The sequence below is a fragment of the Phocoena sinus genome, chromosome 6, assembly GCF_008692025.1.
Source record: "Phocoena sinus isolate mPhoSin1 chromosome 6, mPhoSin1.pri, whole genome shotgun sequence".
NCBI classification, from domain to species: Eukaryota; Metazoa; Chordata; class Mammalia; order Artiodactyla; family Phocoenidae; genus Phocoena; species Phocoena sinus.
The window spans coordinates 103,956,937-104,013,171 of record NC_045768.1 but is presented as its reverse complement, the minus strand read 5'-3'; the positions used below and the strand labels follow the sequence as shown (position 1 = coordinate 104,013,171).

At 40.3% G+C, this 56,235-nt stretch overlaps 1 protein-coding gene across 2 annotated transcripts; it reads right to left on the bottom strand.

Moving 5' to 3' along the window:
* Positions 1 to 16,191: 16,191 nt before the first annotated feature.
* On the bottom strand, positions 16,192 to 44,265 carry BNIP3L (BCL2 interacting protein 3 like). Of its 2 annotated transcripts, none has more exons than XM_032635548.1 (6): positions 37,534 to 37,688; positions 36,622 to 36,802; positions 32,395 to 32,467; positions 27,000 to 27,103; positions 26,732 to 26,881; positions 16,192 to 18,930 (listed from the first exon to the last, which is right to left on the bottom strand). In XM_032635548.1, exons 2-6 carry the CDS (start codon positions 36,780 to 36,782, stop codon positions 18,882 to 18,884), a joined length of 537 nt encoding a protein of 178 aa, XP_032491439.1. In that variant the 5' UTR covers positions 36,783 to 36,802; positions 37,534 to 37,688; the 3' UTR covers positions 16,192 to 18,881. The 2 variants fall into 2 exon arrangements, with proteins under 2 accessions (XP_032491439.1, XP_032491438.1); XM_032635547.1 differs by lacking the exon at positions 37,534 to 37,688 and adding an exon at positions 44,071 to 44,265 and having other exon boundaries at positions 16,194 to 18,930.
* Positions 44,266 to 56,235: the final 11,970 nt, after the last annotated feature.

Sequence of the window (56,235 nt, the reverse complement as noted above, 5' to 3'; positions counted from 1 at the left end):
GATTACTTTGTCCCTCATAGACCAAGATCAACACCAATGTCATCTTCCTCCCCAAATCACACCTCTACCAACATCTATGTTCACATCTAGTGCATCACTCGGCTTTCTTTTCCTGTTGCACTTATTGTTATGTAAAATGGCCTTTTAAATACAATTTATTTAAACATCTGTTTGTTTATTTTTTAAATTTATTTACTTTTTTACTTTTGAATTTTATTTTATTTTTTTATAAAGCAGGTTCTTATTAGTCATCAATTTTATACACAGCAGTGTATACATGTCAACCGCAATCTCCCAGTTCATCCTACCTCCCCCCCACCCCGCCACTGCCGCTTTCCCTTCTTGGTGTCCATACGTTTGTTCTCTACACCTGTGTCTCTATTTCTGCCCTGCAAACCGGTTCATCTGTACCGTTTTTCTAGGTTCCACATATATGCGTTAACATACGATATTTGTTTTTCTCTTTCTGACTTACTTCACTCTGTCTGACAGTCTCTAGGTCCATATCACATCTCAACAAATGACCCAATTTCGTTCCTTTCTATGGTTAATATTCCATTGTATATATGTGCCACATCTTCTTTATCCATTCGTCAGTCGATGGGCATTTAGGTTGCTTCCATGACCTGGCTATTGTAAATAGTGCTGCAATGAACATTGGGGTGCATGTGTCTTTTTGAATTATGGTTTTCTCTGGGTATATGCCCAGTAGTGGGATTGCTGGGTCATATGGTAGTTCTATTTTTAGTTTTCTAAGGAACCTCCATACTGTTCTCCATAGTGGCTGTATCAATTTACATTCCCACCAACAGTGCAAGAGGGTTCCCTTTTCTCCACACCCTCCTCAGCATTTGTTGTTTGTAGATTCTCTGATGATGCCCATCCTAACTGGTGTGAGGTGATACCTCATTGTAGTTTTGATTTGCATTTCTCTAATAATTAGTGATGTTGAGCATTCTTTCATGTGTTTGTTGGCCATCTGTGTGCCTTCTTTGGAGAAATGTCTATTTAGGTCTTCTGCCCATTTATTTATTTATTTATTTATTTGTGGTACACGGGCCTCTCACTGTTGTGGCCTCTCCCGTTGCAGAGCACAGGCTCCGGACGCGCAGGCTCAGCGGCCATGGCTCACGGGCCCAGCCGCTCCGCGGCATGTGGAATCTTCCCGGACCAGGGCACGAACCCATGTGCCCTGCATCGGCAGGCAGACTCTCAACCACGGCGCCACCAGGGAAGCCCACGACGTGTTGGATTTGAAGTACTAGGAGATCTCCGCATGGAGAAGTCCCAAGAGGCAGTACATATAAAGATATTATCTACATAAAGTCAAACTGGAAGCCAAAACCTATAGTTGGGATGAGATCACCCAGGTACGGGTGTGAAGACTACCCAGGACTGGGACTTCCCTGGTGTCCAGTGGGTAACACTCCGGGATCCCAAAGCAGGGGGCCCGGATTCGATCCCTGGTCAGGGAAATAGATCTCGCGTGCACGCCGCAACTAAGAGTCCGAACGCCATGACTAAAAGATCTCGTATGCCGCAACGAAGATCCCGTGTGCTGCAACTAATACCCAGCACAGCCTAAATAAATAAATATTAAAAAAAAAAAAAAAAAGACTACCCAAGACCTGTCCACCCATCCCCAACCTCTAGGGTCCTCAAGCAAGAAAGCCAGGCAGGGTCAGGGGGCTGCCAGAACCTGGGGGGTGTTACAGGTGGCATGATGGAGAAACACCATGGAAGTTGAGCACTGTCCCCGCACAAGGCTGATTCTGAGAGAAGGGTTTCACAAAGATTTTGCGAACTACAAACTTTATCATACAGCATCTTCCTTAATGGCCCTTCCCCAATCCTGGCTCCTCCCTTCTCCCCACTGTATCCACTTACATGTAAATGGGAACAGGGGAGGGGGGCTGCCTTAGAAGAAGAGGCAATTTTTCTCTTTGTCATGTTTGTTGAACAGCCTTTTCCAGGTTTATCATTTATCTGCTGACTTTGTTTATGGTATTTTTAATACAGAGGTTTACATGTTTTCGATAATCAACTTTAAGTCATCAAATATTTTCCTTAGGATTTTTGAGGTTAAGTCGGGGGCTCCAAAAGTTCAACAGAGCCTTTTTCTTTTGTTTTTTATGAGTCAGTTCTGAAGATTATAAAAAAAAACTAAGAGCTCACAAAGACAAGATCAGCAATATCTAAGGAAAGGGCTCTTCGACACAAGCCAGGCTATGGTTTGCTGGTTCGTTGATTTTTTAAAAATTCAGTATTGTATTTATTCTGGAGATAACTGTTGAGTATGCAGGTATTGATAGGACACTGTGTCCTTTTTTAATACTTCTCAGGGGGGAAAAGTCTTTCAGGCATCGGTAATCAGAATTACACCTGGGCTTGTTTTAATTTTTTGGACTGTGCGTGATGTATTGGATTATGTTTTCCCCTTTACACTGGGTGCTAGGATGCTCAGATCCAATTTTTTTTTTCACACTTCCTTTAATAAAAAGTATATCTTCACAAAGCATGTGTTTGGGGAATTAATATTTGCTCTGACTTTAAATTTTTCTCCTTTCTTTTCTTTCTCTTCCTTCCAATTTATCTTTTAATTTTTAAAAATTAATTAACTAATTTATTTATTTTTGGCTTCATTGGGTCTTCATTGCTGTGCGTGGGCTTTCTCTAGTTGTGTGGAGCAGGGTCTACTTTTCGTTGCGGTGCGCGGGCGTCTCATTGCGGTGGCTTCTCTTGTTGAGGAGCACAGGTTCTAGGCGCGCAGGCTTCAGTAGTTGTGGCACACGGGCTCAGTAGTTGTGGCTCACGGGCTTAGTTGCTCCGCAGCATATGGGATCTTCCTGGACCAGGGCTCGAACCTGTGTCCCCTGCATTGGCAGGCGGGTTCTTAACCATTGTGCCACCAGGGAAGTCCCATCTTTTAATCTTATACTCATCTTTGATATGGCATATCGAGTCCTTTTTGAAAGGGGGTGGGAAAGAAAAGAATGAAGAAGAGAAAGAAATGGAAAAGAGAGGGAGAGACAGTTCTCCCAAAATATGTACTTAGCAAACGTACTAAGCTCTCTGACGCTTAATTATTTACATTACCAAATTACATTTAACTTCACCATGGGATTCCTTCATGTAGAGTTCTCTGAAAATATTTACATTTTCATTTGCTTTATTAAACAACAATTCCCGATAGGCACAGTATCTCTTCAACATGTCTGCTGTGTAAAGTGAAGTTTTTTTTTTTTTTTTTTTTTTCGCCATGCAGCATGCAGGATACTTAGTTCCTCAAACGAGATCAAACCCCTGCCCCCTGCAGTGGGAGCACAGAGTCTTAACCACTGGACCATCAGGGAAGTCCCATGTATAAAGTGAATTTTATCTGTATTTCAAAATAGAGAAAACCATCCATTTCCAGCAATATCTATAATGTTAAGAACTCAGCTTTGGGCTGAACTTGGCTGTTATCTAGCCCAGTACCTTTTGGTTGTTTCCCTTTGTTTATTCTAGATGGCCTTGTTATTAAGTGTTTGATACGTGTCAGCCCCTGTTCTTTTACATGTATATTTCTTTTAATCCTCACTATGAAGAGACTGAGACCCAGAGAACTTACACGATCACTCACGAAACCCAAGTCAATGGCAAAAAGACAAGAATTCCTGTCTCCACTGCCTGGGCTTTGGCTACCACATGACACTGAATCCTTCCTTCTCAAATAATTCCAATTGTATTCTCTGTGCTAATTAGCAAAAATAGGCAGTTTATACGTATGCAGTCTCTCTCTCTCTCTCTGTCACACACACACACATACAAGTGATTGTTAACTATGTTGTATATGTCTAACTTAATGTAAATCATTTCCAGATAAAAATTGAAAATTTAAGTCATGATCACCTTACACCCATTTAGGACGGCTACTGTCAAACAACAACAATAAAAACAGTTTTCACTTGGCAGTGAAAGCGTGGAGTCCTAACCACCGGACTGCCAGGGAATTCCCCGAGATGGGTGTTTTTCAAGGGGATCAGATTGGCCTTTTAATCGCCAAGGCCAGTGTGAAGTTATGGAACCTGCCCAAGATGGTGAGGAATGTGTGGCCCACTGGAGAAAGGAGAGGCAACAGTGAAAAGAATCATTTTACTCCCAACACAGTCCCGGGAACCCATGATGAGAAGGTCGAGAGGAGGGAGCCAGCTTGTAGGACGCATGTCAAGGAGGTCAGCGAGTGTGGGCTGCAGTGAGCACGTAGGAGGGGAGCATTGCATCACGGTAGCAAGGTAGGACCTGCGAGGTCATGGTCAGGACTTCTAAATTTTATCCAGAAGGAAATAAGAAGTCACTGCTGGGAGCCGGGGGGGGGGGGGGGGGGGGGCAGCGAGCAGAGCAATGACTGGTTGGAGCCTTGGACTAAGGTGGTAGTGGTGGAAGTTAGATTTGGGGTGTATTTTGAACGCAGAGGCTAAGATTTGCTGATGGGTTGAATATGGGGGTGTTATAGAGACATGGGCGGAGAGGGAGGACGAGGTGACCTAAGCCACTGAATGGACCACGTTGCCATTTAATCAGATGGAAGAAAATGCAGGAGAAATGAGTGGTCTGTGTCTGTGTGTGGAGTGGAAATGTATTTTGGACACAATAAATTTGAGATGCCTAATAGCTGTCCAAGTGGAAGTGGGAAGCAGACGGATGTATGAACCTGGAGTCCAGGGGCCAGATTGCAGCTACAGACATAACTTGGGAGTCTTCAGTAACTAGATGCCATGAGATGCTGGGTGCTCATATCCAGAGAACACTCTAGGGTGCGCTGGAATTAAGAGGCAAGAGAGGAGGGGCGTCCAGCGAGGAAGCCTGAGAAGCTGCTCCCGGGATGTAGGAGGGGAAAACACAAGAAGGCAAGATCCTGGAAGCCGAGAGATGAAAGTGTGTGATCCACGGCATCAGGTGCTGATCCGATGTTACAGGGGACAAGGACTGAGCAGGAACTATTGAATCTGGCACCATGGAGGTCATAGGTGACCTTGACAAAGGATGTTTTGCTGGGGTGATGGAGAAGCCTGACCAAGGGAGTTTAAGAGCAAAAGAGAGGAAGTGAAAAACGGTTCCACTTTTCCAAGGATGTGTGCTGTAAAGAAAGGCTGAAAGGAGATGTGAAGTTCTCCCCGCCTTTAAATAAGAGATATTTGAGCATCACAGAGAAAGCTCTCTGACGCTTAGTGATGCATTGTGGTGAATATTACAGCAGCATCTTCCAACTTAGTAATTCCCCCCTTAATTCTAGTTTATCATTCATCCCGTGTCTTTTTTCAGTGACTGTGTAATTCATTCTCAAGGTGTTTTTTTCTCATATCCGTTTGATTTTGTTTCATTTCTGCATATTTTATTTTAGAATTTTTAATGGCTGTTATTCCTTCATTTATCTCCTTGGGGATCCTAAACATAAGTAATTCAAGGTAAACTAATAAATACTTACATGGCCCTGTGTGCCAGGCATTGTTCTAAGCGTTTTAAGTATACATAAAATCTCATGTAATTACAACAACCCTCTAAGGAAGATACCGTTATCACCCTATTGTACAGGTGAGGGGACCCAGGCACAGGAAGAGAAGTTAAGTAAATCGACCAAAGTCCACAAATAACATGTATCAAACCCAAGCTGTCTGGCTCCAGTCTGGTTTGTAATCATTATGCTATGCTGCCGCCTTAAAAACAAACAAACAAAACCCTGCCGTTTACAGAGATTTGTACACCCACGTTCATAGCAGTATTATCCAAGGGCCAAAAGGTGGAAGCAACCCAAGCGTCCATCAACAAACAATGGAATACTATTCAGTCTTGAAAAGGAAGGAAATTGACACATGCTACACCATGGATAAACCTAGAAAACATTATGCTAAGTGAAATATGACAAATATTATCAAATTAATAGAGACAGAAAGTAGAATAGTGGTTGGTAGGGGGAGGGACAGGGAGGTGAGAATGGGAAGTTAGTGTTTGATGGGTACAGAGTTTCAGTTTGGGAAGATGCAAAGGTTCTGGAGATGGATGGTGGTGATGGTTGCACAGCAATGTGAATGCATTTAATGCCACTGAAATGTGCACTTAAAATTAATGTATATTTAACCGCAGTTTTTAAAAAACTGTCTTTCATTTGCATTCCCTCTGGAACCCATCATCTGAGGGCTGCTTGTGTTGGCCCCATGATTTTAGCGTTAGGTATCTTGGCGTTTTGCATGGTCTGGAGGCTCCCGCAAGGCCGGAGGTCTTTACTGGGCACGCAGCACAGGGGCCTCCGCGCCTGCGTAGTTTGCGGAGTCTCCTCCACTGTGACCTTGGCGGTGCCCGCTCGGCTCCCTCTGCCGCAGCTCGGCTGTGAGGCTGGCTCCTCCTCCCACGGCCTCAGCTTCCTACCAGCCGGGGCTGATGATGCAGTGTCCGCAGGGGCCGTCCTCTGCGTTCACTGCCCCGCAGACACCAGCTTTCCAGAGCTGGCTGACCTTGGCTCTGCATGCACCCCCTGTGAGGGTTGCGACTCCCCATCTCCAGCTCCACTGCCTGCTTTTGAACTAGAGCCCAGAAGGCCCCGCCGTTTCCACCTCTGCATGGGTCTCTGTATGTTATCCTGTTTTGAGAGTGGATATAGCTTTCCTTTCTTTAAAAAAAAAAAAAAAAAAATCTATTTGATTTGCTTAGAACAGGTTGGAAAGAGCTCCTTATAATATCACTTAAGCCAATAAATATTGCTTGTAAAGTGATTTTTAAAGGCATGTTTGCAACTCCATTCAACACTTGCAATTACCCCAGTATAACTTTTAAATCCGTGTTAACTTTCTTTGCTTGTTCCCATCATTTTGGGGATAAGCAATCAGAACTACCATTGACTGAGGGTGTTTCCAGTTTTCCAATCAGGATTTGTTCTTAACATGAGGATACTATGAATAGTATGAGGATGTGTGAATTTGGGGGGATGGGTGATGGAACTGTTGGGTGTCTTGGTTATGATGGGAGGTATATAACTGTGCATTTGTCAAAACTCGAAGAACTGTATACTAAAAAGTTTTACTTCATGTAAATGAAGCCTAATTTTTTTTAATGGAGAAAAACAAGTTATCCGGTAAGTACAGCTTTCTCTGAATTACAATTTTGACCTAGTTGTGAAATACAACATCTCTTTGAGTGCCCCCCAAATAATCCACTTAGTCTCTGGAACAAGCAGGGCAGACTTCACTGGAGATTTTGTTTGGGAAAAAGAGATTTACATTCCAAAGTCCCTCTCAGCTAGAGAATATCTGTGGCCTCTTTCCTCTTCCTCCATCCCCTAGGGATCTGACCTCTACACTCACCCCAAATTCCTCTGCCTGGATTATGAAGACCAGTTTAGTTTTCTGCCTTGTGCTCTCAAACTTACATACCAGGTGTGATTGCAAGGTTGGATGTAGTTTCACACATGCCTTGAAAAAATTGCTTTAGGGACTTCCCTGGCGGTCCAGTGGTTAGGGCTCCGCGCTCACATGCTGCAAGGTGCGACCTCCCCCCAAAAATCGCTTTACAAGTAATATTTATTGGTTTAATGGTGTTGAAGGTAAGCGCATCACTGAGCTCAGGAAAAGTGCCCCACCCCCCAAGGCGGGGAACGCGTTGGCCGCGTTGGCCTTATGCAATAGGGGCTTGGAGGAGAGGGTCTCAGGGAGACCTACCGAGGCAGCTTCCTCCTTTTCAGGGCCATTGATCTTAATGGAGCAAAAAGAGACTAGAGCAAAACCCTGCCCACTTGTATCTCTCCTTCACCTTCCACTTCTTTTTCTACTCCACCCTTCTCTTACTATTTAAATAAGCTCAAACCTGTTCAGCTTAAAAAAAAAAAGACAAAAAACCTCCCTCAAATCCCTATCCCCCAGTCATCATCCCATCTCTTTCTTCTCCTCCGTGGCCACGTGTCCCCTAAAGGGCTGTCCCCATTCCTCCTCCTGCTCTGCAAAGCTCTCTAGTCCAGCCCCCAACACCAGCCATCTTCCAGTGGGGCTGTGGAGCCAATCAATGTTTCCATGTTGATGAAACCAGCAAATGCTCTGCAGTCCCTCATGTAAACTGACCTTGAAACAACATTTGGCATCGCGGCTCTACAAGTACGCTCCCCTCTCGGTTCCCACTCCTGGCTTTCCTCCTCCTCCCTGGCTCTTCCTTTTCAACCGCTTTTTTTTTTTTGCGGTACGCCGGCCTCTCACTGCTGTGGCCTCTCCCGCTGTGGAGCACAGGCTCCAGACACGCAGGCTCAGCGGCCATGGCTCACGGGCCCAGCCACTCCGCGGCATGTGGGATCTTCCCGGACCGGGGCACGAACCCGCGTCCCCTGCATCGGCAGGCAGACTCTCAACCACTGCGCCACCAGGGAAGCCCCTCAACCTCTTTTTAAGCTTCTCCTCTGTCCAAATCTTTCAGTGTTGCCATTTTCTGGGGCTCTTTCTAGACCTTCCTTCTCTTTCACTCTATCCCTCTAGATCGTAGCACCTACTCCACGGCTTCATCTACCATCCTTTTGCTGTTTAAGACCAAACTCTGTGTCCGCAGCCCAGCTCTTTCCTCTGAGTTCCAGACTCATCTATCCAGTGACCTGGTGCACATGTCTGCTGGGTTATCTGACAAGCCCTCAATCCCATTCTGAACCACTAGCCTTGCTGTCCCTAAGGAAATGGAACCATCACCTGGTAGCAACCTAAGAGTAACCCTTTTCATCTTTGGGTGACATAGCCCATCATGCATTCCATCCTATTGATTTTACTTCCTGGATATTCCTCAAATCCACTTTTCCCCCATCTCCACAACCACAGATTTTGTTTTAAGCCACTATAGGGACTTCCCTGGCGGTCCAGTGTTTAAGACTCTGCGCTTCCACTACACGGGGTGCAGGTTGAATCCCTGGTTGGGGAACTAGGATCCCAAATACCATAGGGGCGTGGCTGGAAAAAAAAAAGAAGAAAAAGAAAGAAAAATGTCTCTGCTGTACAACAGAAACTAATACAACCTTGTAAATCAACAATACTCCAGTAAAAATCTAAAAAATAAAATAAATGACCATCAGTTAAAAAGAAAACAAAAGAAAAATGTAGTGCCTGGGGGTTCAGCAGTTTCATTAGTTCACAGGAGTGGCTCTCCAGCCCTCTCAATGATTCTGTCACTTGTAATGAGCTTTTTAATAGACGCCATGTGCATCAGACTATACCAGCATCCACTAGTCAGAGGTGATTAATGAATGCAGCAGCTATTAATCTGGCATCCCAGAACAGTCCCTGGCACGGAGCACGTACACCATGAATATTCTCTGGTTAAAAGAATGCATGAAACAAAAGGGTCATAGGTGCCTTTGTGGACTGAAGAGCCTTTATTCTTACAGAGAATGATTTTTAAAATTCACATTCACCTTACATTTAAATGGCAAAAATCACCAAGGTTAAACCACAGTTTGGAAAACACTGCATTTGTTGATATTGGAAATTCCTTTACGACTGTGCTCACTGCATGAATACCTGATTTTCCCACTAGAAAAAAAAAAAAATCACATCCACCAAAGGATAAAAAGTTGATTCAGCAACCGGGGAGTGTGCATTACGGGAAGGACAGTTCACCTGGAGCTAAGGGTCACCAGGCTAGAGACTAAAACCCAAAGGGATTCAGCAGTTGTTCTATGAGCAAAAACGTAGGTGAGATCTGAGTCATTTATTGAACCTAGATTTTCTCTTCTGTAAAATCACAAGAACAACACATGAGCTGTTCTGAGGATTAAAGAATGTAAGAGCTCAAGATTCCACTTCTGGGGGGCTTCCCTGGTGGCACAGTGGTTGGGAGTCCGCCTGCCGATGCAGGGGACGTGGGTTCATGCCCTGGTCCGGGAAGATCCCACATGCTGCGGAGTGGCTGAGCCCGTGAGCCATGGCCGCTGAGCCTGCGCGTCCGGAGCCTGTGCTCCGCAACGGGAGAGGTCACAACAGTGAGAGGCCCGCGTACCGCAAAAAAAAAAAGATTCCACTTCTGGCCCTTGCTAAGTGCTCCCCCAAAGTTTTCATATTTCCTTCCAACCTACCCTTCCCTTGCCCCTTACTACTCACCCCAAACAGTGATTTGTATATGAAATCACATAGCTAACATGGCAATGTTTCAGAAGCCAGTGATACTGACAGTTTCTTTCTTTCTTTCTTTTGGAGTGTAGCTGCTTTACAATGTTGTGTTAGTTTCTGCTATACAACGAAGTGAATCAGCTATATGCATACATATATCCCTTCCCTCTTGGACCTCCCCCCCATCTCCCCCATCCCACCCATCTTTCTTCACACTGTTCTCAGCCTGAATTACAACCCACCCAAAATATAGATTCTTTGGCAGGAACATTATAACATGGATAAAGGCACAGATGATATGAAAATTAACTTTCAGAAATGGTTGAAATGGGTATGGGTTTCCTTTTTCATGAAGCAGAACTTGGTGATGCCCAAATGGATGGCTTGAAGCTTAAAATCTATCTTTGCACAAGGATTGTTAGTGCTGCCAAACATAACAAAATATGCCACTCACTCTGATAATACTGCCCAGGGTTTGATCTGATTCTGTTATTTCCTAGATCTACCATTAGAACAGTTGACAAGTATTTTCAAGAGAATTTAATTATTGCAGAAGTCTACTGTTTTGGTTAGAAGCTGTGATTTTCAGGATATAAACGGACACTTCAGAATTATTTCAGAAAAACTAAGAAACCCCAGATGCTTGATTTAAAAAGAGCCCTGGAAAGTGATTTTGCTTTAAATTGGCATCTCAGTGTTGTAATTTATTAATGGTGTGATAGGGGCGAATTATCTAAGACCTCTGAGCCCTGGTTCCTTCATCTATGAAATCACCTATTATAGGACTCTATGAAGTAACAGCAACCACAACGCTCAGCAAAAAGAAAATCCTTACCAGATGCAGTTTTCCTCAACAGGCAGTGGAGATAACTTGATAGAAACACTGACTTTTTAAAAGTCTTGTGAAATTTTGCCATCTGCAGCAACACGGATGGACTTGGAGGGCATTATGCTAAGCGAAATAAGTCAAACAGAGAGAGACAAATACTGTACGATATCACTCATATGTGGAATCTAAATAATACAACAAACTAGTGAATATAACAGAAAAGAAAGAGACTCACAGAGAGAGAGGACAAACTAGTGGGTACCAGTGGCAGGGGAGGGGCAATATAGGGGTAGGGGAGTAAGAGGTACAAACTATTATGTACAAAATAAGCTACAAGGATATATTGTACAACACGGGGAATATAGACAATATTTTATAATAACTATAAATGGAGTACAACCTTTACAAAAAAAAAGTCTCAAACTTGCCACACCATTTTCTGTAGGCTGAATTTTAGTCCGAACACCTCCAATGGCCAGCCATCTCATTTCAAGCCATCTAATGCAATCCCAAGCCATAAACAATGTTACAAGGTGAAAAGTAATCAGTCTCACGTTTAACACTATGCAAGCCAACCCTGTGGTAGCTCTAATCCCATTTTTAAAACCAGTGATGCCACGGAGCTGCTTTGGCATGTGACAGTTCTAACACAGAACTCACAAGGCACCCTAGCTAGGATACAAGAGAAGATTCTAGGTTTAAGCAGATGTTTAAATAATCAGTTGGACCCATGTTGCTTCAGATTTCAGCTTTCCACAAGCTCTGCTCTTTCCCTTACGTGTTTTTTAAACATTTTCCTCTTCTCTCTCCAAAATGAAGTTTTTCAAAAATCTGCTGCCATTCTACGCAACTTCCCTAGAGTACAATCCTTCCGAATTCTTAAGTTATCTCCAAATACTTGCTATTCCACTTCAGGTAAATTCAATAAAACTAGCCTGAAACTAGCTGTGTGTGTGTGTTGAAAACAAAATTCGGTAATTTTCACTATGTTCAGCAAGCATGCAGCGACAACCACCGTCAGTTCTGGGACGTGGTGGAAAACAAGCCAGATACAGGGCTTAACTTAGAGGGCCTCAAGGTCTACGAGGGCGGAAGACATGGAAAAAGACGATCATATTTCAGGGTGAACTGTGCCACAACGGAGGTAAATGCCAACTGTTCTGGGAGGTTACAGGAGAGGCACTCAGTCCACTTGGGTGTGGAGTGTGTGCGACAGGCGTCAAAGAAGATTTCTCAGAGGAAATGAACGCTGAGCTGCCCTGAAAAATGAAGGGTGAGAGGGAAGGGTGGGGAAAGGGCTATCCTGGCAGAGGAAACCGTACTCACAAAGGCCAGGAGTTAGAAAAGCGTGAAGATCTGTTCAGTCTGACCTGTTGGGGGAGGGCGTGGAGTACAGCCACGGGAGACGTGAGGCTGAGACGGGCAGAGCCTGATGAAGAAGGGCCTGGCAGCAACCTTAGAGAACTTTAACTTTGCCCTCAAGACAACGGGGAACCATTTAAGGGTGACACCGTGGTCTGATCGGATTTGTATTTTAGAACAATTACTCTGGCTGCCATGGAGACCAGTCAGGAAGCTCTTGCAGTGGCCCAACAAAGGGGGTTGGGGGGAGGCCTGGATTAAGGTAGGGGAAAGTGGGGAGGAGTAGGTGGGGCTATTTTGAAGGTGGAATTAACAGGCCATGGTGAATGACTGGAGAAGTGGGGAAGGAAAATAATTGGCAAGTTTCTGGTTTGGGCAACTGAAGGGATACTCGTGTAATTCCCAGACAACATAAGAAGATGGGCACACAGCAGGAAATATGGGCAAGATGAGTTAAGGACACAAGAAGTTTAAAATGCCCGTGGTAGCTGGATACATAGGCCTGAAGTCCAGTAGAGATCTGCAGCTGTGGGCATCCTTCCCGTGGACCTGTGGGTCAGTGAGTCCACATCTTGGCCGTGCAGCAGAATCGCTTTTGGAGCTCTTTCTTAAAAAAACCTGTGGTTTCTTTCCTTATTTAAATCCACAGTTTTTCCATATATCCACAGTTTTTCCATATTCATGCTAGTAGTGAAAGTAGAGGACAGGATATTAAGTGGAAGTCAATATATTAAGTGGAGGTTGAGGAAGTAAAGACGTTTTTGTTTGTGGAGCATTTCAAAAAATGCTAGGAACTGCAGGGGTGTATCTTTTACTAAGTAGTAAGCAAATGATTTCTGATGTGATCTGTAACCCTTCTCCCCTCACCCCAAGTTTCCAGCCTCATTTCACTTAGGCAAACTTCAAATTTGCATTTCAAAATCTAAGAATAGGTCAGCAGCTTCACCATCCATTAGCTCTTATTCAAAACCCTTGGAAACAGCTCAAAAGCTCTTTCCAGTTATTTATAGGACTCGTCATTGTCCACTGACTTCTTTTTTAAAAAAATTTATTTAATTTACTTATTTTTGGCTGTGTTGGATCTTTGTTGCTCCGCGCGGCTTTCTCTAGTTGCGGTGAGCGGGGGCTACTCTTCGTTGCGGTGCTCCGGCTTCTCATTGCGGTGGCTTCTCTTGTTGCAGAGCACAGGCTCTAGGCACGTGGGCTTCAGTAGTTGTAGCTCACGGACTCAGTAGCTGTGGCTCACAGGCTCTAGAGCGCAGGCTCAGTAGTTGTGATGCACGGGCTTAGTTGCTCCACGGCATGTGGGATCTTCCCGGACCAGGGCTCGAACCCTTGTCCCCTGCGTTGGCAGGCAGATTCCTAACCACTGCGCCACCAGGGAAGCCCTGTACATTGACTTACGACTGAGCGTTTTCTGTCTTAGCCGGAGAAATGAGGTCTTTGTCGGAAACTATTTTTCCCTTGATTTGAATTCATAAACTGGCTCATTTCATGACCTTTATATTTGTGTTTCTAAGTGAGAAATAATAATAAATGAAGTAGATGACATGGTAATCTTTACAAATTTTTCTCCCCACTCCAAAGACTTCATTAAATTTTATAATTAATCTAGAAAAGTGATTATGACTTTAAACTTCATACCCCTCGTAGAGCAGAGGTACAATAAATCATCCCAGGGCTAATACATTCAAGTTTAAATGTCAGGAATGGGGCTTACTGATTAAAGATTTAAATCATTTGGGATTTGGAATCCTCACTCATCTGCACCCAGAATTTATAGCTTTTCCTCTGCGTTCTGGTTTGTTATCTTGTCCATTTACCAAGAGGCATAAAGGAGACGCTCAGAAAAACACGCTTTCTTGTTCCACTAAGAAATATAAAGTAACACTTATAAGATGTTCGTAATGCCTATTCATCATTCAGCCATTCTCAATCCTGCTTTTTAGACTGAACTGTAATTTACTGACAGCAATTATAGGATTAAAAACTCCCAAGAGATCATTTAGTTTAATCCAAGACAGCTGAAATCTCAAAAGCACCGACTAGGCTGAAAGGTGGCAGAGCCTGGTCTGGGCTTCGAGCCTGCTCAACATCGAGGTACACTGTGGAAAGATGCCAAGAGCAATTAAAAGGCTCCAAGAGTCTCAGCTTTAGTTCCGGCTCCTTTTAGATCAGGAGATATTGATGGAAAACAGTTCCATTCTCCTTCAGCCTCCACCACCATCCTCATCTTCTAAGACCTAGTGTTCATGGAGAGAACGGAGCCCGTCAGATGCGGATTCCCTCAATTTACTGCTCCTTCACCTCTTTACAGATCTCCACCTCTTCTCACCTACCTCTTTATTTCCTATTCTAAGTATTTGGGTGTTGTGAATTTTGAGTGATTCCACAAGTCCCTCTCCCCCTTTCCAAGGTAAATCTCCCCTCTGAGTCCTTAACATATCCTGCCTACTCCCTCCAGGACTTTTTTATCGGCTCCCCCACGCCTTCAATATTTCCCTTTGCACTTCCTCCTTAGCCTACAAACTCATTCCTCCTCTCTCTATATCCCAACCTAAGCAAACAATCCTACCATCCGGTCTCCTCTGGGAAATCTTCCCCTTCACTTTCTTCATCTCCAAATTGACTGAGAAAAGTCAACACTCCTTAGCTGCTATTCATTCATTGACCCAATTCAGTTTAACCTGGGACCCCTCTCTTGCTCCGACAGAAATGCTCTTGCAAAGATCAGCAGTGATTCAACTGCCAGTTCACCCTCTTTAACCACTAAATTGGACAGGCTTGGTTACCACCTCTTTTCGGTGAGGGGTGGTGCTCCTACCGCACTATTTACATCACTCACCTATTTACATCACATCACTCTCTTCTGCTCAGTCTTCAAAGGCTGCCCTTCCCCACGACTTTGCCAACTTCTCTAGTCTGTCCTCATGGCCAAATCTTCAAACATACACATGCGTGTCTCAGCGTGTGTTTCCATTTCCACTCCAGACTTTTCTCCTGAGTTCTAGTTCTATTTAAGAAGTGTCTGCTGGTTATGTTCAAACCAGGTCAAATGTATTCAAAGTTGAAATCATCTTTCTCTCCCCCTACCACCCCATTCCTCCTCTGGTCCTCACTTTCTCAGTTAATGGCACCGTCACATTGATGTCACATGCCTTCTTCCTTTCTCAACCATCTCCTTACCACTGACTCGGCTTTGTCTCCCGAATCTACCCCGGCCCACCTTTCCCATCCCTAGGGTTACAGCTGAGGGAAGGCTCCTATTCCTTCCTCAGAGAACTCACAGGTCTCCTGGCCTCTGGTTCTCTTTGCTTCACTCTTTCATAACCATCTACAACTTAAGTCTTCAAGCATTTCCCTGCTTTAAGTAAACCCCTCAAAAGTAACCCAATGACTATCCAAATAAGTTCAACCACCGAGGGCATGTAAACTTCAGTTTGGTTCGACACTTCACTACATTTTCAGTGTCCTCTCTACCCACCGTGTTTTCCAGCCACAGAGAGCTTCGTTATTTCTGGAATGTATTTTCACATGTGTCAGCCGCAGGCATGCTTGTAATTCCCTTCTGCATTTGTTGAACACTTAACTCATCCTACAACAGACCCCCTCCTCTGTGAGCCCTGATGCCCTCTGGCAGAACAAATGCTCTGACGGTCATGGCCCCATTGTACCCCATACGTGATAAATAATTACATCGCGTGGTGGCTGTCTCCCGAGCGTAGCGGCCTCAGGAGGGCAGGAATATCGTCCACTCCTACGTGATCGGCACACTGGCAGTCCCTCTAGGATTTGAGGAACTCAACTATGGAAAACGTGTATGTAGACAGGTAAGGCCTCCTTTCCCCTGAACTCCCAGGCAACACACGGGACATAAAATAACGTACTGACAGAAAGAGTTCTGTGAGAGCTTTAATGGCACAAAATGTTTGTAGCTACAAGTTATACATGGATTGTAAACTGTATATAATGATACAAAGTGCTAACTAAATAGATGAAGAATGCATAATCACTTTGGCTCAGTTAATTCCGATAATTTCAACAACTGGTTCACTTGAAAATTCATCATCTAAGTCTTCAGTTTTTAGAACAGTAGATGTTTTTACTGCAATCAAAGTAACTTGCCACACTTTTCCATGTGCAAGTTTGTGCAGTTTTGCTCTTGATTATATTTACAAATATCTTAAGCCAGTTTTCATCAAACATAAGAAAAATGAAGACTGCCTTTTCGTCCTCAAATTGTAAACAGGTGTAAAGCTTTCTAAACATTAATCTTAAAAATGTCAACTGTTAGTTGTCAAATTCTCCTTTCCAATCACACAATCTGTTTCCATTCAACACAAATCTGGGTAGGAGCATAAACATTTATCCCAGATGTTAGGGTTATCAATAAATACTGCATGATTTCATCTTACGATTAAGTTCTACTGTGATCATGTATTCATGTTTTAAGTAATAGTCCAAAATTTCAGAGCTATTTTAAGAAAAAGGGCAGGACTAAATTTATTTTCAATGTTGGAAAAAACCCACAAATATACCCAAATTCAGCCACACACCTGACAAGATCACTACTGAATTTCAAAAGAGAGTAATGTGTTGCCTGTAAAAAGCTGCTTTTCTTTAAGTATAATTTTACTTTTTCCTCCCATGATACCAACTGCAATACAAATTGTATATTAGAACGGTTTAGCTCTTTAGTTCTCCTAACTTTACCGGCCTTTCCAATTTTATTCAGACTTTTCAAAGTCAGCGGGCCAGCAGATTTACTTTCTTCCCAAAGAAATATGAAGACTTGAAATAAATAGGTTACAGAAGGCAAATCAAGTGTTATCAGATGTGTGAATAAGATAGAAACAAGGAATAATAAAAAAATGTCCAAAATTATTTAGACACCAAAATCTAGAAAGAAAAACAAAGTCAAAGAATTCAGAAGACTATTTGGATATCTCATCTTTCTTAAAGACAGCCAGCTACATTCTTGAAAAAAGAGAGTCAGAAATTAATTTTTTTTTGTTTAATCTGTATGTTATTTTCCACTATAACACATCAACTTTACAAAACTTCATGTGAGAGAGAAAAGACTCAGGTAGTTTCTGCAAACTAGCAAACCTGGTGGTCAGAGTGCTTTTATTCAAGTCAACCTGATGCTCCTTATTTACTGAATAGATTGCTAGCCTTCAAATTTCAATGCCTATACCATAAACAGTAATTATTTATATATAAAACATATAATAGTATCCTTCAGAATCATGCTGTGTGTTCAGAAAGTCAATAAACCTACTTGAAATGACGGGTAAATCTGTTGCTTTCTAACAATTTGGTCCTAAAGCTTCACATTTGAGAAAGGAACCAAAAAGTATATCATTAGAGGAAGTTGTTGAGTGTTCTGGAACTTCAGGAGTTGAACATAACTGAAAAGATGGCTACAGGAGAAGGAAATGGCTAGCGCCCGCACAATCACAGGAATCGCCTTGGGCAGGTTGTACAGTAAACATGAGAAAGGGAGAGAGCAGAAGAAAACCCATGGCATCTCTTCAGAGCTCTGTCAACTGTTCCCACAACCCAAGTCTGGTTTTCAAAGTTGCCCAAGTGCTTGAAATAACTCTGAGACAGTTATCTTCAGAGTTTAAAGGCTTCAGAGTGTAAGTGATGCTTCCTAAAACAAGAAGCCTGTATTTGTACCACAAATTGGAACTCACTCCAAAGCCTCTTAGGAAAAAAGAAAAAAAGAAAAAAAAAATCAAAGCCATGAAAAATTCACATGCAGCTAATAAACATAAAAATACCAAACACACACACAGAAGTCCCCAAAGCAATTTCATAGATTTCTAGGCCTGAGACATTCCTTACCAGAAATAAAGATTCTACACCATAGAAAAGACAGCATTATAAGATACTAGTATTAAAATCTGCTGATGTATTCTAGTTCTTCTATTTTATACCTATCATTTATATAGCTTGCCTCCTACAAATTAAAAGGCGCCATTAAGAGGCTTAGACAAAAAGTGGCTCCAAAGCTGGTTTAAAATAAGTTTTTATTGCCCAGGATATTTTTTTTTCTTGTGTCCTATTTTGTTTTTTTCTTTTTTAATAACTATAAATTCAAGCTTAGGGAAGCTTGCCTTTGTCTTGAAAAACAACAACAACAACAAAGCTTTTATATCATTTGCTAACCTGGTCTTGCTTTAAGAGAAAGATGGGCGTTATCTTGCAAGAGTAAAATTTATACCATGAATGATGCAGGTCTAAGTCTGGTGGTACCTAAAAGGAGACAACAGCATTGTTGACAAAATTATAATCTGCTGGTGGCATTTGCAGAAAAGAAGCCCTTGCAAATTTCTAAACAACAGTAAACTCTGTTAGGAAATTCTAAAGTGTTTTACAGGCCAAAAAGGAAATGAGGTTAGTAAAATGCCTCAACAGAGTTTGAATAAAATACTGGATTTGAGAGTTACTGGAACTTGGATATGTAAAAATAGGGTGTAGGTTGGGTCATGCTTACAATGGTCTCAAGTTCAAATAAACTACTGTGACAATACACCACTTCACAAGTCACACGCTTTCCCAGGGGCTCTTCTTTTCCCTTAGTAGGTGCTGGCAGAAGGTGTGCTGAGTCGTTTTCCAATGTAGATGCTGCAAGGAAACACAGTATATCATGTTTCATCTGTTTCAACAGCTCTATACCAACTTGCCCACAGGCTGAACTGTAGTTACAAATGAGAATTTTCAGCCACTGTACAAGGCTCTAAAGGTCCGTGTGTACAGTTCCCTAACACCCTGAAATCATCACTGACTTACTTAAAGCTAGTCATCAGCCAGCTAAACTGGTTTTATATGATTATGTTTACTCATTGGGCAGGACTGGACATCACTGGGGCAGTGATTAGACAAAGCAAAGCCAGAGAGAACAGATCCCTTCAAAGAGTAAAGCAGAGCTAATCTCCTTTGAGACGGTCCGCTGTGGTGGACAAAAAATTCTACTGATATTTCAGACACAAAATACAGTAACATACCAAATTACAAAGCTGCCAGTGCTTTAAAATGCTCTTACTAACAGTTTAACTCTTAAGGATTAGGGCCTTATATTACTTTCCCATGCCAAGCAAGTGTTTGACCCTTATATAACAGAAGCAGAAGGGAAGTTAAGGAAAAGATGGAACCAGCCCCACACCCCAACGTAATAAAACCAACTTTACTTTTTAGAATCCTTTTGTTTTCTACATTCATCTATAACAACTGTTACACTTACACCAGCAAGAGAAATAGTCTGAAGATTCATAAAAGGAAGAGATCCTCCAAGGTACAAAAGCCGACCAACCTGCTGAGGGCAGATGAACTAGTGTGCAGTCAATGCTGCTGGGGAATGTGAACTCCTACTCCATACAGCATTTTCACACACACCCCGTTTTGCTGCGTGCCATCACTGTGCTCACCCTCACAAAAGCAGATCAGGCACCCAGAAAGGCAGGAGGTGTGTGTGGGAAAGTCACGTATGTCTCCAAGTTCATTACTGTGAAGATCTCTCCCATATGCTGAGCTCCTTAAAGGAAAGATAAGAGATGCCGTACTTCTTCTGCACATTATATACAGAAGAGGACCCACTGGGCATGCTCAAAGAGCAGATATGTCTTAAAAATTTTTAACCACAAGTGTTTAACTCCTAAAATATTTCAAAAGTATATTTCCTCAATTGTTCAAATCCAGAAAAAAAGAAGAATTTAAAAGACATCCCTGGAGGAGTCAAGATGGTGGTGTGGGAAGATGCGGAGTTGGAGTCTCCCCCCAACTAGGGCGCCTGCCGGCCGCTGGTGGGGGACTTTGACGCCCAAGGAGACAGGAGAAGCCCAAAGTGAACTGGCGGCTTGTGAGATCTTGGTTCACGAGCCTGGGGTCAGGCTGAAGCTCTTGTGGTGGGAGATCCGAGTCCAAACCACTGAACTAACAGAGAACCTCAGACCCCAGGGAATATTCATCCGAGTGAGGTCTCATGGAGTTCCTCATCTCAGCACCAAGACCCAGCTCTACCCAACAGCCTACAAACTCCAGTGTTGGAAGCCTCAGGCCCAACAACCAGTAAGACAGGAACATAATCCCACTCATTAAAAAAAAGGAAAAAAAACGAGACGGCAAAAAAATATGTCACAGATGAAGGAGCAAGGTAAAAACCTACAAGACCAAATAAATGAAGAGGAAATAGGCAATCTACCTGAAAAAAGAATTCAGAGTAATGATAGTTAAGATCATCCAGAATCTCAGAAATAGAATGGAGGCATGGATTGAGAAAATTCAAGAAATGTTTAACAAAGATCTAGAAGAACTAAAGAACAAACAAACAGAGATGAACAACACAATAACTGAAATGAAAAATACACTAGAAGGAATCAATAACAGAATAACTGAGGCAAAAGAACGAATAAGTGAGCTGGAAGACAAAATGGTGGAAATAACTGCAAAGGAGCAGAATAAAGAAAAAAGAATGAAAAGAATTGAAGACAATCTCAAAGACCTCTGGGGCAACACTAAATGCACCAACGTTTGAATTACAGGGGTCCCAGAAGAAGAAAAGAAAAAGAGAGGGTCTGCAAAAATATTTGAAGAGATTATAGTTGAAAACTTCCCTAACATGGGAAAGGAAATAGTCACCCAAGTCAAGGAAGCACAGAGAATCCCATACAGGATAAACCCAAGGAAAAACACACCAAGACACATATTAATCAAACTAACAAAAATTAAATCCAAAGAAAAAATATTAAAAGCAGTAAGGGAAAAACAAAAAATAACATACAAAGGAATCCCCATAATGTTATCAGCTGATTTTTCAGCGGAAACTCTGCAGGCCAGAAGGTAGTGGCAGGATATACTTAAAGCGATGAAAGAGAAAAACCTACAACCAGGATTACTCTACCCAGCAAGGATCTCATTCAGATTCGATGGAGAAGTCAAAAACTTTTCAGATAAGCAAAAGCTAAGAGGATTCAGCACCACCAAACCAGCTTTACAACAAATGCTAAAGAAACTTCTCTAAGCGAGACACACACAAAAAAGAAAAAGACCCACAAAAAGAAACCCAAAGCAATTAAGAAAATGGTAAGAGGAGCATACATATCGATAATAACCTTGAATGTAAATGGATTAAATGGCCCAATCAAAAGACACAGACTGGCTGAACGGATACAAACACAAGGCCCATATATATGCTGTCTACAGGAGACCCACTTCAGACCTAGGGACACATACAGACTGAAAGTGAAGGGATGGAAAAAGATATTCCATGCAAATGGAAATCAAAAGAAAGCTGGAGTAGCAACACTCGTATCAGATAAAATAAGACTTTAAAATAAAGACTGTTACAAGAGATAAGGAGGGACACTACATAATGATCAAAGGATCAATCCAAGAAGGTATAACAATTATAACTGTTTATGCACCCAACACAGGAGCACTTCAATACATAAGGCAAATGCTAACAACCATGAAAGGAGAAATTGACAGTAACACAGTAATAGTAGGGGACTTTAACACCCCACTTACACCAATGGACAGATCATCCAAGCAGAAAATAAATACGGAAACACAAGCTTTAAATGACACAACAGACCAGACAGATCTAATTGATATTTATAGAACATTCCACCCCAAAGTGGCAGAATACACTTTCTTCTCAAGTGCACATGGAACATTCTCCAGGATAGATCACACCTTGGGTCACTAATCAAGCCTCAGAAAACTTAAGAAAATTGAAATCGTATCAAGCATCTTTTCTGACCACAACGCTATGAGACTGGAAATCAATTACAGGAAAAAAACTGTAAAAAAAATACAAATACATGGAGGCTAAACAGTGTGCTAGTAAATAACCAAGATGTCACTGAAGAAATCAAAGAGAAAATTTAAAAATACATAGAAACAAATGACAATGAAAACACAATGACCCAAAACCTATGGGAAGCAGCAAAAGCAGTTCTAAGAGGGAAGTTTATAGCAATACAATCTCACCTCAAGAAACAAGAAAAATCTCAAATAAACAACCTAACACTACACTTAAAACAACTAGCGAAAGAACAAAGAAAACCCGAAGTCTGTAGAAGGAGAGAAATCATAAAGATCAGAGCAGAAATAAACAGAAATGAAGAAAACAATAGCAAAGATCAATAAAACGAAAAGATGGTTCTTTGAGAAGATGAATGAAACTGATAAACCCTTAGCCAAACTCAACAAGAAAAAAAGGCAGAGGATGCAAATCAATAAAATTAGAAATGAAAAATCACAACTGACACTGCAGAAATACAAAGGATTATAAGAGACTACTACAAACAACTCTACGCCAATAAAATGGACAATCATAAAGAAATGGACAAATTCTTGGAAAGGTACAATTTTCCAAGACTGAATCAGGAAGAATTAGAAAATATGAACAGACCTATCAAAAGTAATGACATTGAAACCATAATTAAAAATCTTCCAAGAAACAGAAGTCCAGGATCCGATGGCTTCACAGGCGAATTCTATCAAACATTTAGAGAAGAGCTAACACCGATCCTTCTCAAACTCTTCCAAAAAATTGCAGAGGGAGAAACACTCCCAAATTCATTCTACGAAGTGACCATCATCCTGATACCAAAACCAGAAAAAGATATCACAAAAAAAGAAAATTACAGACCAATATCACTGATGAACATAGATGCAAAAATCCTGAACAAAATACTAGCAAACAGAATCCAACAGCACATTAAAAGGATCATACACCATGATCAAGTGGGATTTATCCCAGGGATGCAAGGATTCTTCAGTATATGCAAATCAATCAACGTGATACATCACATTAACAAATTAAGGAATAAAAACCATATGATCATTTCAATAGATGCAGAAAAAGCTTTTGACAAAATTCAACACCCATTTATGATAGAAGCTCTTCAGAAAATGGGCATAGAGGGAACCTACCTCAACATAATAAAAGACATATATGACAAACCCACAGCAAGCATCATACTCAATAGTGAAAAACTGAAAGCATTTCCACTAAGATCAGGAACAAGAGAAGGATATCCCTCTCGCCACTCTTATTCAACATAGTTTTGGAAGTCCTAGCCACGGCAATCAAAGAAGAAAAAGAAAAAAAGGAATACAAAATTGGAAAAGAAGAAGTAAAGCTGTCACTGTTTGCTGATGACATGATACTATACATAGAAGATCCTAAAGATGCCACCAGAAAACTACTAGAACTAATCAATGAATTTGGTAAGGTTGCAGAATACAAAATTAATGCACAGAAGTCTCTGGCTTTCCTATACACCAACAACAAAAAATCAGAAAGAGAAATTAAGGAAACACTCCCATTTACCACTGCAACAAGAAGAATAAAATACCTAGGAATAAACCTGCCTAAGGAGGTGAAAGACTTTTTCTCAGAAAACTATAAAACACTGATGAAAGAAATAAAAGATGACATAAACAGATGGAGAAATATACCATGTTCTTGGTTTGGAAGAATCAATATTGTGAAAGTGACTATACTACCCAAAGCAATCTACAGATTCAATGCAATCCCTATCAAACTACCAATGGCATTCTTCACAGAATTAGAACAAAAAAATCTTACAATTCGTATGGAAACACAAAAGACCCCGAACAGCCAAAGCAATCTTGAGAAAGAAAAATGGAGTTGGAGGAACGAGGCTCTCTAACTTCAAACTATACCACAAAGCTACAGTAATCAAGACAGTATGGTACTGGCACAAAAACAGAAATATAGATCAATGGTACAGGATAGAATGCCCAGAGATAAACCCATGCACATATGGGCACCTAATTTACGACAAAGGAAGCAAGAACATACAATGGAGAAAAGACAGCCTCTTCAGTGCTGGGAAAACTGGACAGCTACATGCAAAAGAATGAAATTAGAACCCTACGTAACACCATACACAAAAATAAACTCCAAATGGATTAAAGACCTAAATGTAAGACCAGACACTATAAAACTCTTAAGAGGAAAACACAGGAAAAACACTCTTAGACATAAATCACAACAAGATTTTTTTTGACCCACCTCCTAGAGTAACAGAAATAAAAACAAAAATAAACAAGTGGGACTTACTTAAACTTAAAAGCTTTTGTACAGCAAAGGAAACCATAAACAAGACAAAAAGACAACCCTGAAAATGGGAGAAAATATTTGCAAATGAAACAACAGACAAGGATTAATCTCTAAAATATACAAACAGCTCATGGAGCTCAATATCAAAAAAACAAACAATCTAGTTAAAAAATGGGTGGAAGACCTAAACAGACATTTCACCAAGGAAGACAAACAGATAGCCAAGGGGCACAAGAAAAGATGCTCAACATCACTAATTATTAGAGAAATGCAAATCAAAACTACAATGAGGTATCACCTCATGCCAGTCAGAATAGCCACCATCAAAAAATTTACAAACAGGGCTTCCCTGGTGGCGCAGTGGTTGAGAGTCCGCCTGCCGATGCAGGGGACACGGGTTCATGCCCCAGTCCGCGAAGATCCCACATGCCGCGGAGCGGCTGGGCCCTTGAGCCACGGCCGCTGAGCCTGCGCGTTCGGAGCCTGTGCTCCGCAACGGGAGAGGCCACAGCAGTGAGAGGCCCGCGTACCGCAAAAAAAAAAAAAAATTTACAAACAATAAATGCTGGAGAGGGTGTGGAGAAAAGGGAACCCTCCTGCACTGTTGGTGGGAATGTAAATTGATACAATCACTATGGAAAACAGTATGGAGGTTCCTTTAAAAAACTACAAATAGAACTACCATATGACCCAGCAATCTCACTGCTGGACATATACCCTGAGAAAACCATAATTCAAAAAGAGTCATGTACCAAAATGTTCATTGCAGCTCTATTTACAATAGCCTGGAGATGGAAACAACCTAAGTGTCCATCATCGGATGAATGGATAAAGAAGATGTGGCACATATATACAATGGAATATTACTCAGCCATAAAAAGAAACGAAATTGAGTTATTTGTAATGAGGTGGATGGACCTGAGAGTCTGAAGAGTGAAGTACATCAGAAAGAGAAAAACAAATACCGTATGCTAACGCATGTATATGGAATGTTAAAAAAAAAGAAAATGTTACTGATGAACTTAGTTGCAGGGCAGAATAAGGAGGTAGACACAGAAAATGCACTTGAGGACGTGGGGTGGGAGGGCAAAGCTGGGGCAAAGTGAGAGTAGCATCGACATACATACACTACCGAATGTAAAATAGTTGGCTGGTGGGAAGCAGCAGCACAGCACAGGGAGACGGATCCGTGCTTTGCGATGACCCAGAGGCATGGGATAGGGAGGGTGGGATAGGGAGGGTGGGAGGGAGGCTCAAGAGGGAGGGGATATGGGGACATATGTATGCATATGGCTGATGAGCTTTGTTGTACAACCAAAACTAACACAGTACTGTGAAGCAATTATACTCCAATAAAGATCTATTAAAAAAAAAAAGAAATCCCTGAAAAATTAATGAATTGCAGGTAAATGTGGGGTCAATTTTAGAAGGAAAGAAAAATGCTGTCAATACAAAGAGAAAACAGTAGTAACCCCAACCAGCTTTCCAGTTGCACTCAAGGACTACTCGATAAATGGTATATTTTCCCATTTGGGAAAGAGAAATGCTCACATCAACGCCAACTTTATACACTAATGATTAATTTACTTTAAAACTCAGCTTATCTTGAGAAATGTATAAACAACAACAACAAGACCCAAAAAGAAAAATCAAATATAGAAGAGCTCACTTTATAATGAACATTTAGGGTAGTAAATCATATGAACAACTTATTTTCAAATAAGAAAAAACTCTACTCTTAAAAATGCTTATTGGATAGGTATCCCCCGCTTTTCGAAAGTTTGCTTTTCATTACTTCGCTATGTAGGTTAGACCTATGCTAGTACCTGTTTTCGATAACTGAAAGGAATTCGAAGAGGATTTTCACTTTTATAAAAACAGGCAAAAAGTGAACAGTGTTCAGCGATGGTTCTGCAGCGAGCCGTTACAGAGGAAGCGCACTCCGAGCAGTGAGAGCACCTCCTTCCCAGGAACCACACTCAGCATCTCAGCATCCAGCTCCCATAGCTTTGAACTGCATCTGTGAGCATCTGTGCTTTATCTTGATGTATGTTGGGCATCAGTTAGCAAGACGTGTCCTAAGGTAGTTGCTTATTTGCTTTACACCATTTCAGCTTACGGAAGGTTTCATAAACATGCTCTACTTTCAGAGAGCGGGGGAACCCTATACACCAAAAGTGAATCGACTTCAATAATTCTTGAGTTCATCCCACTTGTGCTGAAACATTAAAAGGACAACAACACAAACTGCTTTCACGTATATTTCTTACAGCTGGAAATAAAATCTGTGAATAAAATGAATGGAAGAAACTTCAGGCACTGAGCAGTACTTACCCTAGCCCCAAAGCCAAAACATGGGAAAGGAAGAGAGATGGAATGAACACCTTAAGAAATTCTGCAGAGAAAATCCCCCCTTTCTTCATGGCTCCACTTTTTCTCATGCTTAAGGAAACGGAACGTTTAGGGTGTCTGAAGTGGAACTCCCTGGGGGAAGAAATGCAGAGGCAGGTGTCAGAAATGCATTTGCTGAAAATATCTCAGGAATTAGCAGGCCCACACTACATGCACTGTGTCCACTGAAGAGAACCATGTACTGACTTACTTAGGTGGAATGTTTTCAGGTCTACTGGACCAGTCGGACACCCAGTCTACACTTTTCTTCAAAGCATCCACTTCTTTCTCTCCTTCTGCAACTTCTTCTTCTGACTGTAAAGGAGAATTCACATTTTAAAAAAGGAGAAAAAGAAGACTGATCCTTCCTACTACAGAAGACAAATCTAGACAGAAAATATACAAAAATCATAAGCTTGTGCATCAATAATTTTTATGTAAGAAAGATGTCATTTTTCCAAAAAGGTTGACAAAATGATCTAAGATCAGAGTATTTAACATCTTAAAAAAAACTTGAGTGAGTTTCACTGTTATGTCTAAACACAGAATACGAACCTGAGATTTGAATTATTCCTCAATTAAAAAAAAAAAGAATATGAATCTGAAAAAAGTATATTTGGGGATACAGTGTAACTAAAGTGTGGAAAACATTGATAATCATTGAATCTGGGTGATACGTGTATGAAGGGCCATTGTAATATCCTCTTTACTTTTGTATGCATTCAAAATTTTTCATAATTGAAAACAAAGGGGAACATCAAAAAGTATATGCTAACAAAGTAATGAGAAAATAAATAACTGGGAGTTGGGCTGAGGAAGTAAATAATTTATAATAACTTAAAATAACTAGTATTTATTAAGCGTTTATCAAGAGACAAGCATCAGTCTATGCACTCTACATGCATTAACCTTTACCTTACAACAATCCTATAAAAAAAGGAACTACTACTATTCCATTCTACAGATGAGGAATCCGAGACATAAATTAAGTGACTGCCCAAGTTTCTATATGCGGTAAGTAGCAGGGCCAGTATTCAAACCCAGGCAAATGGTCTCTATAGCCCCTACTCTTAGCCATTAGGTTTTACTCCCTAGAAGGAGATTTTTAGACAAATTGCTATCCAAACATTTTCCAAGGTTTATTCAAAACTACTTAAGCCAGGGCTTCCCTGGTGGCACAGTGGTTGAGAGTCTGCCTGCTGATGCAGGGGATACGGGTTCGTGACCCGGTCCGGGAAGACCCCACATGCCGCGGAGCGGCTGGGCCCGTGAGCCATGGCCGCTGAGCCTGTGCGTCCAGAGCCTGTGCTCCGCAACAGGAGAGGCCACAACAGTGAGAGGCCCGCGTACCGCAAACAAACAAACAAAACTACTTAAGCCAAAAGTTTTAAGAGTAATTTATTTAATACAGAGTAAGAACTGGACATCTTTCACATCAAATAAATTTAAAAAGTCCTTCTCCTTGCTAATGATAATAACCTAAAGTTTCAGGCTAAGAACAATCAAAATTTCCAACAGCTTCTCTTTCCAGACCACACAGGGACGAGAAATTCCTAAAAAATGGCACAGCATTATTTATTCAGTTTTAAGGAATATAATGCTATGATCTCAAACCAAAGGGTCTCAAAGCTAAGAATTATTTTGATTTGTTATTTTGTTTGGATAGAATTCAAACTTTCATTCTTTTTTGTAGGTAGTTATGAAAATTCTCTATGAAACAGCTGCTCCAGGAAGGTAGCTTCAGAGAATCTCTAGATATAGACGGTCCCTTTTGCTATCAAACAGAAAGTAAAATCCCTGTGGATTTTTGCTACTCTGGTACTATCATTCTTATTTAGTTCTGCTGGACTTGGCAAATACCACTGAATGACATAATGTAGCCTTTAGGATTAAGCTTGTTCCACTGAGTATTGAGATTACTCAGAATCATGAGTTGGCTCTCTGGAGTAAGTCTGAAAACACCCTAAATCAAAAACGATAAATTGTTACAATTTACTTATAGATCAGCCTGTGCCACACAACACCTCATTCAACACACTGCAGGTCACTTCTGTTCAGTTTCCAACATTGGTCTTAAATGTCGCTTCTAAAACTGCTCAAAGATTCAGGTTTAAATGTGTGAACAAGCTAGTATTTCATACTTTCCAAAAGAATGAAAATATAATAAGATTTTATTCTAATTTTTAAAGATGATGATCTTTGGGCTATTAAAAAAAAAACAACACACACACAAAAACTTCCCAGATCAGTTTAGAATGCTTACCTTAAGAATAAGGACTGTAAGCTCTCCTCATTCACTACTGCCCTGTGCTTCCTTTTATTAATCTTACATTTGCCAGCTTTAGGCTTTAAATTGCCTTCTGATTCTTGGAATTTCAGAATATGGTAAAAATGCACTTAGTCTAAGGAAGTAATATTCATGCCTTTATCCAAATCAATAACCCTCGCTCCACACCTACAACTATTCAGACAGAAGAGTCTGATCATTTCAGCCTATTATCATGGGCAGTCCCTTACCTTCTAATCACTTACATTTTCCTTCTCTGGCCCATCTCAAGCTCTCTTAGGTCTCTAAATGTGGATATTAAACTACATAGCACAGAACAGATAAACCACAGTTTTACAGGAGGGAAAAGGAAGACATTTTCAGTTTGTATCATCTTCCAATGACACCCGACCCTGTGCTGGCCTATTTGGTCCCAGGAACACACTGAAAAACGCCTCTGAGAGACAATCTACTGTCTATTTTCTGCTACAAAACTGACTCTTGAGGACCATCATCCTAAAAGTCCAGTTTGAACAACTTTTTCCTAAATGTATTACACCTTAGGCTTCCTTGTACCACAACTCACCAGACATGTGTTTTAGTTCATTCTCACGACCTTGTGAGCTCTTCTGAAATCAATCCCATTCATCGACTTATTTTAGTAGAACAGGGGCCACAGGCCCAGACAGCCCTGGTTTCAGTCCTGACTCTATCACTTACTTGCTTTTGATCTTAGGTAAGTAACTTAATTAAGACACAGCTTCATTTTTTCCAATTCATTCATGGGCATTATGTCACCTCTTTCACTGGGCTGAGAACATTACAGTGGGAAAAAATTTTTTAAAAAAATTTTGCACCTGGAATGTATCTAGTAAATATCAGCTCCTTTCCTTCCTCCTCTTAAAAAGGCTAAAAATGGCATATATTCCTCATGTAGACAATCTAAAAAATTCAGTAAGAGCAAGTACCATTAAGTCCTTTATTAACTGTTTTTAACTGTTTCCTAACCCTAAGCTTCCTTCTAATTCATGAAAAAAAAATCCACCTTCCCAAACCCTAAAGTAACTAATTTTTGAATTAGCATTTCTTCAATTAAAAACAAGCAATGTAAAAGGCTTTTTGAAAGTTCAAGTATATTATTCCTATTGATTTCTCTCTTACTAAAAGTCTTACTCTAAAGGATATAATGTTTTTCTTATAGGAGTTAGATTGCCTTTTCAAAAACGTAACCTGGTTTAAATTGACTGTAGTAGCCTTACTACTACAAGTTTCTCTACAGTATAAAGTTCATCATAAAATAAATTAGTATTCCGTCCCATAGTGTTTCTAGGTTTCAGAAAACAGCACAAATAAAGCACAGTCAACATAGGGAGAAAGTGTGCAGCTTCCTAAACAGAAAGAATACCGGGTGGAACCAAGGTAACATGCAAAATATTTCCAGTGCAAAGGGAGCCAGACACTGCACAGGGAGAACTCCGCAAAACAAAGTTTTTGTTAGCATTCATTCAAACATTCACTCAACATATATTCTTCAAGTACCTTAACAAGGGAGAAAAAAACAACGCCTCCTGTTCTCAAGAATTTGCATTCTTGGGCTTCCCTGGTGGCTCAGTGGTGAAGAATCTGCCTGCCAATGCAGGGGACACGGGTTTGAGCCCTGGTCCGGGAAGATCCCACATGCCGCGGAGCAACTAAGCCCGTGCGCCACAACTACTGAGCCTGTGCTCTAGAGCCCACGAGCCACAAGCTTCTGAGCCCGGGTGCCTAGAGCCTGCGCTCCGCAACAGGAGAAGCCACTGCAACGAGAAGCCCGCACACCTCAATGAAGAGTAGCCCCCGCTCGCCGCAACTAGAGAAAGCCTGCGCGCAGCAACGAAGACCCAACACAGCCAAAAATAAATAAATAAAATAAATTTATATATAAAAAAAATTTGCACTCTGACACTTGCAGGTGATCTGACACATCAATAAAGTCAAGGGCTGGCTATGAACATTCTAAATCATTAACGACAATTATTTATTTATCCCAAGTTTTATAATAAAAACCTTTGTAAGCTTTCAATACTATATCCATCTATATTTCCAACATGTCAACTCCTTGTGAAACTATATTTAACTTCTTTTTTATTTATTTATTTATTTATTTATTTATTTATGGCTGTGTTGGGTCTTCATTTCTGTGCGAGGGCTTTCTCTAGTTGTGGCAAGCGGGGGCCACTCTTCATCGCGGTGCGTGGGCCTCTCACTATCGCGGGCTCTCTTGTTGCCGAGCACAGGCTCCAGACGCGCAAGCTCAGTAATTATGGCTCATGGGGCTTAGTTGCTCCGCGGCATGTGGGATCCTCCCAGACCAGGGCTCGAACCCGTGTCCCCTGCATTGGCAGGCAGACTCTCAACCACTGCGCCACCAGGGAAGCCCTTAACTTCTTTACCTTAAGGAATCCTGCATAATTTAGGTGAATTTTGTCTCTAGCTTGATTTGATTTCAGATGCAAAAAAGTTTTCACACCTGGTTCTACAACAACCTTCCGTTTCATTTATTCTGTGACCTTAAATAAGACATGTGCCTCAGTTTTCTATTTATAAACTCAAGAAACTAGCCTGGAATATTGGAATGACACATTATAGACAAGAATTTCCCAATTTTTTTAGGACCCCAAATTCTTAGTTGTAAAGGAGCGTGACGACGACCACAGCAGCATAAATTCCAACATCAGAAACTGAATAACTTAAAATGGCTTCAAAGTATTTTTCTAAACTTTTTATTGGAGTATAGTTGATTTAAAATGTTGTGAATGTTGTGTTAGTTTCAGGTGTACAGCAAAATGAATCAGTTATACATAAACATGTATCCACTCTTTTTTAGATTCTTTTCCCATATAGGTCATTGTAGAGTACTGAGAAGAGTGTCCTGTGCTCTACAGTAGGTCCGTATTAGTTATCTATTTTATATACAGTTGTGTGTATATCTCAATCCCAATCTCCCAATTTATCCCTTTCCCCCTGGTAACCATAAGTTTGTTTTCTACATCTGTGACTCTATTTCTGTTTTGTAAATAAGTTCATTTATACCATTTTTTTAGATTCCACAAATAAACAATATCATATATTTGTCTTTCTCTGACTTACTTCACTCAGTATGACAATGTTTAGGTCCATCTACATTGCTACAAATGACATTATTTCATTCTTTTTTATGGCTGAGTAATATTCCATTGTTCAAATGATTTTTTAAAGTCTTCATATTCTTTACTATATTTCAGCAAAACAGACTTAGAGATTTGCATTTTTCCTAATTATCTAATGCAAATCAGAAAAATAAACAAACATACACACACACCTGAGAGCTATGGTCCCTGCTGGTGTGCATTTCCACATCAAACATGATCTGCCCATCTTCTTGTGGGGAAGGGCTAGAAGAGAAAGACACATTTATAGCCATTAGTTTTAATTCTCATTTTGTCAAATAAGCCTTTACTGGAAATTAGAAAATTAAAAGTTATAGTGGTATGTCTTTGAAAAAGCAGCAAATCAGAAAGTATACCATAACCCCATGTACGAAAAAATGAAATTGAGCACCCTTACTCCCAAATGTTCTAGAATTTTTCAGTGGTGATAAATTCCTTTGCAATGATAAATCTGCAACGGAAATACTACCTAAAGACACAAGACTGTCACATTTTCTTATTTTTACTCTTTTTCCAATAAATGTAAAATGATCTTCAAATTCAGAAACTTTAGTTTGGGGTTCTTTTTCTCAAAGTTCTTTCATCGTTAAACAATTCACCAGCTATTTTCAAAGTGTGAAAGCAGCTCTTAACGACTCTTTCAAAGGGTCTTTGAGGTTAAAATTGTTTTCATAATACTATCAGGATTTATTTGCCTTTTTCATTCTCATTTTGCCATGAGTGTACAGTGAAAATTTCCAAAGGCTAAATTATGTGTAATAGCATGTACACATAGAAAGAATGTAAAAGCAGGTGAGAATCCAGCTGTTTTCTATTAAGCCAGATATTAAAGAGATTTGCATAAACGTAAGACAATGCCACTATTCCTACTAATTTTTTTGGTTATGGACAACAGGTAAATTTTGTTTAAAAAAGTTACTTATGTTAACATGTAATAGGTTTCTTGTTGAATGAATGAATACATATCTTTTTAATGTTCTCCGTTTTAATTTCTAATATAGTAAATATCAAAATATATAACCCACATAAACAAAAGATCTTTGGGGTCCCCAATAGTTACTACAAGTGTAAAGGAGTATTGAGCCCAAACAGTTTGAGAACCACTATTTTACTTACTTTTGAAATACTGACTTTGAGATATTTCAGAGTGAATTATATAAACTTATAGCAAGTGATAACCTTTCACAAGTACAAGATATATTCCCAGAACTATAAAAATGTACAGATACATTTTTAGACAAAGATACATGGTCACAAGCTGTACTTGATACAAGAGATGAATACAATATGCTAAGTGCTATTCTTACCTTTATCAATGATTCCTTGTGTAACCACAGCGAGTCACTAGATCTTTCACTGCACACCCCACCTCCCCAAATGTAAACTCATTTTGGATGCTCCAGGCTTAACTTGCTCAAAGGAATAGATATTAACTATCAACGCTGTCAAGAGCATGTGTCCAATGGTAATATATAGAGATGCTGGTGAGACTGACTGGAAAGTAAGTAAGATCACCAGTCTTTGACGATTATAACTGATGTAGGAGATTCTGAAGTGGGGGAAGGAAAAGTGAAAAACTGGTTCCATACCAAACCACCATATTATTGTATTTAGAAAATTTTTGTCTTGAACGAGAAATCTCAGGCTATAACACAGGAACCAAGCAGAACGAGGGACTCTGGCTGTCCTCAGTATACTGTTATTATGCTCATAACACCGTTGGATTCACAGCCAGAGGTCAAGTTAAGGACCAGCCTTACAGAACCATGACCAGGTCAAGGCAGCAGAATGACCAAGTCAAAAAGCCAAGAGAAGCACAGCTCTGCTTTACACTCTCCTTACCACTGGCACCAAGCTCACTTAGACAAATACTCAACATTTCACTGGTAGACTGATCCATTTGGGATGCATTATTATCCTGGCTCATGTTAGGATCAGCTGGGGAGCTTTTAAAATTTTCTCATGTTGGGCTTCCCTGGTGGCACAGGGGTTGAGAATCTGCCTGCTAATGCAGGGCACACCGATTCGAGCCCTGGTCTGGGAGGATCCCACATGCCGCGGAGCAACTAGGCCTGTGAGCCACAACTACTGAGCCTGCACGTCTGGAGCCTGTGCTCCGCAACGAGAGGCCGTGACAGTGAGAGGCCCGCGCACCATGATGAAGAGTAGCCCCCGCTTGCCGCAACTAGAGAAAGCCCTCGCACAGAAACGAAGACTCAACACAGCAAAAATAAATAAATAAATAAATAAACCCTCCTACCCCAACATCTTCTTTAAAAAAAAAAAAAAATTTTCTCATGTCTCGACAACAGAACGAGATTCTCTAGGGATGGGGTCTGTGTACTGGTATTTTTAAAAGCTCCCTGTGGGAATATAGTGTGTAGGTTGGAAACTCCTACAATAGGTTGGAAACTCCTACAATAGGCTGGAGCACAAAGCAGAACACATAGGGGGGGTCTCTTCTAACAACCACCACAGTGACAAAAATATACTGACGGAATAATTAAAAAATTTTTAAATATGTATGAAAATATACATAAATTAGCTTGGGGACGAATAGCCAACAATCCTAAAACATTTCCACTTACAAGAAGCACTGCTTAACAACCTCAAATCTAGCGATGCTGGCAATTCAGATGACATGAACTGTGAAGACATTCTTAAATGTTCAAGTGTTAGGTATCCCAGGAGAGCATGACTGAGCTAGAGTTCCAGGCCTCCCTTGAGACGTGACCAGTGACCCAGAGCCTGAAGATGTGTAAGCAGAGAACAGGAAAGTGTCCCAGGGCACCCGCCACATCTCCATTTACATGTTCAGAAACCTAACTGAAACGTGATCATGGGAAGATGAATTCGTGTTCGACCACAAGTATAACTGCAACCAGAAATGACATAAGATGACCAGAAGGCCGGTGATAAGGTGATCTTATCTCTGCTCAATGACAGCACCAAGTGAACGGCAGGTTAAGGGACTCACCAGTACTTGAACATGTAATAAAAGGCTTATCAACAAGCCCATAAGCAGCAGAAAACTTCAGAAAACCCACCTGTGAGTCTCATAACATAAATGTAACATAATATAAACGTGATTCTCAAAAAACAGACTAATGTCGTAGCTCCCAGAACTGGTGGCAAGCTGCTCAGAGAAGAGCCATCTGCTCTGCTTCTGCTCATGACAAGAGCCATCTCGGCTCTTCAGAAGCACAGGGACACGTGAGTGATGTGACTGGGAGGTGGGTGTGCCAGAGAGCCGTCAGACCAGTCCTCTGCAGCCTTGGTGACAACGGTGGATCGTAAGTCATGCAGGCACTTCGAACATGATTTAACTCTTGATTCTCCTTTTCTACTTTTTCTGATAAGAAATAATATGTACCACACACACAATTTTTACCAAGTATAAAAATTTGGAAGAAGAAAAATGGCCATCATTCCATCCCCTAGAGATAATCACTGTTTACATTTTTAGATGTCCCCTTAGTCTATTTCCTGTGTATCTGCGTTTTCTATATGGCCAATAACAGTGAACTCTTAATTAGCCAGAAGATCATCCAGTACCCCAGAATGCTAATACTATGGCTGTCACTGGTCTAAGAATGTTCGATATACCACTATGTCATGTCATACCTAGTCCCTCTGGAAAAAGAGAAGCTTGTACTGAAATATAAACTAACAACTCAGTTTCACTCTCCTCATACGTGTCTGTATTCTTAACTCTTTCACCACATGCAGTCCTTAATTGAAGAATGTCTCCCCAAGCCAAATATAGAAAAACGAGGTCTGAAACAAAACTTCCTCTGAGCTCTAAGGAAACGCAATGGCCGCCTTCAAAATTAACTATCTTTACAGACCTTAGTTGGTGCTTCCACCGTGCAAATACTGCTATACAACAAGCTGAATCAACTTGTAGCTCCTGCAACTCAAACATTTCCTGAATGTCTACTGTATACCACCAGCATCATGACTGTCAAGGGTACAGAGGAGATGAAACAGGATCCCTGCCTTTTAAAGCCTCACAATCTAGAAGGGAGGACAGAGATTACAGAGGTAACTGTATTTGAGGCAGAAAGAGAGCTGTGAAAGGACAAAGGAAAATGGGAGAAAGTTAGATTAATTCTGTAAATAAACATTTATACCGCTGACTTTTAAACTAGTAAAACATCTGAAAACGACACAATCTAAGGAAACTGATTTAATCTGAGGAAACAGTGGGCACTCCCGTCCTTGTCAATTGGCTCTCTGATTTAAATACACATGCTGCAAGAAATCGGGAGTTGTAAATTTTGTCAAATGAAGATGTAAGCGATTTATTTTTTCTAGTGGGAAGTAACCTTGCAACCCTTCCATTTCCAGAATTCCACCAAAACGTGGATCTCACTCACCTGTCGCAGTGAGAACTGCCTCTTGAACTGCTCTGTCCGGATTCATGTTGTGCGTCCAAAAGAATCTTCTCCATGTCTCCGTTGTGGATAGAGGATGAGGAGGGTACATGCTCTAGACCCCCATTCTTCCCATTGCCATTATCATTGCCATTGCTATTCATGGGGAGCTCCACCCAGGAACCTGTTGGACAAGTCAGATAGCTGCAGTTAACCACAGCAGAACAGGAGTCTCTCGTGTGCACACAGCATGTGAATATGGTGAATTCAGATAAGAATTCTGGCTCGCCTCAAAGCAAATGCCAAAGTATTCTGAAGAAAATAAACAAGGAGCAATAAAAGTCTGAAAAGCTATATAGTTCTGTTCCTGAAGGAGCTCGTGCAATCAACTGATTTAGAAGAAGCTGGACCTCTAAAATGAGTATCTTAGAAGATGTGTCTTCCAGCCAGTTTTCTCTCTGGTTAAAACTTAATTTACATACAATAAATACTTTACTGAAAATTTTTAGGTTGCTTTTCAAAAAACAAACAGCTACTTTATTACCAGACAGGGTACTTATGTTTAATATTTTAATTACATATATATTTTTTCCACAGTCTACCTCAGCTATTTAGTTGTGTCCTCTCCACCTGTATTTAGAAATGTCGTAAAGGTCATCGAAGTATGTTAACAACTGTGCCTTAATTAGCACAAACAATTGAGACGTTCCTGGAGAGGGAACTTAAATCCAATCATCAACATTTCAATTTGTGTGCAAGTCTGGAGCATAAAATGAATGCAGCTGGCTCTTAACTAAATCAGGTGAGAACGCTTAAAAACCCTAAAAAAAAGCTTTATCCCTATCCCACACATTAGCTTCTTCCCTTCCTTTATGCCTCACTCTTTCTACTTCTTTCTCTATGCACTAAACATACCTTGCAAGCTGGCCTTTTCTCTCTTCTCTCCCACAAGTTCACACTTTCTAGGGTTTTCATGAAGCCTCGTTGGTTTGGGGCGGAAAACCAGGCATCTGCTACGGGCAACACTGACGTTGCCTCAGGCAAACAGTCAAAGAGGGTGGAGCCACAGGAAAGGATGGGGCCCTGGTAATTTGGACTGGTCTTGAAAATACTGGCTCCATGAGTTTGCTGACTACATGAAGATCCTTTAATTCTAATAAGCATTGACAACAGTAGCCAATAGAACAACTTCATAACAAAAAGAGAGTGGTTTATTTTTTTTCTAATTTCCATTCCTTACAACAAATTTTGTTTTAGAAAACATAACCAAGCAGGTTGGTGGAGCCATTTCTCTAAACTCCAAGCAGAAGTGTTAGAGAGAGTTCTGTGGCAGAACGGTCTTCCATCCGTAAATCAGAGTAACAGGCCCAAACCCTAAAATGCACTCTAAATGAGATTACCGCTAATCCAGACCCAGAAGTGAACTCAACATCACCCGTCTACAAAGGAAAAGCTCAAAGGTAGCCCTGGTTGGAAATCTGACTCTCCCACTTACTATGACTTTCTGAGCTTCAGTTTCCTCATTTGTAAAACAGAGATGATTACATAGTACCTTCCCCCCAGGGTTGCTGTGACGATTAAAGAGAGTAACACAGGTAAAATGCCTAGTAAACAGGAGATACTCATCAATACACTAGTTAAAAGAGTTGATATTTGTAATGTACTTAGAACAGCGTTTGCTCCATAGAAGTGAAGTTACCCTTTCCCTCCTTCCCCTCCAAGGTGGTCCCAGTGGCTGTCAGAGTCCCATCACCACCCCCCATTCTTTGGGACTGTACTGCCAAACAATACAACTCCATGACATCTCCACAGTCTCATTCTGTCCACACACAAAAATGGACACGGGCTAGGCAGTACTCAAAATGGATGAAGAAATTCAACTAGCAAAGCTAATAAGATAGATCTAACACTGAAGGTCATTTAACTAAATACTTGTGGAGTGCCTCTGGAATGCATAAGAAATATACCACCAGCATCCCTAAATTTAGAGCTCTACAAAATATTTTAACTGAAAAGAGCGACAGAGAGAGAGGTATATGATGAACAAACTGTTTTTTTCCTACTCCCACTCTTTCTAGGACTGTCCAATTTATTCTACACCAATGGGACCAGTTCTTGTACAGAAAAGCCCAATGTGAAAAAAATAAAAGGCTGGAGGTGCTCTGGCAGAAGCAGAACTAAGGAACCAGGAGTTCTAGATGGGTCTCCGTGGAAGCCAGTCTTCTCTAAAATACAATTAACATTCACTTGAAGCAGCTGATCAGAGAGAAAAAAGGCTGTAACAATATCAGGTTTTCAAAACCTTGCTTTTTTGAAGGACTTCCAAACCCATATCTAAATTCTACCTTCTACATTAAATATATGTAAGTAATCATAATGTAGGAACTTGAGGAGACTCACCCAGAAAAGCTTAGTGAAAAGGACCTGTAATTGCCTTAACACTCTGTAACATAACTGAAGGCACCTCTACTCAAGGCAGACAATACCTATCGGGCATGTATTAGCATAGTGGCTCAGACCACAGACTGAAGCCAGACTCTCCTTCTACCTTCTATCACGTCCAGTTGTCCCAGACTCCCCTTCTATCACATCAGATTGTCACAGCCTAGACAGGTCACTTAACCTCTCTGTATTCCAGTAACCTCTCTGTGTTCCAGTTTTCTCATCTGTAAAATAGGGATAATAACTGTGTCTACCTGAAGGTGATCAAAAGGTACAAACTTCCAGTCAGGAGAGAAATAATTCCTGGGGATGTAATTTACAGCATGGTGACTACAGTTAATAACTGTATTGTATATTTGAAAGAAAAGAGAGTAGATCTTAGAAGTTCTCATCATAAGAAAAAAATTTTTTCGTAACTCTGTGTGGTGATGAATGTTAACTAGACTTACTGTGGTGGTCATTTCAAAATGAATGAATAAATAAATAAAATCATTATTTTGTACACCTGAAACTAATGTTATATGTCACACCTCCATTTAAAAAAAACACACACCGAATGGTTGCCTGCACATAGTGGAAAAAAAACACAAAACACCACATCTACCTCATAGGGCTGTTGGGAGGATGACAGGAATAAAACACAACGAAAAGTTCCGAGTACATAACAAGTGCTATGTGTTAGTTACTATTATAATTATACTCAGTATCTTTTAAAAACATTTCTTACTACAAAATGAATGCATTCCTTGAAAATGTAAACATCAGTATGTGAAGGAAAAAAATTGATACCTCTCCTCCCAACCTCTCATTCCCATTCCTAAAGGAAACTGCTTTTAACAGTTTCATATGTAGACTTCCAGAGAATACTTTTGTGTTTTGCTTTTGTTATTACAAATAAAAACAATGGAATTGTACTGTATATATTTTTCTGTAAATAGTGTTTCTTACCTAACAACTCGTTGATGTCTTTCAATGTCAATATATATTGCCTTACTTTATTCTTTGGAACTGCACTGCATCCCATCATAAAGATATACCATGCTTTAACCATTATCCAAATGGCAATGGTTAATCATCACCCAAATGATTGCTTCTAATATTTTGTTATTACAACCAGGACTTCCATGACACATTCCGCTGGGTAATCTGGCAATACCCATTAAAAGCCTTAAAATGGTAGATTTCCTTTAGCTCTTAATTCTGTTCCAGTAATATCATCTACGGAAATAATCAGTTCTGCAGAGAAAGTCAGGACATAGATATCCATTAAATGTTTACATACTTAAAGCAATTATACTCCAGTGAAGAATTTTTAAAAATTTAGATCTGAAAAAAAATATGTATATACTAGCTTTATCTTTTGAGTAAAGTGGAAAAAATCAAACTTATCTTTCTCAAGAGTTGAACTGCACATACCTTTTTCTCATCTCCTAGTTCATTCCTGACTTATGGCCTCAGAATTTCTTGACGTTCTAACACTACCAATCCTCACAAAGTCCATTTTTACTTGGAAAGGAAATAAGACATGAGGACTGTAATGTCCAAGCAATACAATGCAGGAAAAAAATCTCAGAGTGAATTCCCTTCCTAATATTTAAGCTTTAAAATTAAAAACTGGAGGCTCCATTATATTAAAAGACTACTTACAAACTAACAAGCGTTCTCTTAAGCCAGGTGGTACATATACACACTACAGGAGTTATTTTCTAGTTTAAGTCTGAGAACTGCTAAGAGGATTCAGAGATACACGCTTGTACATTCTGTAATACAGTTCTTCGTGAAGGCTGGTCCAATAATTGTGATTTGCATTCATGACTGGATGCTGTATTTACTCTTTATAATTTTATAATCACCAGTTTAATCCTCTTGCAAGGACAGTGAGGGAATGGGGGAAGGGAGAAAAGGAAAAAGAGTATTTCTCATTCTTTCCCCAACTTTTCAATTCCATGTGTAACTCATTGTAACCGGGGCTAACACATTTCATCATGTCTTATTTTCTTTCCTCAAAACATGTATTTTATTTCAAGTACCTGATGCTGGAATCCAGACTGAGAACATTCACTAACATTTTTCAAAAAAAAAAAAACAGTATTATAAGGCATTGGAGTTTCACGTGTCATAGCCTTAAAAGCCTTCTTGCCATAACTGAGGAAGCAAGTACATCATAGCTGTAGATATTTAAAAAGATAAAAAAGGCTGTACTAAAAAAAAAAGAAAAAGAAAAAAAAGGCTGCACTTCCTACGTGAAACAATAACAAGAATTTTATTACTACCATAATTTTCCTCATATTACCTACTGAATTTTATGACATAAATATCCAATATTCTTAAGTAACTTGATAGTTTTCTCTAGAATAAAACTATCAACTGGAAAATATCCTTTTAACTTTGGAAGTAGTTCAGATATTTGTCCACTAATTTGTAATGAAAGCAAACAGTCCCCATACAAGGATAAACTTAAAAAAAAAGATCAGAGAACGGTTTCATTATTCCAAATATTTCAATAATTTTCTATTAAAACTTTGACCCCTGAACTAAAGATAAAATCCCAAGCCAGAGATAATCTGTACAATGAGTTCATCTCCTGTTTTTCAGAGTTGTGCAACTTTATGCAACAAACAACTTCAACTTATCAGCAATTTGGATAGTATTAGATGCCCGAATAAGTTGTTTTGCTCAGTGCCCAAAAATCACTTGAAGGAATCAATAAGACTTCTTGTTTTGTTCAGTCCAGTGTTGTATAATGAGCTAAAAAAGAGTAAAAGGCGAAAGGAGTGTAATGAAACATGGCACTTATCTGAAAGCTTTTCAGTAACATTTAAAAGCAGCTCACCCTAGCTCAAATAAAATACTTTCTACCTAGCAGATTTCCCAAAGCAACATTTTGATATCACACACAGGCTGAGCATTCTTGCACTTCTATAAGAGCTAATACAAACGTAGCAGTACCTGATTGGCCAAAGACATCAAAGACCTCAGAGGTCTATCAGGACACGGAGGAAAACCATCACACAGAGCTCAACCCCATTTTTCTGTTACATGGTCAAAGGAAAAGAAAAATTCCTTTGCTTTCTGTAAAGTCGGGTACACATACTAACCAAACAGCCAACTTGTAAGTATCATAGAAAACTGGAAAACAATTAAGAAACAGTACATTAAAAAGAGATCGATAGGCAGGTCACCTCTATACATTAGGTGGCATACACTGAGAGAATAAGAAACACACATAATCAGGGGATTGTGGGCCAATGAAAAGAAGTGTCCTGAAAGCAACACTAGTCGGGTGAAAGTAAAACCTCAGCTCTAGGACCTAGCCTGCCATGAACTTGGACAACACACTTCACACTAGAACTGTTTGTTTTTTTCTATTGAAGTAGAGTTAATTTACAATGCTGTGCTAATTCCTGCTGTAGAGCAAAGTGACTCAGTTATACACATATACCCATTCTTTTTTTCTGTATCTTTTCCATTATGGTTTATCCCAGGAGATTGGATATAGTTCCCTGTGCTATACAGTAGAACCTTGTTTTTTATCCATTCTAAATAGACCTGTTTCTCTACCAGTAAATAAAAGTGGACAGTTATTGCTAAAGTTTCTTCCCATTCTAAAATCACATGGTTCTAAATACAGGTAATTAATTTTAAAATGCATGTTAATATGTGACGCAAAGAACACTAAAACACACAGAAATTAATCTTAATTTACTGTGGGTAATAATATCTAAATCTTACATTCTAGAACATAAGACACTTAAAAGTTTTTAAAAGTCAACATTTAAAGAATCACCTAATCAAAAGATGGAGCAAAAAGAATAAGCAATGAAAACATCTTGTGAGGACAGGAACTCTCTTCCCTAAAATAACTGTTAGGCCACGCTGGAACACCTCCCTCTGATGAAAGATCTTAGAGTGCCTTTAAATGTCATTTAAGCATCCAACTGATTTTTAAACGACTTCATCTGGCCATATGCTAACTGTCCCAACCACCTCTTTCAAAAGGTATATTACAGGAAGGTTAAGGCAAGAACCTTTCTAAGGCTTCCAGCGAGCTTTAAAGACAACAGGGAATCACCTTAGAACAAGATGTCTAAGCACCAGAATGTTAGCAAAAGCAACTGTAGTTGGTCGTAATTCCATACTGCCATTAACTTTCAACCGCCCCAGTGTACCAATGTATTTTTAATCCCGTTTCTGAAAATTCATTGCCCCAGACTCCGTGATCTGTGCAATCTTGGATGGTTCAAGAAGCTGTTCGTAAGCAGGTTTACAGGACACACAACCCCAATGTTAAAAAAAAAAAAAAAAAAAATTACTTGAGCAACTCTGAAACATCTTTAAAAAAAAGTAGTATAGCCTCCTCACACCCACCCCCCGTCACGTGATACAAGTAACCACTAAATTACCAAATAATTCTCTTGGCCAGCTCGTGCTAACAAAGGAACGCAACCAGAGGTCTCACATTTTGAGCCCTGGGGGATGGCCGACCCAGTGAGGTGGGGTCAGCCGGGCTTGGCCCAAGGCCTGCCGCACACCTGACCTCCCGCCCGTCCCTTGCCCGCCCCCTCCTCTCAGTCCGCCGCCCGCGTCCATCCCCTGGCGTCCCCGCCGCACGTCCCCATCCCTGCCCACGTCCACTTGGCGGCCCGCTCCGCCCACCCTCCCTCCCCGCGCCCCAAGGCCCGCCCCTCCACGCCCCGATTGGCTCCGCTCAGGGGCCCACCACAGGTGGGATCCGCTCGACGCCCTCGTCTTCCCACCTACCTACCCTTCCCAACGGCGAACCCAAGCAGCCCCCCACCCAAGACCCCAGGAAGGAGCTGAGCCAGGTCTGGAGGAAGACAGGAGCAACCCCTCCTGACAGGTGACGGGAGCTGTCAGTCATCCGCACATCCTAGGCCTTGACCAATGGGCTGCCTTCTCCTCCCGCTCCCCGCGCGGAGCTGGCGGCAGCGGCCCGAGCAGCTCCTCCTCCCCCATCCCCTTTACCGAGCCCGCCGGCCCAGTACTCACTGTTGAGGCCGGCTGGTGGGGGAAGAGACTGTTCACCTTCCTCACAGTTGTTGTTGTTGTTGTTCGGGGGCGGCGGCTGCTCTACTAAGTGAGACGACATTGTCGGGCGGCTGGAAGAGGTGCGACCGCAGCAGGACCGTCTCTGGTTCTTGGGCAGCAACACAACAAGCCGAGTCCCCCGCCCCCTTTTCTGCGCCTGCGCAGTCCCTCCCCTGGCCCTGACGTCAGGACCCGCCCCGGCCACGTGATGACAACACAACAAGCGACGGGGCGGGGCGGGGGCGTTCCCAGGCGAGCGACAGACGTGGAGACGCGGGAGTCACGCTGCCGCGCGCGCCAGGAATGAATTCCTGCCTGTCATTTGTACCGGCCGGATGGAGTGAGGTATGTGGCTGGAAGTGGGGTAGAGGATGGGGAGACGTGTGTAATGAGGAAGTGCAAGGCCCTCAGGTGCTGGCACGCAGGTCTCCCACACCTACAGGACCAACGTTATTTTTCCAATACGTGAGCATTTCTTTTTTAATATCTGTAAGGACTCAGTCTGTAATAGGTATCGTGGTGACACAAAGTAAGCAAAAGTCCCCGTGCCTCCCCGTCATAAAACTGAAATAAAGCTGGTGGAACACTGACACGCCAGTGAACAATGTAAGGCAGGCCAGACTTTTTCGTTGTTAAACAATTGAAAAAAAATTAATTACAAACAACACGCATTGTTAAAAAAAAAAAAAGGAAAAATTCAGGAAAACATAGAGAAGAAAATTATCACCCACATCCCGTCACTTAACCCATTTCTGGGACTTGACATGGCAAGCCATGTTTCCTTTACGTTGGTGACAGTAAACTATGTTCCTAAACGTTCCACCTACTTCCTCTCTCCATGTCTTTATCGTTTCCTTGGTTTCGTTTTTGTGTGACATCTATTTTTCTCATTTGTCTTTTAACCTGTTTCACTTTGCTGAAGTTAAAATTTTCAGGCAATGAGATCTATTATTTTTATATGGCTTGGGAATACCCTCACACCTTGATTTTGAATCTACTCCCTATAATTTTTCCTAATTTTCTTATAGGTGTAATTTTTATATTTATACCCCTAATCCATCTGAAACTTATTCTTGTATGTGTAAATTGCTTAACTTCAATTCTTCCCAACTGACCCAACAGTATTTATTAATTTTTAAGTCGTCCTATCCACCCTGATTTGAAATTGCACCCTTATCACATTCTAAATTCCCACAAAAATGGGAGTTCATTTCAGGTTTCTCTACAGTAGCTCTATTAGATAACTATTAGAGAAAGTTTGTTTAAAATTTTTCTTTGACTGTTTAATTACTCTTCGGATGAATTTGGGGGGGATGACTGACATACAAAGTTGTCTTCCATTCAGACATATCCCTCATTCTATTTTTTTTTTTTTTTTTTTGCGGTACGCGGGTCTCTCACTGTTGTGGCCTCTCCCGCTGCGGAGCACAGGCTCCGGACGCGCAGGCTCAGCGGCCATGGCTCACGGGCCTAGCCGCTCCGCGGCACGCGGGATCCTCCCGGACCGGGGCACAAACCCGTGTCCCCTGCATCGGCAGGTGGACTCTCAACCACTGCGCCACCAGGGAAGCCCCCTCATTCTATTTTTATTAAAAAAATTTAAAAGGTGTTCTTTAAAAAGATCTTAAACATTTCATAAACTTTTTTGAGTTTTAGTATAATCTTATACTCATTTTTTTAAAGAAACATAGAAAGTTTCCTTTTCTATGTTCTTAAGTAGGTAAAATTGAAATTAATTTTCTGTTTCCCTTAAGGAAACATCCAGACCTAGTGGGGTTGTTTTTTGCAGGAGTGGGTAGCTCTGTTTCTGTAGGATGTTTGTTACCTTTATTTCTTATGTTGTGTTATTTGGACTTTATTTTCTCATGATTATATTACCTAATGGTTAATCTATTTTATTGGCTCTTTTAAACCCAGTTCCTTCTTCCTAATTGTATGATTCTTAAATCCTTTTTAGTCAGCTTGAGATATAATTCACATACTATACAGTTAATCCATTTAAAGTTCACAGTTCACTGTTTTTTGTTATATTCAGAGTTGTGCAGCCATCACTACAGTCTAATTTTGGACTTTTGTCGCCCCCAAAAGAAACCCTATGCTCATTAGTTATGTCTCATTTTTCCTAACTTCTTACATTTGATGCTTATTTCATTCCTGCTTTCTTTATTTAGGTATTTAAGAATTTTTCCCTGGTCAGAGTATATTTTTGTACTATTTTTAGTTTGGAGATTTTTCTTAGGTTTTCTTTGAAGCGTAATACATCGTTCCTTTTGGGGAAAGTTCCATGAGTATTTGAAAAGAAGGTATGGTTTCTGTGTTCAGGGCAGCAGGTCTGATGTATCTATTGTACTACCTTAGTAATAATGTCATTTAAGCTTTTTATATTTCCCCCCTCTCTATGTCTTATGGATTTCAAGAGGTCAATTAATATTTCCCACTCCTGATATGTTTCTATTTCTTCTATCTCGTTTGTCATTGAGGCTTCATTATTTGATGCATAGATGCTCATACTGTGTCTTTATCATTATGAATTGGTCGTAATTGTGTCCTCAGGCCAACCTTGTCTGTTATTGAAATCATGATTCTGGTTTTTATTATTGTTATTATTGTTGTTTTTGTTCAGTTGCAACATTTTGATGTACTTCTACCCACTCTTTTAATTTCCTACTTTTCTGAATCACTTTCTATTAGGTGTGTCACCTGTTAACTGCAGAAAAGCAGTCTTTGCATTAGGATGTAATCAGAATTTCTTTTTCTTTTAATAGGGCAGTTTAACACATTTACATTTATTGATAGTTCACATGTAATTGGATTTAATATTGTTATTTTACATCGTGCTTTCCAGTTAATATCTTAAAATATCTTTCACTATGGCCCTATTTGTTTTCCAATGTATTTCATCATATAACCTAGAAATTTTAATTTTTGTTCAATTAGCAGCCTTTATAACTGCATATTTATATAATTCGGTCATTTCTTTAGATGGTTTCATTTAATGCTCGGAAAGGAACAATAGTGAAATTAGTATAATGCCCCTTCTTCCTCCTTTCCCTCTCCTACCCACTTTTTTAGAAGATCATGTTCTCTCTTAATATTTACCTGCATGCCCATAGCCTAACTTTATGAGTTAAGGAACTGAAAAAAGACCAAACTAAACCAAAGGCTAGCAGAAGGAAATTAATAATAAATATTATAACAGAGATAAACATAATAGGCAAATAGTAAAACGACAGAGAGAATCAACAAAACCAAAAGTTGGCTCTTTGAAAATATCAACAGAATTGACCAGCCTTTAGCTAGACTGACAAGAAAAAGAGAAGAAGCAAATAGCTAGAATCAAAAGTGAAAGTGGGGACCTTACTACCAACTTGACAGAACTATGAATAAGAGAATACTGTGAAGAATTATGTGGCAACAAATTATAATTTCTCAGTGGTTACCATGAAGGTTACATTTAGCATCCTAAGTTTATAGCAATGTACATTGACCCTTGAACAACATGGGATTGAACAGCACGGGTCCATTTGTATGTGGTTTTTTTTTTTTTTTTCAATAAGCACGACTATAATAATACATGATCCGTGGTTGGTTGAATCCGCAGGTGTGGAACCTCAGATACAGAGGGCCCATTGTAAAGTTATACATGGATTTTCAACTGTGCCCATAACCCCCATGTTGTTGAAGGGTCAAGTGAAGTTGGAATTGATACCAACATAGCTTCACTGACGTAGAAAAACTCTGTTCCTGTATAGCTTCGCTCCCTTTTATGTTGTTATTGCTGCAAATTATGTCTTGATACATTGTATGCCCTTTAACCTAGACTTATAATTACTATTTTATGCATTATTCTTTTAAATCATATAGGAAACAAAAAGAGGAGTTAACAGACCAGAACCACGGTAACAATGGTTTTATGTTTACCTATGTACTTACCTTTACTGGGGTTCATAAGTCTTTGAGTTACCTTTCATTTCAGCCTGAGGATTTTTTTTTTTTTTTAAGCATTTAATGTACTGAAAGTCTACTAGTGATGAACTCCCTCATTCCTTAGCTGGGAATGTCTTAATTCCGTCTTCATTTTTGAAGGATAGTTTTGCCAGATATAGAATTCTTGGTTGGTAGTTCTTTCTTTCAGCACTTTTTTCAGTATTTTCCTACTATCTTCTTACCTCTGTAGTTTCTGATGAGAAATCAGCTCTTCAGAAATTCGTTTGTTTTATCTTTTAGATTCCACATATAAGTGATAACATACAGTAATATAACATACAGTATTTGTCTTTCTCTGTCTGACTTATTTCACTAAGCATAAATACTCTCTAGGTCTATCCACACTGTTGCGAATGGCAGAATTTCATTCTTTTTTATGGCTGAGTAATATATGTGTGTACATTACATATTCTTTATCCATTCATCTATTGATGAACACTTAGGATGCTTCCATATCTTGGCTATTGTAAGTAATTCTACTGTGAACATTGGGGTCATGTATCTTTGCAAATTAGTGTTTTTGTTTTCTTCAGATACATACCCAGGAGTAGAATTACTGGATCATATGGTATTTCTATTTTCTGTTTTTTGAGGAACCTTCATATTGTTTTCAGTAGTGGCTGCACCAATTTACAATCCCACTGACAGTGTACTAGGGTTCCCTTTTCTCTACATCCTTGCCAACATTTGTTCTTTGTAGACTTTTTTTTTTTTTTTTTTTTTTTCCGCGTTACGCGGGCCTCTCAATGCTGTGGCCTCTCCCGCCGCGGAGCACAGGCTCCGGACGCGCAGGCCCAGCGGCCATGGCTCACGGGCCCAGCCGCTCCGCGGCATGTGGGATCTTCCCGGACCGGGGCACGAACCCGCGTCCCCTGCATCGGCAGGCGGACTCTCAACCACTGGGCCACCAGGGAAGCCCCTTTGTAGACTTTTTGATGACAGCCATTTTGATAGGTGTGAGGTGATATCTCACTGTGGTTTTGATTTGCACTTCTCTGATGATTAGCAATGTTGAACATTTTTTCACGTGCCTGTTGGCCGTCTGTATATCTTCTTTGGAAAAAATGTCTATTCAGGTCTTCTGCCCATTTTTTAATTAGGTTGTTTGGTTTTTTGCTTGTTTTCTGATGCTAAGTTGTATGAGCTGTTTATGTATTTTGGATATTAACCCCTTATTGGTCATATCATTTGCAAATATTTTCTCCCATTCAGGAGGTTGTCTTTTTGTTTTGTCTATGATTTCCTTTGCTGTGAAAAAGCTTTTAAGCTTAATTAGGTACCATTTGTTTAATTTGCTTTGTTTCTTTTGCCTTAGGAGACAGGTCCAAAACAATATTGCTACCATTTATGTCAAATAGTGTTCTGCCTCTGTTTTCTTCTGGGAGTTGTATGATTTCTAGTCTTACATCTAGGTCTTTAATCCATTTGGGGTTTTTTTTTTGAATTTTATTTATTTTTTTATACAGCACGTTCTTATCAGTCATCCATTTTATACACATCAGTGTATACATGTCAATCCCAATCTCCCAATTCATCACACCACCCCCACCCCCCTGCCGCTTTCCCCCCTTGGTGTCCATACATTTGTTCTCTACATCTGTGTCTCAATTTCTGCCCTGCAAACTGGTTCATCTGTACCATTTTTCTAGGTTCCACATATATGCGTTAATATGCGATATTTGTTTTTCTCTTTCTGACTTACTTCACTCTGTATGACAATCTCTAGATTCATCCACGTTTCTACAAATGACCCAATTTCATTTCTTTTTATGGCTAATATTCCATTGTATATATGTACCACATCTTCTTTATCCATTTGTCTGTCTATGGGCATTTAGGTTGCTTCTATGACCTGGCTATTGTAAATAGTGCTGCAATGAACACTGGGGTGCATGTGTCTTTTTTTTTTTTTTTTTTCGGTACGCGGGCCTCTCACTGTTGTGGCCTCTCCCATTGCGGAGCACAGGCTCCAGACGTGCAGGCTTAGCAGCCATGGCTCACGGGCCCAGCCGCTCCGCGGCATGTGGGATCTTCCCGGATCGGGGCACGAACTCGTGTCCCCTGCATCGGCAGGCGGACTCAACCGCTGCACCACCAGGGAAGCCCCCTCATGTGTCTTTTTGAATTACGGTTTTCTCTGGGTATATGCCCAGTAGTGGGATTGCTGGGTCATATGGTGATTCTATTTTTAGTTTTTAAGGAACCTCCATACTGTTCTCCATAGTGGCTGTATCAATTTACATTCCCACCAACAGTGCATGAGGGTTCCCTTTTCTCCACACCCTTGCCAGCATTTGTTGTTTGTAGATTTTCTGATGATGTCTATTCTTACTGGCATGAGGTGATACCTCATTGTAGTTTTGATTTGCATTTCTCTAATAATTAATGACGTTGAGCAGCTTTTCATGTGCTTCTTGGCCACCTGTATGTCTTCTTTGGAGAAATGTCTATTTAGGTCTTCTGCCCATTTTTTGATTGGGTTGTTTGTTTTTTTAATATCGAGCTGCATGAGCTGTTTATATATTTTGGAGATTAATCCTTTGTCCGTAGCTTCATTTGCAAATATTTTCTCCCATTCTGAGGGTTGTCTTTTCGTCTTGTTTGTAGTTTCCTTTGCTTTGCAAAAGCTCTTAAGTTTCATTAGGTCCCATTTGTTTATTTTTGTTTTTATTTCCATTACTCTAGGAGGTGGATCAAAAAATATCTTGCTGTGATTTATATCATAGAGTGTTCTTCCTATGTTTTCCTCTAAGAATTTTATAGTGTCCAGTCTTACATTTAGGTCTCTAATCCATTTTGAGTTTATTTTTGTGTATGGTGTTAGGGAGTGTCCTAATTTCATTCTTTTACATGTAGCTGTCCAGTATTCCCAGCACCACTTCTTGAAGAGACTGTCTTTTCTGCATTATATATCCTTGCCTCCTTTGTCATAGATTAGTTGACCATAGGTGGGTGGGTTTATCTCTGGGCTTTCTGTCCTGTTTCATTGATCTATATTTCTGTTTTTGTGCCAGTACCATATTGTCTTGATTAAGGTACCTTTGTAGTATAATCTGAAGTCAGGGAATCTGATTCCTCTAGCTCCGTTTTTTTCCCTCAATACTGCTTTGGCTATTTGGGGTCTTTTGTGTCTCCATACAAATTTTAAGATTTTTTGTTTTAGTTCTGTAGAAAATGCCATTGGTAATCTGATAGGGATTGCATTGAATCTGTAGATTGCTTTGGGTGGTATAGTCATTTTCACAATATTGATTTTCCAATCCAAGAACATGGTATATCTCTACATCTGTTGATATCATCTTTAATTTCTTTTAATTTCTTATAATTAAGTGTCTTATAGTTTTCTGCATACAGGTCTTTTGTCCGCTTAGGTAGGTCTTATAGTTTTTTGCATACAGGTCTTTTGTCTGCTTAGGTAGGTTTATTCCTAGGTTTTTTGTTGCAGTGGTAAATGGGAGTGTTTCCTTAATTTCTCTTTCAGATTTTTCATTACTATATACGTATGCAAGAGATTTCTGTGCATTAATTTTGTGTCCTGCAACTTTACCAAATTCATTGATTAGTTCTGGTACTTTTCTGGTTGCATCTTTAGGATTCTCTATGCATAGTATCATGTCATCTGGAAACAATGACAGTTTTACTTCTTCTTTTCCAATTTTTATTCCTTTTATTTCTTTTTCTTCTCTGATTGCTGTGGCTAGGACTTCCAAAACTGTGTTGAATAATAGTGGCAAGAGTGGACATCCTTGTCTTGTTCCTGATCTTAGAGGAAATGCTTTCAGTTTTTCACCATTGAGAATGATGTTGGCTGTGGGTTTGTCATATATGGCCTTTATTATGTTGAGGTAGTTTCCCTCTATGCCCACTTTCTGGAGAGTTTTTATCATAAACGGTGTTGAATTTTGTCAAAACCTTTTTCTGCATCTATTGAGATGATCATATGGTTTTTATTCCTTAATTTGTTAATGTGTTGTATCACGTTGATTGATTTGCATATACTGAAGAATCCTTGCATTCCTGGGATAAATCCCACTTGATCATGGTGTATGATCCTTTTACTGTGCTGTTGGATTCTGTTTGCTAGTATTTTGTTCAGGATTTTTGCATCTATGTTCATCAGTGATATTGGTCTGTAATGTTCTTTTTTGTAGTATCTTTGTCTGGTTTTGGTATCAGGATGATGGTGGCCTCATAGAATGAGTTTGGGAGTGTTCCTCCTCTGCAATTTTTTGGAACAGTTTGAGAAGAATGGGTGTTAGCTCTTTTCTAAATGTTTGATAGAATTCACCTGTGAAGCCATCTGGTCCTGGACTTTTGTTTGTTAGAAGATGTTTAATCACAGTTTCAATTTCATTACTTGTGATTGGTCTGTTCATATTTTCTGTTTCTTCGTGGTTCAGTCTTGGAAGGTTATACCTTCTAAGAATTTGTCCATTTCTTCCAGGTTGTCCATTTTATTGGCATAGAGTTGCTTGTAGTAGTCTCTTAGGATGCTTTGTATTTCTGTGGTGTCTGTTGTAACTTCTTCTTTTTCATTTCTAATTTTATTGATTTGAGTCTTCTCCCTCTTTTTCTTGATGAGTTTGGCTAATGGTTTATCAATTTTGTTTATCTTCTCAAAGAACCAGATTTTAGTTTTATTGATCTTTGCTATTGTTTTCTTTGTTTCTATTTCATTTATTTCTGCTCTGATCTTTATGATTTGTTTTTTTCTGCTAACTTTGGGTTTTGTTTGTTCTTCTTTCTCTAGCTCCTTTAGGTGTAAGGTTAGATTGTTTATTTGAGATTTTTCTTGTTTCTTGAGGTAGGCTTGTATAGCTATAAACTTCCCTCTTAGAACTGTTTTGGCTGCATCCCATAGGTTTTGGATCATCATGTTTTCATTATTATTTGTCTCTTGGTATTTTTTGATTTCCTCTTTGATTTCTTCAGTGATCTCTTGGTTATTTAGTAACGTATTGTTTAGCCTCCATGTGTTTGTGTTTTTTACGATTTTTTCCCTGTAATTCATTTCTAATCTCATAGCATTGTGGTCAGAGAAGATGCTTGATATGATTTCAGTTTTCTTAAATTTACTGAGGCTTGATTTGTGACCTAAGATATGATCTATTCTGGAGAATGTTCCCTGTGCATTTGAGAAGAAAGTGTAATCTGCTCTTTTTGGATGGAATGTCCTATAAGTATCAATTAAATCTATCTGGTCTATTGTGTCATTTAAAGCTTGTGTTTCCTTATTTATTTTCACTTTGGATGATCTGTCCGTTGGTGTAAGTGAGGTGTTAACGTCCCCCACTATTATTGTGTTACTGTCGATTTCTTCTTTTATAGGTGTTAGCAGTTGCCTTATGTATTGAGGTGCTCCTATGTTGCGTGCATATATATTGATAATTGTTATATCATCTTCTTGGATTGATCCCTTGATCATTATGTAGTGTCCTTCTTTGTCTCTTGTAACATTCTTTATTTTAAAGTCTATTTTATGTGATATGAGTATTGCTACTCCAGCTTTCTTTTGATTTCCATTTGTGTGGAACATCTTTTTCTATCCCCTCACTTTCAGTCTGAATGTCCCTAGGTCTGAAGTGGGTCTCTTGTAGACAGCATGTATATGGGTCTTGTTTTTGGATCCATTCAGCAAGCCTGTGTCTTTTGGTTGGAGGATTTATTCCATTCATGTTTAAGGTAATTATCGATATGTATGTTCCTATTACCATTTTTTTAACTGTTTTGGGTTTGTTTTTGTAGGTCCTTTTCTTCTCTTGTGTTTTGCACTTAGAGGAGTTCCTTTAGCATTTGTTGTAGAGCTGGTTTGATGGTGCTGAATTCTCTTAGCTTTTGCTTGTCTGTGAAGCTTTTGATTTCTCCATCGAATCTGAATGAGATCCTTGCGGGGCCTAGTAATCTTGGTTGTAGGTTCTTCCCTTTCATCACTTTAAGTATATCATGCCACTACCTTCTGGCTTTTAGAGTTTCTGCTGAGAAATCAGCTGTTAACCTTACGGGAGTTCCCTTGTATGTTATTTGTCGTTTTTCTTTTGCTGCTTTCAATAATTTTTCTTTGTCTTTATGTTTTGCCAGTTTGATTACTATGTGTCTAGGTGTGTTTGTCCTTGGGTTTATCCTGTATGGGACCTTCTGCACTTCCTGGACTTGGGTGGCTCTTTCCTTTCCCATGTTAGGGAAGTTTTCGACTATAATCCTTCAAATATTTTCTCAGGTCCTTTCTCTCTCTCTTCTCCTTTTGGGTCCCCTATAATGCAAACGTTGTTGCATTTAATGTTGTCCCAGAGGTCTCTTAGGCTGTCTTCATTTCTTTTCATTCTTTTTTCTTTATTCTGTTGTGCAGCAGTGAATTCCAGCATTCTGTCTTCCAGGTCACTTATCCGTTCTTCTGCCTCAGTTATTCTGCTATTGATTACTTCTAGTGTAGTTTTCATTTCAGTTATTGTGTTGTTCATCTCTGTTTGTTCTTTAATTCTTCTAGATCTTTGTTAAACATTTCTTGAGTCTTCTTGATCTTTACCTCCATCTTTTTCCAAGGTCCTGGATCATCTTCACTGTCATTCTTCTGAATTCTTTTTCTGGAAGGTTTCCTATCTCCACTTCATTTAGTTGTTTTTCTGGGGTTTTATCATGTTCCTTCATCTGGTGCATAGCCCTCTGCCTTTTCATCTTGTCTATCTTTCTGTGAATGTGGTTTTTGTTCCACAGGCTGCAGGATTGTAGTTCTTCCTGCTTCTGCTGTCTGCCTTCTGGTGGATGAGGCTGTCTAAGAGGCTTGTGCAAGTTTCCTGATAGGAGGCACTGGTGGTGGGTAGAGCTGGTTGTTGCTTTTGTGGGCAGAGCTCAGTAAAACTTTAATCCACTTGTCTGCTGATGGGTGGGGCTGGGTTCCCTCCCTGTTGGTTGTTTGGCCTGTCGACCCAACACTGGAGCCTACCTGGGCTCTTTGGTGGGGCTAATGGTGGTCTCTGGGAGGGCTCACGCCAAGGAGTACTTCCCAGAACTTCTGCTGCCAGTGTCCTTGTCTTCACGGTGAGACACCAGTGTCCTTGTCCCTGTGGTGAGCCATAGCTACCCCCCACCTCTGCAGGAGACCCTCCAACACTAGAAGGTAGGTCTGGTTCAGTCTCCTATGGCGTCACTGCTCCTTCCCCTGGGTCCCAGTGCACACACTACTTTGTGTGTGCCCTCCAAGAGTGGAGTCTCTGTTTCCCCGAGTTCTGTCGAAGTCCTGCAATCAAATCCCGCTACCCTTAAAGTCTGATTCTTTAGGAATTCCTCCTCCTGTTGCCAGACCCCCAGATTGGGAAGCCTGATGTGGGGCTCAGAACCTTCACTCCAGTGGGTGGACTTCTGTGGTATAAGTGTTCTCCAGTTTGTGTGTCACCCACCCACCAGTTATGGGATTTGATTTTATTGTGTTTGCGCCCCTCCTACCATCTCATTGTGGCTTCTCCTTTGTCTTTGGGTGTGGGGTATCTTTTTTGATGAGTTTCAGTTTCTTCCTGTCGATGATTGTTCAGCAGTTAGTTGTGATTCTGGTGTTCTTGCAAGAGGGAGTGAGAGCATGTCCTTCTACTCCGCCATCTTGAACCAATCCTCTCCAGTTTTTTTGTTTTTTATATATGATGGGAGGAAATGTACTAATTTCATTCTTTTACATATAGCTGTCCTGTTTTCCTGGCACCACTTATTGAAGATACTGTGTTTTCTCAATTTTATATTCTTGCCTCCTTTGTCATAGATTAATTGAGCATAAGTATGTGGGTTTATTTCTGGGCTCCCTGTTCTGTTCCTTTCATCTATGTGTCTCTTTTTATGCCAGTACCATGATGGTTTGATTACTGTAGCTTTGTAGTATAGTCTGAAGTCACGGAGCATGATAACTCCAGCTTTGTTCTTTTCTTCTTAAGACTGTTTTGGCAATTTAGGGTCTTTTGTGATTACATATAAATTTTAGGATTAGTTGTTCTAGGTCTGTGAAAAATGTCATGGGTATTTTGATAGGGATTGCATTAAATCTGCAGATTGCTTTAGGTAGTATGGACATTTAAAAAATATTAATTATTTTAATCCAAGGACACAGGATATCTTTTCATCTTTGTACCGTCTTCAGTTTCCTTCATCAGTATTTTA

Coding starts and splice junctions, on each gene's coding strand:
- BNIP3L (XM_032635547.1), bottom strand. CDS start 44,170: ATGTCGTCTCACTTAGTAGAGCAGCCGCCGCCCCCGAACAACAACAAC. Junction 36,803..44,070: donor CCCACCAGCCGGCCTCAACA/GTGAGTACTGGG, acceptor CTTGTCCAACAG/GTTCCTGGGTGGAGCTCCCC. Junction 18,931..26,731: donor GTTTTGGCTTTGGGGCTAGG/GTAAGTACTGCT, acceptor GTTTCCTTGCAG/CATCTACATTGGAAAACGAC.